We start from the raw sequence: 72089 nt of genomic DNA on the forward strand, positions 1-72089 counted from the left end.
TATCATGCATTAATTACTGTGTTAAGATGTTGAAACACACTGATTGCTGAAAAGTCATGATTGCTCGTGTGTCATAAAAAATTCCTACAGTGCATTCATTTTATGACATCGTTATCGTACCACTGTACTATTGGCAAACTGTAAATAAAGTACTCAATGATGGGAAAAAAAATGCCTTTTCTTTTGCTGACATGAAATGGGATATTTTGATACCAATACGTTTGTACATTTACAGTTACTCAAGTATAGGCCTGTCTGCATTTTTAATTCAGGCTGCTCTGTTTCATTGGTTTTCAATTAAATTCAAAGGAGCTTTATTGGCATGATACCAAAGTGTCACAAAACTGCTGAAAATGGGGAACATATTAGCGTTGTGGGTTTTCAGTGCCCTCTAGTGGCCAAACATAGCAATGGTCATTATCATTTTGTCTAAGCGGCTGGCCGAGCAGGCAGGCAGGCGGGCGGGGGCGGGGGCGGGGGGGGAGGGCGGGGGGGGAGGGGGGGGGCGGGGTCAAAAACGAGCACCCATTTGAATATTGAAACGTCACCGCCCCTGATGTCAGTGAAGGTGTCAGTGACACTAATGGTTATGGTTAACTACAGAGTAGACATCAAGGGACATTAATCTTATACTTTAATCAGTGGTTCTCAACCTGTGGGTCAGTAACCCCTGGGGGGTCCCCAGATGATTATCTTATTGTGCAACATTGTTTTCTCACTCAACAGTAAAACCAACACAGTGTAGGTGTATACATGGCATCTGCACATTTAATAACAATTTAATTACTTTTTAATCTCTAAAATGACAAATTAAACCTTGGCCAAATTGTCAAATATTAGAGACAGAGCGTTGCGAGGCGTTGTGAGCATGTAGATCGGCTATTTCCACAATAGAACCATATTATACAAAATGTAATGCCTCAACTCTTGTCAGGGAGGGGGGTCCCCAGTTAAAGTGATTATTTTGGAGGTCGTGGCCTGAAAAGGTTGAGAACCACTGCTTTAGTGTAATCTTTATGTATGCCTGTATATTCCCTGTGGGGTTGGAAATGAATACATTTCACTTATTATTTGGTTTTCATATTCTTGGTTTTCATCAAGGTGATTCTGCAGTCAGACAGTTTGAAGGAAGCCTTCTCTGAGCTGGACATGACCAGCGAAGTGCTCCAGATCCTCATGTCTCCAGAAGCGCCATACTTCAGGCGAGTACTGACTAAAAGCATTACTTTGTGAGTTGCTTTTCAACTGAAAAATGCAGCAGAACTGATCTTGAAAGGCTTGTTACAAACATTTTTATATACAGAATTAACTAAACATTGTTTTACTACAGCATTCTCTTCACAAATACTGTATGGTAAGCATTTTCTTCTGTTCTTCTTCAGGCTATCAACATTTGGGAATGCTGGAAACACCCATTATGATTACCCCAAGGACTCTGGCATGATGGAGCTATTTCAATGCACCAAAACACAATCCAACAGGTTAGGAAAAGTAACTCCTTTTAATGCATTGTCAAGTGTCAAAGAACTGCCTGGTGTGTCAGGTGTCTTCAATGGTCAATTTAGAAGATCATTAGATGTTTGCTGATCAATAAGCAGAATCCCATTGTTTCTAAAAGTGGGGACGGCGTGAAATCTATCTGACACACTTCCCACTTTGTTCTGTGTTGGGAGCCCTGGAACATCTCTCTGCCTACGTTCATAATATGATGCACAGATGCAGTTCAACGTGTATTAGATTTTAGGTTAGAGATTGGTAAAGTTGCCCTATGCAGACTGAATGCTGTCCTTTTTCATTGTTTACGTATTAGAGCAGAAAGACCCAGACACTATCTGATTATTCCTTGTATTTCCATATTTCAACACAGACAGAAGTGGTGAAAAGAACAGATCTACAAGCTCAGATCTAAAAGAGCTGTTAGCTTGTAGATCCGCTATTCTCACTATCTTTGAAAACCTGTGGCTAAGTCTTTCTGGGTTTTATCAATTTGGGAACCCATCAAAAAAGGGAAACGGCACCCTCTGCTGTTGCGCAGCTCAGATTGTGTTTCATAAATATTGGACCAATGAAAAGTATTAAGAACTGTGAATAAATAACTACATTGGATCCATTATTATACAGGTTCTTTTTACCATTTTCTGAAAAGTAACTGTTTAGGACATACAAGGTTTCTACCTAACCCTATGACACATTGCTTGACATTTACTGTGCTCTCCTGTTGGTCTGGACAGATACAAGATGTCGCTGCTGAAGCAGTCTACCAAAGCACTGGCGCTGTCCTCCAAAGCCTCTGTGAGGACAGACAACAGGGGCTTCCTCTCGCTGCAGTACCTGGTCAGAAACGACGACGGTCAGATCTGCTTTGTGGAGTACTACTGCTGTCCCGATGAGGAGGCCGACGTCCCAGAAAGCCTTTTAACCACTTGGACCCCAACATCCCTATTCTGGGCCATCCTTCTGTTTCATAGCCCACCTGACAAATTGGGTGTTTTCTCTGGACAGGCAGAAGGCCTCCTGTCCTTGCCAACATCCCTTTTCAAAGTATCGTCTCGGGGAGATGGCCCAAATCCACCATCAGCAGATCGATCCTGAAGTCTACAAACTCCTCATGCATTCGGTCCTGAACTAAAATCTGTAAGCCGTATAATTGGGGAAGTCAACCTTTACAACAGCCACTGTTTTTGGCAAAGAGTAATACAGGATTGCATCAAGTCAAGAGCCAACTCAAGGTTTTAAGGGTCCAAGTGGTTAACTGACCATCCAGTTCTGCTGTTCAGAAATATGTCTCTTAGATTTGGTCCTGTTTTTAGGGCTCTGTATGTTTATTGTTCTATATAGCGCTGTGTGGAAAGCATATTTTTGTTTAAACTTTTTTTTAATAAATAATTAACCATTTATCCGATTTTGTAAGGTTGACATTTTATTTCTGGAGAATGTTTTGGCTTCCTGAGAACACTGTTAAAGGACCTACACCATGAATTTTCACTTTTTCTATTTTAAAACCTTTTTTTGGGGTCCCACTGGCACCTTCTATCCTCACAAAGTCCTATTTCTGACCGTTGTGTCTTTCTCTGGTTTTGGGCAGACAGAGATGAAAAGCTTTCCACGGGTTCTCAGAACAGTGCTGTTCTGAGAGTTGACGAGAGTGACGTCACTCTCGGATTCCCGTTTTTTTTTTCAGAGTCAAAAAAAAAATTTTTTCAAAAAGAATTTTTTTTTCAAAACTTTTTTTTTTTTCAAAAAAATGCAATGCAGAGTCCAAAATTTTTCAATTTTTTTTTTTTCAAAACTTAAAAAAAATTTTTTTTCCAATTTTTTTTTTTCAAAAACTTTTTTTTTTCAAAAAACTTAAACTTTTCTTTTTCAAAAAACTTTTTTTTTCAAAAACTTTTTTTTTTTCAAAAAACTTTTTCTTTTTCAAAAAACTTCTTTTTTTTCTGGAAAAACCCCACTAGATGCGCCCCTGAGCAAACAGAGGCCGTTTTGGTATTGCAGCTGGAGAGCCTCATTATAGAAGAGCTAGAACAAACAAAAAGAATGGTCAGAGTGTTTTTTGAGGGTTAAAACCTGTCTAAGACTCAATTTTGAGCATATATTTATACAAAAAATATAGTTTTAAAAGCATGGTGTAGGCCCTTTAAGACATCAGTATGCTTATACAATTTTCAATCAAAAGCAACTGATGGCAGTAAAGAAGCAAGACTTTAGAAAAGTGAGATACAATATCGACACTACCACTGATTGAGTTGAAATGGCTTCTAGCCTACCAATCAGCTAGACATAATTGTATTCACAGAATGGCAAAATGAACAGAAAATTAACCTTTATTCTTTTACTTGGGGTTTTATAAAATTAATTCTAATGTTGAAAAAAAAAAACTAAAATTTGCCTAAGATGTATAGTGTTTTCTCAACACCTATGCATTGCATTATGTGAGTTCAGCATTTTTCAAATGTTCAGATCTCTCTGGGAGGACACTGGTTTTATATCAGGGGTTCTCTTTAACATTAATCTAGTTTATATATAAACTAAACTTTTGCCTGGCTCCAGCCTTTAGACCCGCCCACTCTGAGTTGACAGTTTAGCAAGAGTCTGAATCAGACTAGACGTCCTGGTATGGCCAGGTTTGGCTCTTTTGAATAGAGATGTTTTGAGATCATACGTCATTCCACTGGCCGAGTCTTTTTGAGCCATGCCTCCATATTCTCCTCCTTCGTCCAGCTCCAAAGAAGTGGTAGAGGTACAGCCCCCGTTGGATGCTGAGATTAACCTGAAGATGAGAAACATCCTCATGTTGCTGAACAAGTGTTGCAACCACCCTTACCTGCTGGAGTACCCACTGGACCCCGTCACGCAGGAGTCTCCATCACTCCATGGCATGAGTAATCAATAGAAAAAAGGTCATTTTGGGGGTGAACTACTCCTTTAAGCTCTCGCTTTGGGGGATTTTTCATTTTGCCTAGAAACCTAGCCCGCTCTATAAGCTCATGTCTTCCCTTTTATACCTGAAGCGTGCTCTTATTTTCCTTTTATTTATATATATATATATATATATATATATATATTATATATATATATTGTAGGCACTGCTACAATGTGTCTTTGTTTGCATCTTGCAGATTGATGAAGAGCTGGTGAAGAGTTCAGGGAAGTTTCTTATCCTGGACAGACTGCTGCCTGCTCTGAAGAAAAAAGGACACAAGGTCAAACGGATAAGTCATCATTCAACTGATTTGAGCTTTAAAGGCATTTATGACACATGTTTATGTGACCATTTTAATGCATGGTAATTGTACTATAGTTATCTATTGACTAATTCTCAATTATGTTGATGATTGATTTGCATCGCAATGTGTGCATTTTATCTTGACCAAACTACTTTTCATACCTGGCCAGTAATATGTACCAGTAAGACTCCCTAATAAGGAGATAAGCGACCGTCAGGTCGCATACACAAACTTTAGAAGGCAATCGTAGCCAATCAGGAGGGAATGTGGGAAATGGGACAGATCCATGTTGATGACAGGACTTAAGAGATACTGTGTACCACCTTCGCGTGATTTTAGGGCAAAATCTGTAGGAGCAGTGTAAAAAAATTTGTGTTGCAAGGTGTGTAATAATAATAATAATAATAATATATATCTGTATATCTATATATATGAAATTATACAGAAGGAAACCTTTAAATCCTATAGTATTTACTGATGTTTGTGATTTTATTTTTGTGTGTGGGTAGGTGCTGGTCTTCAGTCAGATGACATCGATCTTGGACCTCCATGTTCCATGTAGATGAGAAACAAACCAACGTGAGTGAGTGGTGTTTGATTCTCTGAATTACTGTTACTAAAGGCTCACTACTGTCCTAAACCACCACTACAGAGACTGGAGTTGGTGACCTGCAGTGCGCTCCATGGAACACAGCATAGTGGTTATCCCTACGCCAGCGACTCCTGCCATTTGTCTGCAGTGTTGATCGTCGACTAAAACAGTGGTTCTCAACCTGTGGGTCGGGACCCCCTCAATTAGTTTGTGGGGTCCCCAGATGATGTGCAACATTGTTTTCTCACTCAACAGTAAACAAACCAACATAAAGTTTAAGTGTATAGAAGGTATCTGCACATTTCTAAATTGACATTTTAATACCTCTAAAATGAAAAATTAAACATTGGACAAATTGTCAAATATTAGAGGCAGACATTGTGAAAATAGCTGATCTACATACTCACAACGCCTCACATTGCGAGGCGTTGTGAGCATGTAGATCTGCTATTTTCACAACAGAACCATGTTATACAATATGTAATGCCTCAACTCTTAGTGCTCGCCAGTTAAAATATGATTATTTTGGGGGATTTTTTTTCACTTACAAGAACTAAATAAGAACAACTAGACTAAAATCTTAAGGAGGGACTAGTGCAGAAGAGATCTGGTAGAACTCAAAGAAAAGTCATTTTTGTTTTGGTTGCGCTCGGGTGTTGTGCTTACTATATGAGTTTGTTTCTCTCCCCCAGATGACCAAGTTTGCCACAGACCCAGACGTGTTCTTGTTCCTTCTGAGTACCAGGGCAGGAGGCCTGGGCATCAATCTGACCTCTGCTGACTCCGTCATCATCTTTGACGGTGACTGGGTGGGTTCAGGGTCATAATACTTGCCTTTAGGGTATTTCTGCTTTATTTACTGGAGGGTACAGTGGAAAATGAAGGCTGGGGGGACAAAAACGTTGTCTGATTTAACCCCTTTAGACCGGAACCCCTTTACATAACTAGCCGTTGCTATGTACAGTATATAGCAAGCCCATACATTTTTCTGTAATCTTTTAATAAATATTTGAACGTTTTCAGAAAACTTTTTTTTTTGGCCTCCGGTCTAAATGGACAAAGGAACGTTTCAGTTCCATGATGTGTTTAATCACGAATATAAGATTGTTCAGAATGAATGCAAAGTTTTGCAATGTTTTCTAAAGCAGAGGTTCTCAACCTGTGGGTCAGGACCCCCAGGGGGGCCCCCAAATTATTTTTGGGGGGTCCCCAGATGATTAACTTAATGTGCAACATCGTTTTCTCACTCAACAGTAAACAAGACAACATAAAGATTAAGTGCATAGAGCAGGGTTGGGCAACCTTTATGATAGAGGGGGCCACTGTATTTCCACACTCACTCCAGGGGGCCACATTGCATATTGTTGCTGTCGACAGAGACCTCTTATCTCCATATTTGAACTTAACTTATTTCGTAAATTGATGTCCCATGCCATCATTCTACTGTCACGAATAAGTAGCTAAAAATAGCCAGTCTACAAGTGCTAAACATGTCGCAATGCGGCGTGTTCTTTATTTAGTTATAGGCCTACTTACAATATGTAAACTTTATGAACTTTATAACAAATAAGTTCGACATAAAAAGTACAATTTTAATACTAGCCATCAAAAACTTCTAATATGGATCGAAGTAATTAAAGGAGGTCCTGTTTTGCATGTTTGGAATTAATATAATAGGTATTCTGATATTAACCTGTGGGCCGCATTAAGAGAAGGTGGGGGCCGCATGTGGCCCCCGGGCCGCCAGTTGCACATGTATGGCATAGAGCAGACCTGGGCATTGTGCAGCCCTTTGGTTCACTCTGACCGGACCGTGTAGGGTTAATGGCAAATTACAAAATGAACACATTTTCTAATTTAACACATGCATGGACTAAAGCTCCATTACTTATATTTTTACGTTTTTTATTCACGTGCATATGGACGCAATGCGTACATCAGCACGTGTGTGCAGTGATCATTGGATCGTTGTCTCAGTAACAAGCAGGAGGTCAGACTGGTCACACGTAAAGATGACCTGCCTTACCTTACCCTTCAAAAGTGGCTGAAAAAAGAAAAGTCGATGCCGAATGCCGGGTTTTCAACAAGATTTGGACTGCTAAGTATTTATTTACTGAAGTCGGAGGTACAGCCGTGTGTTTAGTTTGATGGGAGCACTGCCTTTACAATAGCACGGCCCTCCACAATATTTTCTGTTGTTCATGTGGCCCCATGGAAATAATAATTGCCCTGGCATAGAGGGTATCTGCACTATCTGTCCAAAGTGACAATTTAAGGACTTTTTAATACCCTTAAAATGTCAAATTAAACATTGGCCAATGGCCATATTGTCAAATATTAGAGGCCGACATTGTGAAAATAGACGATCTACATGCACATGTAGATCTGCTATTTTCACAGTAGAACTGCCTTATACAAAATGTATAAAACATGATTATTTTGCGGGTCCCGGCCTGAAAAGGTTGAGAACCACTGTTCTAAAGTATAAAGATGGCTTGAAAGTTGTGTCTGTGTTCTGTCTGAGGTAAATAATGCAAAGTGTCATTATGATTCCCCTCACCAGAACCCCCAAGCAGACCTCCAGACCGTATCGGCCAGACCAAGCCGGTGGTGGTGTACCGCCTGGTGACGGCCAACACCATCGACTAGTCCATCCTGGAGCGCGCTTCAGCCAAGAGGAAGCTGGAAAAGATGATCATCCACAAGAGTGTGTGTCTTTGGAAAAAAAGGACCCTGAATGCTGTTTGATGTTTTGGTGATGTCCTTATCACCCATATGGTACTTACAACATCATTCCGTAGTAGAGGTGGGACGTTCGCGAACGAATCGAGTCCTTTGAACGGCTCTTTGAAATGAACGATGGGATCCGGTTCGCAGTATATTTGTTGTTCCTGAACAACAAAGCACTCAAATTATTTTACTTAAGTAATATTTAACCCATTTCACAGGTTTTCTAGTGAATTAAATGTAGGTAAATCATTTGAAAATAGCAGATCTACAAGCTCACAATGCGTCGCAACGCATGGAAGTATCTTCCTTATGGAGCTGTGTATACACAGAAAGCGGTGGATATTATGTCCTCTACTCCAGTGGTTCTCAGCGTTTTCAGGCTGCGACCCCCAAAATAATCATATCTTAACCCCACCCTGATGAGCACTAAGAGTTGAGGCATTAGATTTTGTATAACACGGTTCTGTTGTGAAAATAGCAGATCTACATGCTCACAACGCCTTGAGTTGCGAGGCGCTGTAGTGAGCATGTAGATCGTCTATTTTCACAATGTCTGCCTCTAATATTTGACAATTTGGCCATGTTTAATTTGCCATTTTAGAGGCATTAAAAAGTCCTTAAATTGTCACTTTTAGAAATGTGCAGATACCCTCTATACACTATAAATATATGTTGGTTTGTTTACTGTTGAGTGAGAAAACAATTTTTCACATTAAGCTAATCATCTGGGGACCCCCCCAAATAATTTGGGGACACCCCTGGGGGTCCCGACCCACAGGTTGAGAACCACTGCTCTACTCAATGGCGTCGGTCGGCTCTACTCATTTTGGCATCCACTCTGGCGTTGAAATGTAATGTACGTTTGTCTGTTTTCTGTCATATACTCACTCCTCTCTTTTATTCCTCAGACAAGTTCTAAGGAGCACGGACAGAGCTGAACCAAACAGCCAAAGAGCCTCATTGATCTGGATGAACTGGTGGAAATGTTAAAGAACAGAAACACTGCCAAGTAAGGAACCATGACTGGATATCGAGTTCTCTTTTCATTTAGACCACATGAATACTACTGTCCCTATTTTGGGGGTGAACTTTTGACAAAGGTAGCTCTATAGATGGATCTACTTGCTCACAACTTGTCACATTATGACTCATTGTGAGCTTGTAGCTCTGCTATTTTCGGAAATGTTTGGGGTACGGTGGGGGGGAATGGTTCAACATGAAATTCTTTTCTTGAAGTAAAATGTTACATTGTAATTCATGCTTTTGTGACCTTGTTTAATTTTTAGGGGGATGAGAAGTATCAAGGGGAAGGTAATAGGAGATGAGGACCTAGACAATCTGCTGGATCGAAGTGACTTGATGGGTGAATAAACTACTTGATCATCGTTACAATATTGAACACAGACGGGCGTTAGTGAGCCTGACGAACGATGGTTAAGTCTGCCATGCTATTTAGCTTGAAACCTGCCCAAAACTGCTAAATTAATTCGATCAAATATGGAATTGAGACCGAAGGTCACAGTTTATGTAAAACGTGTACGTTTTTTTAAGGCCTATGGGTTTGCCGCTCTGACTGATGTTAGGGGTACCACACTAACAGAATCCCTTTTCTGCCCATATGGAGATCCCTGATATCATCATTATTAAGCCCATATAACAGGACTTCACATGGGAATGCCCATACTGTATATGGAGGCCACATACCACACTAACAGAATCCATATATGGCCAAGACAGCCCATATCTGTGTGGCTGGTTCTTGGAAGAACCTCTCTCCAAACGAGAAGAACAAGGCTCGAGGCCCGAGCCTCTCTACTCCGCCTAAGTTGCACTAAAACTTCAGAAGGTGAGGTTATGCGTAGAACAGAAATGAGTATGAATGTGCCAGTAAAATCAATACTAAAAACAGGAGACTTCTATTTAAAATAATAGCAGTTAACTTTATTATATCAATACCGTTTGCACAAATGGGCTATTCTAAGTTCTAAGCAAGATCTGTGTCCAAGACAAAAGAGAAAAATAGATCTAAGTACCGGTACCAAGAGGTTCGTTCAGTAAAGTACACAACAGCAAGCTGTAGTGTTCTCGTAGAGACGGACGCAAAATGAAAGTAACAAGAGTCTTTATAGTATTTCGCAGGTCTTCAGCAGGGGAGGTGAGACTTTCTGATTGGTTCGTGGGAGGAGTCCCGGGCTGGACTCTATTGGCTGTTTCTTCAGCTGAGCAGGCATGATTGGGCCACACACTCAGAGGGGCAAGGCTGTCTGCCTCCGCCCCATCACCACGTGATCTTCACTCCTCCTTCCCCCGCCCCTGGGCTGTGCCAGGAATCGTTAGGTTTCTCTTTACAGATAACAGAGAAATGTAGCTTTTCCAAGGCGGCTGAGACCCCGCAAGTGCGTGGGTGCGAGTATCTGCACGTACAGGCTGACTTGTACAAAACAGGTGCAAAACATCATTCACAGAAGATAACAGAGAAATGTAGCTTTTTCAAGGCGGCTGAGGAGTATCGGTGCGCACAAGCTAACTCATGCAAAACAACATTCACAGAGCATGCACTACTATATCATTGGTGACATGAGGTGAGCATGAGCTGACCATGCTCTAGGTGCATGCTGGCGTGCGTGTGAGACAGGTCTGTGCGTGAGTGGATGAACTTTAAAATGAACTCTAGTAACCTGACTGTGGGACAATACTGTAAAACATTGGCTTTTGGTACTTAGATATAATATAAAAATATAGATTTACTTAAATCAGCTTAGATCAGATATTTAGCAAACGTTTTGGCACAAAAAGCATTTACAATGTCATCACATCATATCATCAAACAATGTCATCACATCATATCATCAAATCCCCCTTTGATCTGCCTCCAGGGCAGATCACTAACTAGTGATGTGATACTTGGCACATTTTCAGAAAAGTTTAAACTCCCCCTTTGGACTTCTTTTAAGAAGTCCACCTAAACTGGGTAACGTTTCTGAAAAATATGGTGAGCGGGGGTCAACAGAATCAACACTTGTTTTTAATAACTTAGAAACAATAAATGGCACCCCCTTTGGGATGCAACTAACACATAAACAATGGCACAGGATTCTATGTTTCTGATGACATCTATTTCATACTTGTCCGTTTCTATCTTTTGACCATAAGGTCAACTTGGTCCCTGAATCCAGAGTTTTCACTTGGTTGGACAGACCACAGTTTTTAGCCACTGACTTGTCAGTCTATAGTGGGGTATTGTTGATCAGATTCCCTAACTTTTTCTGTTACAATTGTGATCAACGTACCCCTGTCATTCCTGTGTGACTGTCCAACTTCACTTTTTTGGTTGTAAGACAACATCCATAAGATGACATCAGAAAACATGAATTGATATGAGACCCCCTTCGGGGTAAAACCGAAATCAGTGCAGAAAATACCTAAAACTATATCACCTAGTCCTTTGGGGATGCTAGGGATTCACACAAGCAGGGAAAAACAATTTCTTATAGAAAACAACGGGTTCAATGTGTAAGTAGACTGGAGGCTGGTCTATGCGTGGGTGGATTAAACCATCAGTATGTATAAAAACAAAAGCTCACTCAAATGCCTCCTCGTAAACAGGAGGTGGACGGACCTGGTCCGTAACAAGATCCAGGAGAGGTTGGTGGACCTCTCCTTCGGTCAGTTGGGCTAGTTGGAAGTCAGTAGAAGGGTAAACAGTGCGGACAGCTTTGTTAATCATGCATTTCAACATTGGTATGGCTACGAAAATGATGAGCCCTACGATCAACAGGACTGGGAGAATGGTGGTGACAAACCAGTTGCTAAAGCCCCCTAGTAAGCTAAAGTCAAACCAAGTGTTTGGAATCTGGGGCTGTGGGATGGTAGCTATGGCATCACGAGAATGGGAGATGAGGGAAGAAATGTTAGCATGATTATTAGGGATTAAGAAACAACATTTTCCACCTAGCATTTTGCACACACCACCTTCCTTAGCCGTCATCCAGTCCAGGGCAGCACGATTTCTGAGGACTACTGTCCTGATTTGGGACTGTTCGTTGGTTAGGAGCTGACCTGCCAGCTGGAGGTCAGAGAGGGAGTCATGTAACATTAGCAGCTCGGCAGCTAGAGTGTTAATTTTTTTCAGGGTGAACTCTTCAGTCACACCAGAGGTGATAAAGGTGGTGGCACCTAGGCCATAGGCCATTTGGGAGTCTGAGTCAGTCCATGGGTCCTTGAATGTGTAACCTGGGTACTTGGCCCTAATGTATTCTAAGTTAGTCTGAGTCTGGTCTGGAGTGGCCCAGGCAGTGGTGGGTGTTAGGCTCCTCTTAACTCTATTGTGGGCATTGTCATCTTCTGGGGGAACAACAGGGTAAATTATAACACTGGTAAAAATATAACCCGGGTGGCAGCAGCCGTTCCATTTGGGTGGGAGAAAATGTCTTGCGGCTCTGCCGCAAGTCCACACAGCAGCATAGCTGAGGTGAGAAACGGATACATTAAACCATGGGCATGAGACATTTAGCAGGGTGCCATCTAGAGCCACAGAGGTGCAATAACCGTCATTAAGATGGATATTGCGTTCGCACAGAGATATACCTAACGCTACAGTGCCTGGGGAGGTGTCGTGGGAACACAAACATACGGGGGCCTTGATGGGTTTGACAGGTAGAACGTGAGTACGTTGGGTCATTGATTGGGCTGGTTCAATACACTTCAGGGTACCATCTAGGGAGGAGTTGGTAATGGTTATGTTCCTGTCTATTAAATGGGACATTGCTAGTAGCTGGAGCATGTCACGGGGAGAGGTGCAGTTTTCAGTGGAGCTATCATGGTCAGTGAGAGAAATGGGGGTTACCCTAAGATCAGGACGGTGATGGACACAGACCCAACAGTCAGCGTCCTGCATTGCATGGTGGGCGGCAATCGCTGCCTTAACACATGCAGTATTACCTTCGCACCTCTCCAGGTATCCGTGGACACGATGTTTGGTGATGTCTGGCAGTTCAGAGTTGAGGTCTCTAGTAAGCCATTCATCGAGCTCCTCCTCATCATTGATTTCTTCTTCATAAATGATGCGTTCAGGAAGTTTAGCTGTGGCGTTAGGTTTGGGAGAAACGTCAATAAATAGTTTGGCATAAGAGTCTCGTCCTGACAGAGACACACTTAACCATATTTGACCTGTGTCGCTGAGTTGCGGGTTTCTTATTTTTACGATCACGTAAGGACCAGCTGTGGCCAGAGTTAACCTTCCGTTAGCTCTCCCAGTTGAGTCACCTTCAAAGGATCCCCATTGTTCCCTTTGGGCTCTGCAGTCTCCGTCATGGCGAATTGGGAGTCTGCCGGCTGAGTTTGCAATAATCTGGCAATTTCTCTGACAGTTCCCTATGCATGCGTCTACATGGTAACCAGCGCCGTAGTAAGTATACCAATCCCCTCTCACGTGGGTGAAACAATCCACCCCTTCAGTACAGAACATGTGATGATGATAATAATCTGATGCTTGATAACCTCCGGATATGCGGTTTGCACTTTGGACAGGAGTTAGCAAGTGTACAAACACCCATATTTTAAGGAGTGTAAGTACAGTCAAGAGCATGGCATACTTCCTACGGCTGGGCATAGTGTTCCTATATATCCTAATATCACTCTCTGACTTACTATATGTTTTCAGATCTTTCTTTTAAATCTGGGCGTAGTCAATTTCTAAATTATGTGTAAGTGTAGATACTTATCTAAACGCCCAGATCTTTCAGTTATCCTTTCTGGTGTCAGAGGTGGTGTTCATGTAGTTATCAATAGATGATTTCTGTGGAGACATAGAACAACAGACATCAGTACATGACATTACAACAATTAACGGACTTACTATCATTCGAGAGCTACATAGAGCAATATGGTACTCTAGAGAAGGACAAGGAACGCTAAGTCTAACGTTTGTCCTCAACAACCTTGGTCTTGCTCCCATTCCATATCTACTGGTAAGGGGCACTGCTTATTTCTTTTTGCTGCCTGTTCCTCTTCTTGGTTAAGCTGAGTTAGATCTTCCTGAATCTGATCTACACTCCTAGTGCTATCTCCTTCTGGCATTACCTTAACGTGCACTTTGTGGTACCAAACATGTTGACCTTCAACCTTGACTGCAAATTCTGTTGCGTCTGTTACCTTGAATGGACCTGACCATCTTACCATGTTCCACTTTCTCTTGAACCTTTTGACATAGACCATCTGGCCTATGGGGATGTACTTGGGCTTGAAAGTTTTAGGATCTCCTGATTTGTCCTGACTCAACCTATGGGCATGCATTTCACTTATTAGAGAGGTTAGCTCTCGGTGCCAGGTGGCTCTCTGCCTGTCTGTGTAGGCAGGTGGAGTGGAAGAATGGTTCAGGTTAAGACTAGCTGGGCCCTGCATCTCATACCCATGTACCATACGGTATGGGGAGATTGTTAGAGTGCTGTTGGTATTACACCTAAGGGCATAAAGGGCGATTGGTAATGCCTGGATCCAGTTTAGCTTTTTCTTGGGATCTGAGTCTTCCATAATTTTGCTTATTTTAGCCTTAATCTGCTTGTTGGCATTTTCACAAGAACCTTGACTTTCTGGCCTATAGACGCTTCCAAACTTATGTTGTAGTCCCATAGCAGACTCTACCTCAGCTAGGTGTTTGTTGCTGAAATGGCTGCCGTTGTCACTACGGATAAAACGTGGTGGACCATGAAGTGGGAGGTGATGGTTGATTAGCCATTTGACCACTGACTTCGCATCTTCTTTCTTACAGGGAATGGCATCTATCCATTTGGAGAATTCACAGACTGCAACTAAAAGGTACCTAAAACCATTTACTTGATCTATCATGTCTGTGAAATCTATGGTTATGGTTTCAAACGGAGCTGAAGGCAGGGGACGAGCCCCTGTGGGCATTCTGAGTCCCCCTTGGCTATTCATTTTAAGACAGGTTGGACAAGCTTTACAGTAGAGATTTACCAAGGCATTAAGTTCAGGATGGTACCAATTGATTTTGATACGTTCTAAGACTGCTCTGGCATGGAGATGAGAAGGACCATGAGTTTCTATGATTAGGAGTTGCATGAGATTCTGAGAGCAGCATATGCCTTCTTCTTTTGAACGCCACACGCCTGTGTCGTCCTTTTTGCAGCCCTTCGCTAACCATTGAGTTTTTTCTTCTGGGCTACATTGCTCCTGGTCCTTTTTAAGCCATGCTAGGTTGTACTCTGGTTTGTACGTGGGTGGGTCAGGTGGGACTAGAGAGACAGATACTTGTCTGGTTACCATTTCAAGAGTGGGTTCTACATAGCCACAGGCCTTTTTAGCTGCTTGATCAGCTTGAGCGTTGCCTCTTGCAGTGAAGGTTTTAGCTAGACTATGGCCTTGAACTTTTAGTACAGCTATTCTTTTTGGTTCCATAAGGGCTAAGGCTAACCTTTCCATTAGGGCCTTGTGTAGCACATATTTGCCTGTGGAGTTTATCCATTGGTTTCTAATCCAGCTGGCTAGGTTATAGTGGACAGCCTGGTGTGCATAGGCCGAGTCAGTATAGATGTTAACTGATTGATCCTTAGCTAGTTCACATGCTCTTATTAGGGCCATAATTTCTGCCTTCTGAGCTGATCGCGTACCTGTGGCTAATTCTTCTGCCTCTTTTAGTTCCCACATCTCTAATGGCACCCCCTTTACTCTGCCCTCTACCACTGAGTAACCTGCTCTGATCCCCTTAGTGGGATCTCTCCACGAGGAGCCGTCTACAAAGAAGTGTTTTACTAGTGGCTCATCGAACTCGTCTTCAATCTCCATGGTGGATAGATCCTGTCTAACTTTGGCATCTTGTGCTGCTCTTTCTTCACATATGTGTACCTCTTCTGGGGTGGTTGGAAGTGCGTGCAGTTTGTGGGCAATATTTGGAGTCTCGCTGATGTACGAGATGTGTGGTGCAGTCAGGCATTCAGTAACTTTATCTCTTCGATCTAGGGTGACTGCAAAAGTTTGGCTCCTAAGGAAGGCTCTGATGCTATGGTTGGTGTTGACAACAAGTGGATGGAACATAATGATGTGTGACAGACTCTCCACCGCTAGTTTTAAGCCTAAAACATAACGGGCACATGGGAGTTGGGCTTTCTCATAAGGTGGCAAAGTTTTCGAGTAGTATGCTATGACACTACGTTCCCCTCCATCCCCCTTATGTTTCTGATATAGGACTGCATTAAAAATGCCGTCTTTCTCAGAAACATCTAAGATAAAAGGTTTGTTGGCCTCTTGGGTGTAGTCCGGTACAGCCCTGGTGGTTGCCTGCCTACAGAACACTTTCATCTGGTGAAATTGGGCTCTAGCCTCTCGGGTCCAGTCAAATTTAAGGTGACCGTTTAAGGAGCCATATTGCTTGACAATTGCTCTCAGCGCAGAGATGTTAGTCTCATAGTTGGGGATAAAGGACCTGCTATAACTGGTCAGACCAATGAAAGACATGAGGTCTGCTATGGTCATGGGCAGCCTGTGCTCTAGAATGGAAGACTGGTGGGAGTGGCTGATGTTGAGGGAGCCTTCTTTAAGGATCCTACCTAGGAAGTTAACCTGAGCCCTTGCTATCTGGAGCTTTTTCCTGGACACTTTGTATCCTTCCTCTGCAAGCAGGAGGAGGAGGTCCTTAGTGGCCTGGAGACAGTCCTGGGCGTTCTCTGACGCCACCAGGATGTCGTCTACGTACTGGAGGATGACAGTACCCTTGGGAGGAATGAGACGGTTGAGCTGACTTTTCAGTGCTTTGTTAAACAACCCTGGACTAAGTTTCATCCCTTGGGGCAAAACTGTGTACTGCCATTTCTGATCACTTCCTGGTGGAAAAGTGAACGCAAAGTATTCCCTAGATGCCTCAGCTAAAGCTATGCTAAAGAAAGCGTTTTTCAAGTCCACGCAGCTGAAATAGCAGTGTGCTGGTGTAAGGCAGTTGAGCAAGACAGATGGGTCTGGGACTGTTATGTCTGCTGTGGACAAGTGATTATTAACTTCCCTAAAGTCTTGAACCATACGATAGTTCGAGGAACCTGGTTTCCTGACAGCCATAATGGCTGTGTTCCAAGGTGAGGTGGAGGGCTCTATGACACCTTTAGACTGGTGGCTCCTAATGGTGGCATCTATATCTGGATAAGCTTCTGTTTTAATAGGGTACTGCCTTTTATTCACGACTGGTGCATCTTTAGTGAAGGAGACAGTCTGGGGTGGGATGTTATGGCAATGGCCCACATCCTGGTCGTCGTCAGGCCACAGGGTGGGTGGCAAAGAGTCCAGCAACTGAGGTGCTGCTTCATGGTCAGTTTGTTCCCGACCGTGGAACCTAGTCATAACAGTATGTTCCCATCTCACTGTTTCTGAAGTGTTAATTGGGCCTATCCTCACAGCACTAGATTGAGGATGCACAACATATTGGGAATGCTCGGTCCTTTCCCATTCATTTTCAGGCAGTGCTGCCAACCTTTTACACATGGGCCCGAGAGCTCTTGCTTCTTGTCCTGCGGTCAGAAATAATGAGATGTGAGGCACAGCTGTTCTCCCTAGCATATACAGGTTGGAGGTGTCATCTGAGAGCTGGACAGAAACTGCCACTCCCTCTTCCCCTGCATATACATAAAGGGCCTGAATGGTCGTAGTCTTATCTTCAGTGTGCTCTGACCATGCTTCCTGATAAGCAGTGTCAGTTTCAGTCTGGGTCCTGGTATAATTTAAAGTGACATGAGGTGGGTCTTTCAAGTCATGATAAGGTCTGAGGTCAAGGATAGTGGTCTTCCATTCACTGAGAAACTGCATGAGTGAGTTGAGTGGGTGAAGGTTGGGCTGAAGCAGGCCCCAAAAGATGTCAGCTTGCCCCTTAATGGGTTCTAGATGGTGAAACAGAGTGGGTACTTGTCCTATTTGAGCCATTACTCTAGTGATTTCTTTGTCATCAAAACCTGACATATTGTACATCAGACCTGAGCCTGGTAGGGTCATTAACATGCCTGACTGCGTGCAGTGTATGGTAGGATTTATTTTGATGAGAATGTCTCTTCCTAACAGATTGACTGGACATTTTGGAGCGAACAGGAATTTGTGGTTAAACACTTGTCTACCCATTTCAGTGCGTAGTGGCTGAGTAAATGGTTGGCTTTCTAATTTCCCAGAGAATCCTATTACACTAATTCTGCTGCTTGAGAGGAGAGGTTTGCCTTCGTTAAGTGTAGAATAACGTGCTCCCGTGTCACACATGAACATGTATGTTTTGTCATTGATTATGAGTGGGATCATTGGTTCCTCTGCTGCAGCTAAGGTTTCTCTTGGGCAGCCCTAGTAGCCTTCCTGGTTGTAGTCCTGATTTTGGGTGTGATAATCTGATATCACAGCTTGAACTGCTGGATGATCTTGTGGGGCTGTGTTGGGGACTGGATATGGGTACTGGGATGGGGCACGGTCGTGGTTGCCGTTAGGGGGTGGGTGGAACTGCTGCTGGGCCTGTCCCCTTGGTGCAAAGTTACCTCTTCCCCCTCTGTATCCCCCTCCCCTGTTACCCCTGTATCCTCCCCCTTGGTTCTGCCCATATCCCTGTTGCTGCTGCTGTTGGTTTTGTGGGTGTGGACAATCTCTGGCCCAGTGATCAGGTGCCCCACAGTTGAAGCACTGGAACCCATTAACTCCTGGCCCATATCCTGTTCCTCCTCCCCTGTTATATCCTCCCCCTCTATTGTACCCTCCCCTGTTACCCCTATACCCTCCCCATTGTTGCTGTCCTCTGTATGGGGTGTTAGGGTAGGAAGCGGCTGGGGTGTACATGCCATTGATTGGGACTGGTGCGTATGTCAGGACATTTGGATTGGGACTGTCTACATCTGGGAGGCAGGACATTTGATACTGCATGAGGGGCAGTATGGGAGTGGGAGTGACTGATTTAGCCTCGGTCTGAGTCATGTTTTTGGCTGCAGTAGCCTTGTCTTTTGTTGCTTTAGTTAGCTCTTTGAGGTTGGCTTCAGCTATTTTAAGCTGTGTTTTGAGCAGGTCATTGGTCATTTGCTGTTGTTGTTGTTTGGAAACATCAGTGGTGCTTTTGTGTGCATTTATGTAATGTGCTATGGTGTCGGACCAAGCATCGAATGGCATGTTCATGGGGTTGACAACCATTTTGAGTGACTCTTTTACCGGGGCTGGTAGTGCTTCGACTACTTGTCCCCTGAACAGAACCTGTAAGGCTGCATCTCGGCTGGGATGGGTGGCTGTGATGTCAGTCCATGCTTTGCATGCCTGTGTGAGAAACTGGACACCTGTTTGGTCTGGGGAGTAGGAGATGAGTTTACCTTCTGGGATTTTTAGGGGCCATTTGCGTGCAGCCTCAGTATTAAAAGCACGGGAGATTAAACGCCATTCCTCGTTGTGAGGTTGGCCGACTGAGTTAATGGCTGTTTCTATTTGGTTGAGCTCGTACTCTGAGGTGGCCATAGCTACTAGAGCTCTGATGTCACCAATGGCTATGGTGCGTCCTGAAAAGTGGGGTCTGAGTTCGTCATAGAACTTTCTCCAGCCAACATCAGATGGCTTTGGGAGCTTGGCAAGAACGCCCTCCATCTCTCCTGTTGAGAGTGGGTTGTACATGGGCAGGGGTGCACCGCCATTAGGCTGAGGTTTGTACAGAAGTGGGGCCTGGAAAACAGGGGCTTGAGTAAAGGTTTTCTCTTTACATTCAGCCGTGTGGCGCCTATCTGGTTCTGGTATGCCACAGTGGGGACAGTAATTAAGGATGTTAGCTGCAGACACACCAGCTCCCCATGGAGCGGTGGCGGGATTTGTTCTCGGCGGGAAGGTGGATGTATACCCTGTGCCTAGTGGGGAGGTGGGCGTATATCCCGTGGCTTCAGCTTGCTGCTGGCCTAGTGGGGCGGACATAGAGGTGGAGATTGTGAAGGTCTGTATGCCCTGTGAAAGACCTTCTATTCCTGGGGAAGGGTGACCCGGATAGGGTGGTGGGCCATTTGGACCGGTCGGAGGTGGCCCCTGTTCATTTGGCTGAGATGGAGGAAAACCATAACCTTCTCTTCTCCTTTTCTCAGCCCTCTCTGCTTGCTCCCGCCATTCTGACAACTTTTCCCTTTCCAACTCTAACTTCCTCATCTCTTCCTGTATCTCACTGTTTGTCATGAGTGTACTGTCCCCTGCTGGGTACCTGTCTCTGGCCCTTGCTCTAGCCTCATCTATCCGATCCCGCTCTGAGCCCTCAGATGAGTGAGCATTTTCACTCATCCTTGGCCTCGTCTCGAAGCTTCTCTTTTGCTTACTTCTCCTGTCTCTGCTCTCATCCTCACTGGAGGATGTACTACTATCCATACTTACAGTTCTCCTTCTTCTCGCATGCTTTTCCCTTTTCTTACTTCTACCTTGTCTCCTATACTCTCCAGTCTCAGTATTATGAGCAGGGGATCCCCCAGCAAGTGGGGTGGAATGGGATGGGTCGCCTGGGAGTGCACGTTGGAGTTGTTCTATTTTTTCCATTTCTCTTTCTATCTCATCCTTAGCAATGAGATCGGCTACCATGATTTCAGTGGAGTTAGTGCAGGGCTGCAATTGGAGGAAGCCAGTGACTTTGAGGACTTCTCCTTCATCCCCACTGCCTCCTACTAGTGGCATTTGCATGGGTGGTCTTTCTTTGGGTTTTGTGGACGGGGCTGTGGACGAGCCTCCAGTGGCAGGTGTGTATGGTGGAGGCTGTGTTTGTGTTTGTTGTGCTGGAGGGGCACTAGCTAGGGCCCTGGGTGGTTCTAAAGTGGACTCATACTCGCCAGGGTCTGGATACAAGTCAGAGTCAGGTTGTGGTGAAATCACCATTTGTTTTGCGTCAGAATATCTGCTTTTGAAATGAGCCCTACCAGACGTGTCCAGTTGGAGGTGCCTGGATCGGACTCTGATGATTTCTTTGAGAATCTCTAGCCTACTTTGATAACCAGCTATTTTTCTGGCTTTTGCATCTGCCCCCCATAGGGTGGTAGATTTTTGAGTGGCTTCTTCGAACTTCTTTTCCAGCTTGTGGATTAATGCATGGATTCTGGTGACATATTCTGGCTGGAGAATGCCTTTGGGGTCTACTACTATTGGCTCATTATTTTGTGGGAGTGATTTGTCCTTTTGCCACTCTACTAAGTAGCGTGCGGCGTCCGCTGACAAGGACTGCCTAGAGAAGGCATTCTGGGGAAAGAGGCGGGATGCTGTCTTCTCCACCAAGAAGGCCCAAGCGGCCTCGAACTTCTGGGGTGGTTCTGTGCTCATATCTGACTCTAAAGGATCTCTATATATCAGTGGTGTGTGTTTGTGTCACTTACCTTGACTTAAACTAAATACACAGAGAGTGTACCAAAATGACAGCAATACTCCAAAATGCAATGAATATCACAATAATATGTTCAACTTTTATTTGAGTAATGCTATTTGATCTGCACGGATTTCTCCGTTGTTTTACTTCTAGGGTTTAGTCCTGGTGCTACCTTTTTTATAGTTTTAATACATCTCATCCAGTTATTTATTCACTTAAAAATTGTTCTATTTGCTTTAAAAGGTGTTTAGCCTAGTTATTTTATCTCAAGATGTATTTTATTTACTTTTATTAGGTTTATTCTAATGATTTAAACCTATTTTAGGATTTTCATCTAACCCGTCTAATGCTCAGGAGCTCCTTGAGTCTTTCTAATTTTTGTACTCTTCGAGTCCGTCAAAATTGGTTTTTATTCTAAAATGTGTAAAAATGATTTTAATTCAAAAATGTTATGCTCAGAAGGAACGCTGGGATGTATTCTATCTACTAAAATTATTTAGAGAGCTTACAAAATTGTTTAACTATTTTTAAAACAGTCCGTTATACATTGAGTTCATTCAAATCATCAATCATTCACTTTATTCCATTCGCTCTCACAATTTCTCACAGTCCCTCTTGTCCTCCAGAGACACTGTTTAAACATTCACAACACGGCGGAGACACCGTAACAGCCCCCCTTGTACTCCAGAGACACTGTTATTATTTACAATACGGCGGATACACCGTTGTGTTATTGGGAAATGCACTCCCCTCACACTTTTACACATAGGCAACTTCTTTATACTGCGCTCCTTACAGTAGGCAACTTCTTTATACTGCGCTCCTTACAGTAGGCAACTTCTTTATACTGCGCTCCTTACAGTAGGCAACTACTTTATACTGCGTTCCTTACAGTAGGCAACTACTTTATACTGCGTTCCTTACAGTAGGCAACTACTTTATACTGCGCTCCTTACAGTGTTTGTCCCACAGATTTTACTGTAATATTCCTATCGAACTAGAATGTTTGACAGTTCATACAACAGCACAACTAAATTTAGAACCTATGCCAATGTGCACAATTTCAGTGTAAGAGGTTTGTGCTTACCTTGTTAGATGTTGTAGGTGGCCACCTGTTGTACTGGTTGGAACTGGAACACTCAGGGAAAGCAACAACGTGTTTTTTCCGAAAATGTTGAATCTCGAAAATTGTTAAAAAGGCACAAAACTCATCACGTCGGGGTCACCAGGATTTTGGAAGAACCTCTCTCCAAACGAGAAGAACAAGGCTCGAGGCCCGAGCCTCTCTACTCCGCCTAAGTTGCACTAAAACTTCAGAAGGTGAGGTTATGCGTAGAACAGAAATGAGTATGAATGTGCCAGTAAAATCAATACTAAAAACAGGAGACTTCTATTTAAAATAATAGCAGTTAACTTTATTATATCAATACCGTTTGCACAAATGGGCTATTCTAAGTTCTAAGCAAGATCTGTGTCCAAGACAAAAGAGAAAAATAGATCTAAGTACCGGTACCAAGAGGTTCGTTCAGTAAAGTACACAACAGCAAGCTGTAGTGTTCTCGTAGAGACGGACGCAAAATGAAAGTAACAAGAGTCTTTATAGTATTTCGCAGGTCTTCAGCAGGGGAGGTGAGACTTTCTGATTGGTTCGTGGGAGGAGTCCCGGGCTGGACTCTATTGGCTGTTTCTTCAGCTGAGCAGGCATGATTGGGCCACACACTCAGAGGGGCAAGGCTGTCTGCCTCCGCCCCATCACCACGTGATCTTCACTCCTCCTTCCCCCGCCCCTGGGCTGTGCCAGGAATCGTTAGGTTTCTCTTTACAGATAACAGAGAAATGTAGCTTTTCCAAGGCGGCTGAGACCCCGCAAGTGCGTGGGTGCGAGTATCTGCACGTACAGGCTGACTTGTACAAAACAGGTGCAAAACATCATTCACAGAAGATAACAGAGAAATGTAGCTTTTTCAAGGCGGCTGAGGAGTATCGGTGCGCACAAGCTAACTCATGCAAAACAACATTCACAGAGCATGCACTACTATATCATTGGTGACATGAGGTGAGCATGAGCTGACCATGCTCTAGGTGCATGCTGGCGTGCGTGTGAGACAGGTCTGTGCGTGAGTGGATGAACTTTAAAATGAACTCTAGTAACCTGACTGTGGGACAATACTGTAAAACATTGGCTTTTGGTACTTAGATATAATATAAAAATATAGATTTACTTAAATCAGCTTAGATCAGATATTTAGCAAACGTTTTGGCACAAAAAGCATTTACAATGTCATCACATCATATCATCAAACAATGTCATCACATCATATCATCATTCTACAGACAGGGATCTCCATGTATGGACATAAACAGGATTGTATGTATGATGTCAGATGTCATAGACGTCATAGGACTTTGACATAACGAATAACTGAGTACCGGTAATCATGTTTGGGCTCTCACAGCATATCTCCATATACAGTACATAGATCTCCATACAGTATATGGGTACCAGGGGTCTCCATATATGGGTAACTGGTCCGATATACTAGCCTCGTACCCGCCCTCTTCCGGAAACCATTTAATTTGGATAACGGAAGTTGGTCGTTTACCAGGCTACCGATATACATCACTGGCCAGATGGCCAAGACATGGTGCGAGGTCGCTTGTTGTCCTGAGGCGTCTTACCAGTTTAATTTGTACATGAACTAAATAAAAAAACATAATAAACAGTATAGAGACGTATATACAGACAAAGTTTTTGTATTAATTACAGAAGTTACATTGAAATACACTGAGATAGATTTTTTTCCATAGATTCTTTGGTAAATGTAAACAACAGGCTTGTCGTGTACTACCCTGATGCATTTCAGAATTTAACAACTATATGTACACGCATGCACTGCAGGCATACTGTACACAAATGAAATACAAAAAAGTTGTTTGTGAAAATGGGATTATAGTTGGTCATTACAGTTGGTGCAAATCAAAGTAACGCCATTTCTTTCTTTTTTTTCAGACAAGGAGAAGAGGAACTCAAAGCTGGAAAAGGAGGGCGTCTACAAAGTGATGGAGTCCAGTGAGTCATCAGACATCACTTTGACCTGAGCAGACTGTGGAGCAAGCCAGAGTTGTGCTTAAATGTGCGTGGGTGTCGCACACCGAAACTAGCCGATCTACAAGCTCATCACAACTGTTTTTGGTGGGCAACATCGGCGTGCAACCAAGTATAAATCAGGCTTTATACATTCCCACATTGCTTCACATAACAAAGGAAGTTGAAACCTAGGACTGGATTCACTGACTGGGATCGGTATGATGCTGTCACTGGTATTGAAGACTGTAACTACTAGAAATGGGAGCTGCCTCCGATGTCACCTGAATCCACATGTGACGTCACGTGGATTCAGGTGAGGTCTGATCCGTACATCTCTATGCTTTGAGGTAAAAGCATTGTTTCTCAACGTCTGGTCCGGAGCCCACCAGGGGTCCAAATGGAACCTTGTAACTGAGAGGGTACAAATGGAACCATTGTTTCATCTTTGTAAACCACAATCTACACTCTACTTGGTGTTCATTTAACTCAAAGATACAGTACCATAAACGCCTGGTGGTCCCCAGACGCGACAATGAGAAGCGGTGATGTAAATACTTTGTTGAAGAACAGGCTTACCTAAAACTTGATCGTATTAAAAGAAATGTGCATCTTTTATTTTTAAAACTTATTTTACAGTATACTAGTAGATGTTTGGGAGCTGAACCATTGAACTTGTTATTTTGATGAAGGGGTAATTGTCGAAGGACAGAAACAAACCTTGTCATCATCTTTTCGGAATACTCGAACAATGTGGTGGCACGTTTCTGCGTGTGCCCAAGTCTTTCAAGTGTTCCACAAAGAGCATCTTCTCCTTATGCACCGTTTGTCAGCCTTCTGATTGGTCCCTGAGACTCCCTGACTGGCCAACCAGAAAAATACATTCACTTTTTGCAAGCGGGGGTGGAGTTCTGCAGTCGGAGAAAGTGGGAGCCGTCTTTCACCGGCTGTCCGCACTGCGGAGCACGGCCAGGATGCTCGCGACCATAGCGTTTGCGATCATTGTAATGAATAAGCTTCAACAGACTAGTTCACATGGACCTTATCAATGGTCTAACTTGTTACGTTTGGGTACCGTATTTTCCGGACTATAAGGCGCACTTAAAAGCCTTTAATTTTCTCAAAAAACTACAGTGCGCCTTATAGTCCAGTGCGCCTTATATATGGATCATTCATTGACATTCCCTTTAGCACAGCTCCATCTGTTTGATGCATAACGCAACGGTAGTGTCTATTATGTGCGCCTTATAGTCAGGTGTGCCTTATATATGAAAACAGTTTGAAAATAGACCATTCATTGACAGTGCGCCTTATAGTCAGGTGCGCCTTATAGTCCAGAAAATACTGTACATATATTTTAAATGGGCAGAATTACGAAAAGCCAGCCTATTATGTGAGGAGAACAGATTTATAGTTCTCCTCTTCCTACCCAAGATGCAATGCGCGATTTCTATTCTCTCTCTGATCCAGAGGATTAAACTAATTAAAACATATATTTTCGGGGGAAAATTACTGTTTTGCTATGTAATTACTGTACCTTTTTCTTCCCTTTTTATTAATATCACGTAGATGTGTTTTTTTTGGTACTTTATATAGCTGTAATGAGGCTATGAAGGGAAAAAAAATCCCATCCACTTCCACTATAAAAGAATCTGCAATAGTGATTCTGTCCCACTGGGATTAAACAAATTAAAACATATATTTTAGGGGAAACCCCCTGTTTTGCAATGTAACTACTGTACCTTTGTCTTCCCTTTTTATTAATATCACCTAGATGTTTTTCCTTTGGTACTTTAAATTGCAATAATGAGGCTATGAAAGAAAATAAAATCCCATTCACTGCCACTATAAAAACAATCTGCCCAGGGTTAATGTGCCATCATAGTAACAGGGCAGAATGGGGCGGGATTTGCAAAAGCCTGAATTGTCACTTGGATAGCTCTGTTTGTTGGTGACATTAACAGTAGTGTCTAACCCTGGTACTACAGTCATTCTATCTTGGCGTATGTTAATTGTGTTCACCACCTGATTGTCCAATCTAGCTGTCTGATCAGGGACTATTCAACCTGAGACACTCACACAAGAATATACCTTTTTCCAGAGCGCTGCCATGTAGCTGTGCGAAGCGGTGCCGCTTGACACCGCAGCTATGAATGCCACTCTGAGAAATCAGTCAGAAGTAGGCTACCAGGTGTCTGAGTAGTACCAGGGTTGGGAACTGGTTGCCCATTAAAGACTAATGTATGTTTAAAGCACTTTCTTTCAGGGTTTAAAAAAAAGTTTGATCCTTTTCTACCCATGTATGTACCCTTTCTTAAGTTTGCGTATAAATAAACAATGTAGCCTTACAATCGGTTGTGGTTTTGTTGGTTGAAATAAATTAAATGTAAGAAAAAGATCACACCAGTGTGAACTGAGCGATGGAGACTGGCTGCGCAACAGCACTAAATATATATATCACACCATTACTCAATTGATGGTCAAATATAAATTCAGTACCTGAGACAAAACAGTAAAATTTAGGATATAGATGTATTTTTTAATTTACCAGACTGTAAACCACAAACTAGAAGTTTTTTATCTGTTAAATTCTTAATGTACTCCCCCCTCATTTTGTTGAATTCGATTTTGTATTCAGTTGGGATTCCCTATAAGGTTCAGAACATATTTTCCACTTGCACACAATCTCAAAAATATCCAAAGGATTGACATGAAACCTGCTGAGAGCATACATGCCTTGGAACCTATACCGACTCTGGTGATCCAATAACCATTCCAGGTTTTCTCCTTTTAATTTCAGGCAGTATGCCTGTTCAACATAAAATAGCTTTTCACTGCCCGGTCAGCTACATGCTCAATATTTGATATTTTACATCTACAGTAGCCTATTGTAATACCTTAGCAACTCTTGAACTAATGCATACAAGTCTAGAAAGGTCAGTCAGTCTATATTGGTGCTATACCTGGTAATGTGTTGTAAAGGTTATACTGCCATCTAGTGATGAATTAATTCAGGACATCATTAGACCAAATTGTGTGAATCCAGTCACTCGTCTTCAGGTTTTTGCTCATCATTTTTGGTTTGAAAAACAGTTTGAGACTAGGAAGGAAAGATTATGAAGGTACCATTCTGCTCATTAGGCTTTGACCATGAGACATAATGTAGGTATAGGAGACTATTTGAATGAAACAAATACAGATCTTACCTTATCAAATTCATACAGGGATGATATTAACCCTTTACTGTTTAACAGTTGATTAGTAAATCTGAAATGTGATAATCTAGTTTATTTTCATCATGTTGCTGGTAAACCTCCTGCATTGTGTGGATGCAGTAAAGTCTGTTAAGATTAGACTACACAGTAAAATGTTGATAAGATGTGAGTATAACACATCTTTCAATGTTATATGAGATACTCAAAGTGTGGTTCCTGTGGAAATAAGCCTCGGCTTTCTAAGATCTCCTTTTAGTTGACCGTGTACCAGTGATTTGTACTGTCATGAAACTGTACTTTTTTCTATTGCAAACTTCTAATAAATTATTCAATCAATCAAAACCCAAAAGGATAAAATCATACACTTTAGGCCAAGATTGGGGCCAATGGTCAAATGTAGTTGTAAAGTTTCCCTATCCAACTGACTCCTAATACACAAGGCATTTTAATATAATTATGAACACTAGCTACCATTAAAATATGTTTACTGAGATGGATAAAGATTCAGAATCAGGTCCTTATTGTTGAGTTTAGCTCTGCAGCGATCTGCATGCATGTGTAGGCCTACCAGAAAATAAATACTGAAGTGAAGAATATCAAAATGAACAAATAGACAGAGGCATCAGTGTTTAGCTCGAACTCAACTCACACAGAACTGATCATATTTATTTACAACAGTTAATCACACAATAAGAGTTAATAATGCACAAGAGTAAATAATAGGTAATAATACAATAATAAATACAACACACAATTGAGATCAAACATGTCAACAGAACACAAATCACATAAATCACAACTATATACACAATACAACCCAAAACCAATATGTACACCACAACACCAAAAAAACACTTTCACCTCTCCTCCATTACCTCCATTACCAGTGTTCTGGGTCCAGTCAGTATTAGCCGCCGGATGGCGGTGTAGTCCAGGTGCAGAACGTCGACGCGGTTCACCGACGCCACCAACTGACGGGGCTTCACCCTTGCCGCAGCCGCGGGCCCGTCGGGCTCCACGGCCTGGATGTGGCAAGGTGCGTGCCCCCTTACCACAAACCCCCAGTCCATTCCGTCGCCCACAACCATTAACCTCCTCCTGGTGTACGCCCCTGGTCGTTGAAGGTCTTCTAACGTCACAGTTCTCCTTAGAATTGACCTGGGTTGGTTGGGGAGCTGCTGTGGTGCAGCATCCAGAGCTGGAGGTGATGGAGGTGGTCGTGGGATGTTCTGAATCGCCGAGTCCTCTGCTGCCGCTGCCGGTGTTACCGGTTGAGGTGCGTTTCCCTGGAAATACCGCAAAAACTCCTTCAGGAAACCCATGGTTGTGCTGCAGTAGTACTCCATCGTGAATTAAGTTGTTGTTGTTGTAGTAGTAGTAGTAGAAGTAGTAGTAGTAGAAGAAGTAGTAGAAGTAGTAGTGAAGTAGAAGACTCTTAACTGTTACTCAGTGAGGAAATATCAGAAGAGTGAAGCTCCGACGGCCGTCGCCCGGTTTTATTTCAAACGCACACGTGACGTCACATGCGCTAGGCCAATCCGCGGAGACCTGACGTGTGTTGGGCCAATCAACATCGGCATGCCCGAGCGTGCGATTATCAACAAACCTTATTTTTTCTTCGGGAAGGCGGAGCACATGTGACGTCACAAGCGTGTTGGGCCAATCAAATTACCTGGTAACCTTGTTAGCGACTTTTAAAAAAGTCTCGTCAAGGTAACCGCCGGTAATCAACCACGACGCAACTTTTTTTTTAAATCGCGTGCGGTAACTAACCTAACCATGGTAATCAACAAACCACCTGGACCTGGAAGCAACTGACATCAGTTTTTAACTAGAGTATTTCACATTCACATTTCACATGAAACAACAACCTACCTAATAATCATAATTATGTCACAATATGACCAGTCTTTGCATCGGCTGGCTGTTGTACACTGGTAATACAACCATATTTTCGTATATTAGTGGACTGTGGACGTTCAGTTGAAATGGATGCATTCGCATCACATGGCCATTCAAATGACCGCGGGTCGCAGTGACTGTGCTTCCGCTTTAAATTTGACGTAGGTCCGGTTGTGCTGTGCAACTCCCCTGAGAAGCGGGGGGGTCCGCGGACCCCTCACCGCCCGGCCAGGGCCGGTGGACCGCAGCGGGGATCCGCGAGAGGCGCTGCGGGGCCCCAGTGGTGGGTCGGCGGCGAGGGACCCCCGGGGACCCCCCTGAGAAGCGGGGGTCCGCGGACAACTCCCCGGCCGAGCCACGGCCCGTGGACCAGAGCTCCATTTAACCTTTTTATTTAAATAAAGGGTGCATAGTAGAGAAGGTAAATAGAGTGGGTATCACATAATCTCCCCAACTCTAGGTTGTAGGTCTATAACCCAGGGCCTGATCAGTGATCACTCTTTATCATGAAAACGTTTTGTTTTGCCAAAATGTGGTTCTGCCAAACAGTGCCCAAGAGTACAACTACATGACTCTCATGTCCTCTTGAATCAGTGGACAGGATTCTACAAAATGCTGGAACGGTCCAGCATTTTGTACTATTATCAATAAAATAATAATAATTTAGGGTGTGTGTGTGTGTGTGTACTGTTAGGAGCTAATATTGCAAACCAGCACCAGACTTTGTATGCACGCTGCCTGACGTGCCTGTAAGCCATAAAAGTAGGCCTACCTCCACTAATTTGCTTTAACATGTTTTATACATTTGAAATATTAATGTAAGCCATGGGGACTCTGATCAGACTGAAACCTTGCCTAAATTTGGAGTCATACATGTCACACGTTTGACCAAGTTGTTTGCATTTTGTCTTAACTAATCTTTGGCTTTGTAATAGATGTGAAACAATTACAGGTAATTGGTTAATCAATGAACAGGAACATAATAAAATGAATTCTCGGTCATGTAAATGTTACACCGAAATGTGAAAGCTTGTCTTAAAACTTGGGATCTGAAAATGCTCTCTGCAGCCCTCTGGTGGTGTTAAAGAATAGATCCTCTGGCTACAAATTAAGTATTTTAGCCTATGTCACAAGCCATTTACGTAAATAACTAAGCAGTAAGCATTACACCAAGGTTAAACCCCAAGAATGAAATTTATTTTCAGTCCCAAAGTGTTAACATGGGTGGATAGTTTAGCTGTGCTAGGCTACACCTCCCGCTTCTTTTGCTGATCTGAACTGATCTCAGAAATAGCCCCCATGGAATCCTCAAGACTGAAATCAGTCCCCAGGACTGAGAACTTTAACCCCAGATTACAATGTCCGACCATATGACACAGTTGACTTCCATAACGAAAAAAATGGGAATACATAAGTTACATACTTTCTCACAGCTGGAAAACGTTTATCAAATAGCATTGTGTACTGAAGTATATTACGATATGTATTCTGAAGCAGTCTGTGGCTGGTGAAATACATAATCACTGTCAGGTAGAAACCTTGTATCCATATTTCAACTTTGTTCTTTGTAAATGAATGCCCTACTTAATTCTTTGGGTGTTAAAGTAGTTGTCTGTTGTGTTTTATAAATATTGAACCAATAAATAAACAGTATCAACAAGAGCTTGTGACTGAATGACTAGATTGGATCCATCGGAACAGGTTCTTTTATTCCATTTTCTGAAAAGTAATCATTTGGACGTAAAAAGGTTTCCATCCAATAGCAACGATATGCACACAAAGGCAAAAATATGCAGAACACACAATGTACATGGATTAATTTCTCTCATAACCAACAGAGGAATGACTATCCTGACATTCTCCTCAGAAGCGTGTCTGAGCTCATCAGTTCACTTGGGACAGACTTAAACTTGGCTGTGCGACAAAGTATAAGTCTGGCTTTCATCTCTAGCTAGCGTCCCATATGCATTCTCTGTCGCTTGAAGACTTTCTGTTTCCTCTTCTTCAGGGTGCTGGGCTCGGGTGGTTCTGTCTCTATGTGGACGGGCTTCTCCTCGCCGGGTATCAGGAAGACGTCAGCGGTGACGTCTTGGTTCAGGTCCTCCTTCGCTTCGGTCTTCTTGACCTTCTGGAGCTCCTTGACCATCTGCTTCTCGCGCAAGCGAGCTGCCGTAGCCAAGCGGATCTGACGACGGTGCTGTGGGGACATGCAGGGTTAAGTTAGAGCCTGATGGATGTGGGATTTCTGGGGCTGATAATGATATTAGCCAGCGAGTACAAATCCCAATATCTATTATACTTTTCTCCCCGAAATGAACCCTCAGATGTAGTCATCAAAGACTAGTGACACAGATGTGTGATGGGAGGCAGGATATTTACAGTTTAACAATAAACTATATGTCCAAGATGACTGAAACTATATTTCACAGTAGTGGAGCGGCGTAGCTCTTGAAACATGACAAATCGTTCAATTTCCTATCACTAAAACTGTCGCTCCTAGAGGGTGATTTAGGAAGGTTTAACAAACCGCTAGTGGCCATTTTGAAAAATCAAAATTGTTGATGGCCCGATATCCAGATTTGTTTCTAATATATCAATCAACATATCTACCAAGTTTGGCGCTTTTATCGCAAAATTGAACGATTTTATAGCCACGCCGCCCTACTACAGGGAACATAACTATACCTCAAACATCCTTCACTTCGGCACATATTAGACAACAAACATCAATGCCAATATATCTGAGCTCAATGAAATGTAGTGTCACCTCGAGTCAAGCAAGGTATTAATGCTTTTATCACTGTGATTATCTACACAATTAACTAGAGGAGTACTACTCATATGTATTACATCAAACTCCTGATAATAAACAGATAATCATAACTACTTTAATGAAAGTTGTTTGCCATATGATTGGAGTGTACCATGTTGGGAGTCTGGAAGTGTGGGTTTTCGTAGAGTGTGGGGCCTCCAAAACTCCCCTGAAAGATCTTGATTGGATTCAGAACAAAGCGAGGTCCGATCTCCACTAGAGCAGCATCCTCTTCAATAATCTGGAGGTGACACAGAGAAAAAGAAATGCCAGAGAAAACAAATATAAGGTATGTTTGACCAATCACCCAGTGAAAGAAAAATCAGACCATCACAAAATGGGCCGATAATAAAAGATAATCATATAATATGTCTAGTTCATACATGGGCAACTGGCGGCCCGGGGGCCACATGCGGCCCCCACCTTCACTTAATGAGGCCCACAGGTTAATATCGGAATACGAATATACTGATATATTATATTAATTCCAAACATGCAAAACAGGACCTCCTTTAATTACTTCAGTCCATATTAGTAGTTTTTGATGGCTAGCATTAAAATTGTAGGCTACTCTTTTTATGTCCAACATATTTGCAAAATAAAGTTCATAAAGTTTACATATTGTAAGTACATTATAATTAAATAAAGAATACGCCGCATTGCGACACGTTTAGCACTTGTAGACTGGCTATTTTTAGCTACTTATTCGTGACAGTAGAATGAAGGAGTGGGAGATCATTTACGAAATAAGTTACGTTCAAATATGGAGATAAGAGGTTTCTGTCGACAGCAACAATATGCAATGTGGCCGCCTGGAGTGAGTGTGGAAATACAGTGGCCCCCTCTATCATCACAGTTGCCCAACCCTGGTCTAGTTCATGAACTGATCTTCAAAATGTATGCCAATAAAAAGTAAGTAAAAGTACAATGAGCTCACCTGGTAGTTTCTAAACCAAATCCTGTTGTCCGCTATGCTGAATGTGTAGACATGATCGACAAACGGCTGGCTCTTGGGGTGGTAGTGTGGAGTTGAAAATGTCTATAGACAAGAATACAAAATGATTGAATATTAACGCCCTACTTGATCACACTACAGTGTCACACAAAATTATCAAAAGTAGGAGATCTGCAAACTGGAAACGCAGCGCAAAGCGACACGCTTTGAGCTTGTCGATCTGTTACTTTTGCTATTTTTGAATTTGAATCCTGAAAAGTAAAAGTTTGACATGTGCATTACCAAAGAAAAAGTACAAAGCGACGGTGTATATTTTTCATGCATCTCACACAGTGAAAACTAACCTGGGTGAAGAGCTCCTTCAGTAAAGCATAGTGTGGTTCCTTGTCAAATTTCTATTATAAAGGAAAAAGCAAAACAAAAATGTTACATTGAATGATGACGTGTCTATTCCAAAGATAACATGCAGTTGATAATTAGTAAATCTATCCATGATCAATGTATCAGTTTTCAAACAGTATATTCTAAATAAAAGACTTACTATACAACATCAATATAGACACACGCACACACAAAAAAAACACAATTTTCTAGCATTGCTTTTGAATATCATTTTTTACAGAGGCGTTTGTCCCAGATCACTCACAGGATCGAAGGAGAGCAGTGGCCTGGATCCTTTAAGGCAGTTCCCCGTCATTTTAAGTTCAGCCATCGTGTGGACTGTGAAATAAAGGAACAAAACCATCGTGCTTTAAAAATAAAATCCTTTCACTCTACAGAAGTTCAGACAGAACTGCTTTTCATGTTTCAATCATTTTAAGGAAATATTTGCTCACTGTTCTGAACGAGAAACTTTGCTGAAGGTCCATGAGGGGTGTTTGCAATCCTGTAAGAAATTAAAATACAAGTTATTTGTTTTCTTGATCAAAGATATAAACAGCATTTTGGATCAAAACGATCACAAACTCACCACATGTAGAGATCCATCTTTTTCTTTGCTTCAAAGAACAGGCATTTGTTGCAGTTCTTGATTTCACAAACCTGTGAAGACATCATGCACAATTATTATTAATACAGAGTATTTCAGGCATGCCAAATGACAGCTGGGCCTAAGTAAGTAAACCCACCTCATTCACGACGAATAGTTTGTCCTTCCTGTCCATTTTTGTATCTGTTAAAAGAAAGATATTTACATCATCACTGATGGAATAAGTATTGAAGAATTTTAAGTGCTGTAATTAAAAGTACCAATAGAAACAATCTGTCATAAGTTTGCATTCAAACCTTTAGTTGAATAAAAGTACAAACGTATTGGCATAAAAATTCACATGCAGAATGAACCATTTGATAATAATATTATTGGACATTAGTAAATGCATGCATGCATCTGTGTTCATAATGTTGCAGATGGGAAAGGTGGTGCTGAATCTGCTGATTTTATCACTGACTTTGGCTCTGTTGGTGTTTACACAATGATGTACCCTCTCCAACTGTATATACTTTAGCCAGTCTATGCCATTCCGATAACACGTATCGCAAGATATTTCATTTACACTTTTACAGTAATATTTTGAAAGCTTCCGTTATGTTGCACTACTGTTTTACACTCTTACTGTACTATTTACATTATTATTTTACTAACTTGTCACTGCACTTTAACAAATATTAATCTTAATAGAATGTTTGATCTGTTCCTAGATCTGCGGTTCTAAAAACGTTTTAATTCCAAGGACCTCCATAACTCTGAGTGTACAAATGTACAAGAGTTACAAATGTACATTTATACACTCTCAGAGTTACAGACCTGTGAGGGTCCATTTAGAACCCACTCCCAGTGTCCATGGAGCCCAGTTTGAGAACCACTGTCCTAGTCCTGGGATCAGATCAGTACTCAGTCTGCATCGACAAATACACACGTTGAGGGCATCAGAATCGGTATCATCAGGACTAGTATCGGTACAACTCTAATATTTAGTGAGTGTCACAGTATGGCGACAAAGCCAGTACATGTTTGTTGTATCGTTCATGACAACACTTGCCTGCTTTGGAGTGAGGCATCATGGTCTTCAAGTCCTGCATCAAGTGTCTGGTCCTGAAGTTGATGCCTCTGGAGGAGAAAATGAGAACCCTTTCCTTGTTTGTCCATTTGCCCTGTTGGAAGATATGATCATTTAATGGTCAAGATTCTTTAAGACACGCATACAAGACATTTCCTCAACATTGTAGCCCTGGAAGCAACAAATAATTAAGAACAACAAGTTAGCAAGGTAAAGTAATAGCTAAGTATGTATATACATTCGTTGTCAACACATTGTTGACAAGTAGTAGAATTCTGTAGGAAGGCAACAAGCCTTTTACTAGTCAATATTTCATAAACCTTTTTTTTTCGGACAATCTAACAATTACATAGAAGGGACAGCTATGGTAGTGTGGTCTTCGTTATGGTGTTTCGTTGTCCGAACTTGCCCATATTATTCCATTACATCAGGGGTGCCCAAAAGGTAGATCGGGTGTGCAGGTAGACCACATGACATGCCTCTAAAAATGTATAATTAAAATATAAAAAGAATATGTCAATATGACATCAAGAAGGGCCTGTCAGCTCCCTTCATGGCTTCTAAAGTAGGCAAACCTCCAATGCAATACTTTGTTCAAGAGTCAGTAAAGAACCCCAAAACCTACCACTTCCATACAGAAAGGGATGAAGACATTTCCCCCAGTATTTCACATTTATTTCCCCCTTACAGTAAGTGTGTTTATCTAAAATGTAACGCCAGTGCTGCTATTCCAAAGCTCCCCTCAGGCCCTCAGCTAAAAGTAGATGTCACGTCCTGGGCCACAGGGTAGTGGTCCAGGCACCTAGGCTGGTGATCCAGACCAGCCTTGCAGCGTCACAGGTTCGAGTCCCGAGCCTGACGACCTTTGCTGCGTGTCACCCCTCCATCTCTCTCCCCGTTTCCTGTCAGCCTACTATATATCTATCATTACAAGGCAATAAAAAGCCCCAAAAAGTAGATGTCACGTCAAAAAAGTGTGGGCACCCCTGCATGCATTACATCAACAGTGTTGCTAACAGCAGTTGCAGCGTTCCAAGTTGTCTAGTAACTGTTTAAAACAGGAGCTATATCTCTGTCAATCACTCACCCTTGACACTGGCGCCGGGACGATGATGTCTTTATTCTGTGCCTGTTGTGTTTCACTCGGTTGTTTGTTTCCATTCTGTGATAATTTAACTTTCTTTGCATCTTTATCCTGAGCTCCTTTAGCTCCACGTTTTCTCTTCATGGCCGCCATGCTGCTTGTTCTTGTTGGGCCGGAAGTTTGTGTCGCACACACACAACAAATCCAACAGAACAGAGGTAGAGACGTGTTTACAGCGCCCCCTTGTGTGGCGGGGTTGTAATATATGTTGCCATGTCCGTTTATTGTAAGCGACTTTGAGCTTGCTTTTCTGAACAGTTGCTTGTAAATAATTACATGGTATTTGTGGTGGTGGTGGTGGTGGTGGTGGGGGGGGGGGGGGGGGGGGTTCTAAGGTATAGTTGCTAATAGTAGTTAGTAGTTGCCGACCCCAAATTATATTAATTTGAGTTTTAGCCTCCTTTGGCCTTGTTTTACACAGAGCTGGTTGCTTATTTTTCCGTCACACTCTGGCAACACTAGGATGCACTAGGATACCCTTTTATCTATAGAGAGTTGTTAGACAGAGCTGAAGGTTCCTTTACAAAAAAAGGGGGAAAAAGCATATTGTCTTGCTGGGTGAAAGATATTGATAATATGCTACGATATAACACATTTGGGTAGTCACATTATAACAATACAAAAGAAAAAACTTTGTCAACGTCAAGAGGAGCTGTCTTACGCAAAATATAGGGCAAAAAGTACCCTGTGTACCTAACCTCGCGTTGCCAGTCTTCTCGCGAGACTGGCACACACGTTGTTTCACCGCAACAAACCGCAAGTAGAAGTTGCTCCTTTTGGAAATAATGTTAATATATTTTATACATGCGTAATAACAGTGCTAACATTGTTAATACGATGATAGACCCTGACGTTACAATAGCGTGCGTGTTATTATAGCTAGATGAGTTGTGGTAATAATAATATAGTAATAATAATCCAACTTGAACACTGGAAATAATCATTTCATACAACACCGGCTGGCTGGCTAGCTAGCTACATGCTAAGGTGTAGCTGTCATTACAGTGGTGGACATCATTTGACATCATGAAGTGTCACTATGAGGTCCTGGGTGTCAAACGGGACGCAGGAGATGACGAGCTCAAGAAGGTTTATAGGAAACTGGCCCTCAGATGGCATCCAGGTATGTTAAAGCCTAATAATAATAGCTCACCCCATGTGAGCTTGTAGATCAGCTTTTATTTTTTATTTTATTTTTTGCATCCAGTTAAAGGCAAGCATCCTTTTTCTGGCCATGGACCCCCTTTGCTGAGAGAGAGAGATGAAGCAGGTGGCCCCCCATCCCCCTACATATTGTATAACAGTATCTTGCAGATCAGTGTTGGATTCATGTTGATGTTTTCAGACAGTTAACCACTTAAACCCTCAATACTCAATGCTCTTCTCTCCCCTACACAAAACCTCATTGCCGGAACATCCAATCTACAAGCTCACAATGTCCCTCAGAAAAGGAATTCTAGGGTTCAAGTGTGAAAACAAAGTTCCTATCACGCAAACATTTGGTGGACCCCCTGTAGTAACTCTGAGGACCCCCTTAAGCCTCGATCAGAGTCTGCGGTGAAGAGCTATCCACCGCAAATTTGAGGTGGAAAGCTTTCCACCTCAAGTCAGAAAATAAGTGAAGGCCATCATAGTCCGTCACGGTGGAGTCCTATTCACCGTGACTGACTGGTCTAGATCGACCAATCAGTGAACAGGGTGAAGAGCCGATCTGTCTGATAGTAAAAACACAGAGATGTGTCGGGACTCGCGGTGGAAAGCTCTTCACCGCGAGGAATGACGTAACGTTGTAGTTTCATGACTCAAAAAGACTACACACACCGCAGTGGAAGGCTATCCACCGCAGAGCCGACTCTGATCGAGGCTTTAGGCAGGCATTGACACTAAGGCTTGCCCACCTGCCCCCGGCAGGTAAATAAAACGTCAGGGCAGGTGAAGTTTGCTCTCAGGTTGCCCGACCGGGCAAGTGCTTGTTTGAGAGGGGACACAAATGTCTATAAACACAACACCAGATATCTGTCTAAACACCTGAACGTGGCCAGAGCGCTCTGTCTTCTGGTCTGTGGAATGTAAAATTAGAGCACTAATTACCTATAATGAGCTGTTTTTACTGTGGCTACTGTGTGAAACCATAGACATATTCAATCATAGCTACAGTATGTAAGTATTTGGATTTGGAGGTATTGAGGTGTGACATTTTTTATCGCACAGGCCCAGAAAGTAAATAAATAATTGTTAAATTGAGCGGTAATTAAAATCTTTACCTATCATTTTATAATGGACGATTTACTTTTCTGGCAAGTGGGCATGACCTCTGGGCAAGTAGAACATGACCTGTACTTGCCCGATGGGCAAGTGCCTCTGAGACCTTAGTGTCAACCCCTGCTTTAGGGGTCCCCTGTTGAAGACCCATGAGTTACAGTGTGAATCAAATAAATGCCAGCCATGTGTCATTAAATAACTAGCAGGTTGTCAAAGACACACATTATCATAATACAGTGTTAATAGTCATTCTATGACTCAATAGGGGAAATGCCTGGGAGTTTCCGGTGGCGCTGAACAAGATGGCAGCTTAGTAACAGAGCTCCTGCACCAGCCTATAATTTCCCCTAATTCAGTGAGTTTAATACATCTAAAGTGATACAAACAAAGGAATATGAGTGGGGGAAAGACGCAAGGAGAGAAAAAAGGAGGATACGAGCTAAGAAAAACCACCGTTGGGTCGATGATCGGGGGCGACGCAAACGCCGAGAAAACAACAACACAAAATGGAGACCGCGGGGGTGGAAGCGACGGCGGCGGCGACGACAGAGGCGGCGGTAGCCGCGGAGATGACGGCCAGGGCGGCGTGAACCACGGGAGCGGCGACCGAGACTGCGGGAACCGGGGAGACGGCGACAACAGCGGCGGGAGTCGCGGAGGCGGCGACCGCGGCGATGCGAGCCGTGGAGACGGCAACCGCGGTGGAGGAAACCGTGACGGCGGTGATCGACACCCTGTGATGGCACCGAAGCCACTACTGATGGATATGGCTTCTCTTAAAACTGTGGTGAGCGAGGCTATGGCGGCGGGGTTGGCCACAATCCAATCAGAACTTAAAAAAGACCTTTCTGAATTCCGAAAATGCCTTGGAGAAGATATTAAAAAACAAATGGAGGAATTTAGAACGGAAATAAACAGAAAGGTACAAGATTCTACAGACAAGCTGGATGGAGCAGTGAAAAGAATGGGGGAAATGGAGGAAAGCTTTGCCACCATGGAAGAATGGGACATTGGAGTTAAAGACACCCTCATTCAGATGCTCTCTAACCAGCAAGAATTGGAGGACAAACTGACTGCAATGGAAGGATATTCACGTAGAAATAACATAAGAATTTATTCAATTCCAGAGGGCGCAGAAGCGAATTCCACAGTCACATTCATAGAAAATCTGATAAAGACTGAACTGGGGGATATAAACCTGGTACAGGACCAGAACTTTGGAATAGAACGGGCTCATAGAGTTGGGCCAAAGCCGCCTGCGACCGCTCCACCGCGCTCCATATTGGTCAAGTTCCTTCAGTTTCCAGTGAAAGAGGAAATACTTATTACAGCCTGGAAGAAGAAACCCTGTGTTCAAGGTAAACGGGTCTATTTCGATAACGACTACCCGGAAGCTGTACAAAAAAAGAGAATGGAATATGCTCCAGTCAAAAAAGCTCTCCTGAATAAGAAAATACGCTTCAGAACCCCGATGACTAAAATACGAGTTGAATTGGAGAAGGGCGTGTACACAACATACGACAGTGCAGCACAAGCAACTGAAGACCTCAGAAGCAAGGGATTCACCGTGGAGAACTTCACCCCAAGGAACAAGAAGAAGAAGAAGGGTATGACAGCGGAAAAGCTTGCTGAGCTTCTGCCATGGAAAATGGTGAGGGCCCAGCACACTGGAGCCAAGGATCTGTTCCAGCAGCAGATTCGGGAGAGGCTGAGTGAATATCGCAGGAAGGAGCCTGGAGAAGAGGGAGCAACGCAAGACTAAGAGGAGGGGTGAGCGCCTTAACCCCCGGTCAAATGGAACTCGAGGTGTGTTATAGATAACTATGCAAATAACAGTATCCTTTAAATACGTTTAAAAGTTTTAGATAATGGCTGGTGCTTTGGTAATGTTTGAGCCACACATCTGTTTTTGTTTCTTTCTGCTTACGAGGGGCCCCATTTAGTGGCTAGCACCCCTCATTACGGAAGGCCTTCTTTGATGCCTTCACCTGTATTAGGAACTTTTGTGTTATTGTTGTTTTTTATTGTCTTATTTTCTTTTTCTTACTACTTGTTGAGGTCTGGGATGTTGCGGGTACAGTGTCAACCTTTTGTTATGTGGGATGTTGTCATGGTCTGGAATGATACAGGTCTGGGATTTACACTATCTGCTCACTGGTGGGTGCTGAATTATGGCATACAGGGCTTAAAAAAGAAAGAAAAACATGCAATACCAACACTATAATTTATTATCCCTAAATGTAAATGGGTTAAATAGCCCAATCAAGAGGAGTAAAATGATTGCAAAAATAAAAAAGGAGAAGATTAATATTGCATTCTGGCAGGAAACCCACCTGTCCGATATAGAGCACGAAAAGCTTAAAAAAATGGGCTTTAAAAATACCTTCTTCTCCTCATATAAAAATGGTAAAAAGAGAGGTGTTGCCATTTTGATTTCTAACGCAATTCGATTTGAATTCATATCCAAAATAATTGATAAGGAGGGTAGATATGTCTTATTAAAGGGGAAAATTGATCATAAAGAGGTGACACTATTTAATGTCTATGCCCCACCAGGGAGTGATATGTCTTTCTTTAGGAAAATATTTAATTTGGTTGCTTCAGAGACATATGGTACCTTGATTTTGGCAGGGGATTTAAATATCTTACGTCATTCTCAGGACTCCAGTAACAAGCAGAGACGTAGAACTCCTATAGAGAAACGTATTAATAAATCTTTAATGGACCTGGGACTGATGGATGTGTGGCGCGCTATGCATGGATCGGCCCCAGGATACACTTTCTTTAGCGCAAGACATTCAGTACATTCAAGGTTAGATTATATCTTTACATATAGTGGGGATCTACACAGATTGAAGGAATGTAAAGTGGGTCAAAGAGATCTATCTGATCATTCGGGGGTCTACCTGACCTTTCATTTAGATAGTAGAATAAGGAAAACATTATGGAGAATGAATACTAGCCTTTTGAATAGCACTGCTTTTAAGGAAGAAATGGAATCGGAGTTGACCGCCTATATACAAGTTAATGATAATGGAGATGTCAACCCTGGTATATTATGGGATGCGGCCAAAGCAGTTATCAGAGGAAAGATTATAGCCCGAACAGCCATGATAAAAAAGATTAAAGCACAACAACTATTAAAACTACAAGAACAGCTAAGGGAATTGGAACAAACACACATAAAAAACAAAGAACCTGCTATAATACAGCAAATCAGAAATACTAAACAAGAAATTGATAAAATAATGAGCGAAGAAGTGGAGAAAAACCTAAGATTTATGAAACAAAAATATTATGAAGCTGGACCCAAAGCAGCAAGGTTATTAGCCTGGAGGCTCAGAAAACAACAGGCCGAAAACACTATATATAAAATCAGGGATCCAACCACGAAAGAGATTGTTAGTAATATGGATGCCATACAGAAGGCATTTGAAACACATTTTAAATCACTGTACTCCCAACCTGATCTAGCAGACAAGCAAACAATTGTAACATTTCTGGAATCATTAGATCTCCCCTCGATTGGCACAATAATGAACAAAAAACTAATTGCCCCAATAACACAAGAGGAAATAGATGAAGCCATCTCTAGTTTGAATTCTAATAAGTCTCCAGGGACCGATGGCTTCGGCAGCGAATGGTACAAAGCTATGAGAGAGCAACTACTCCCCCTGTTGGGGAAATGCTTCAACTACGTATTGAAAAATGATTTCATTCCTCCTTCATGGAATGAGGCCTTTATATCTGTTATTCATAAAGAGGGAAGAGATAGGATGGAGTGTGGGAATTATAGGCCCATAAGTGTTCTAAACACAGACTATAAGCTATATACATCCATCTTAACAAAAAGGTTGGGAGAGACAATGGATTTTCTCATAGACGAGGACCAGAGTGGATTTTTGAAAAATCGTCAGACTCAAGATAATATAAGGAGGACCTTGCACGTCATAGAGCAGATTAATAAGGACAAGACTAGTGCTATTGCCATCAGCCTGGACGCCCGTTGTGCCTTTGATTGTCTATCTTGGGAATTTCTATATTTAGTGATGCATAGATTTGGTTTCTGTGAGAGTTTTATAAAACGTATCCAATCAATCTACTCTGCTCCCACGGCAAGAATTAAGATAAACGGTAGTCTTTCGGACGCTATAGCGCTTGAACGTGGGTCCAGACAGGGCTGCCCAGCTTCACCCTATCTCTTCAATTTATTCATCGAACCTTTGGCCCAAGCAATTAGACAGGAGACACAATTAAAGGGGATACATATAGGAGGAGAGGAGTATAAGGTCGGCATGTTTGCGGACGATGTGATTGTCACAATTATGGACCCAGGATCAGGACTACCCATATTGATGGAAATGTTGGAAACATATGGGTCCTACTCTGGATATGTTCTCAATGTAAACAAAACTCAGGTCTTGACATTCAACTACAACCCTACACAAGAATTCATTACAAAATATAAATTTAATTGGTATTTACCCCATATTAAATACCTAGGTGTTAACCTACCCAAAGATCTATCTCAACTGTATGATGTTAACTACAAGGGTGCAACTAGAAAAATGTATGATGACTTAGACAGATGGAGCATGCTTCCTCTGGATTTAGGGGATAGAATAAGATCAGTTAAAATGGTAATCCTACCCAGACTGTTATACCTCTTTTTGTCATTACCAGTAGAAATACCCATGAAACAATTCAGAGAATGGAACAAACACATTTCGCGTTTTATTTGGGACAAAAAAAGACCTCGGGTTAGATTTTCTACCTTACAACTGCCCCGGGAGAAGGGGGGCATGTCTCTTCCATCTTTAAGGGACTATTATTTATCAGCACAGTTGAGACCCCTTGTATACTGGTGTAACCCATCATATGTTGCCAAATGGAAACGTATAGAACTATCTTTAATGGATAAGCCAATACAGTCATTATTGGGTTGCATTGACGGAGGGAAGGGAATGCCTTTAACATCAAGTCAATGGGTAAATCTATCACTTAAAATTTGGTTTGAGGTGATAAGATGTTTCCAACTTCAGAGGGAAGCTAAGCTTCTAAGCTGGCCGGCATATGATCCTGACTATATGCCATCACTGCTAGACAGTAGATATAGACAATGGGTCCGCCTTGGTATCACTTCCATATGCACAATAATGAAAAAAGGGGATATTGACAGCTTTGAAAAACTAAGTCAGAAATATGGACTGGTCAAACAAGATTTTTATAGATACTTGCAGTTGAGGGATTTTTTCGGCAAAGAAATAAAAAGGTCTAAAGAAGAGATTACACCAACTATAATTAAGGTATTCATTGAAGCCTATGACTCAAAGAGTATGAGGGGTCTTGTAAGCAAATTGTATAATGGTATAATGTCATTGAAAAAAGATTCTACAATGTATATAAAACAACGATGGGAAAAAGAAATGGACATTGTGATAAGTGATGATGTATGGTTGGAAACATGGACAATACAATCAACAACAACCAACTCTTTATCTTGGAGAGACTTCAGTTGGAAAAATCAAATCCGCTTCTTTATAACGCCTAAGCAGAAGTCCAAGCAAACAGGCAACCAATTGGACTGCTGGAGGGACTGTGGAGAAACAGCTGTAGATCATGCGCACATCTTTTGGTCTTGCCCTGTGATACAACCCTTCTGGACAGAAATAACAACATTGGTTTCGAAAATAATGGGCTTCAATATCAGCGATACATTTGAGTTCTTGTATCTTGGACAATTTCCAGATGAACTGAGTCAGGACGATTCATACTTACTCAAGATACTACTTGTGGCAAGTAAAAAAGCCATAACTAAGAATTGGTTACAGAAAAAATGCCCTACTATAGACCTATATGTTAACATTGTGAAACAATTGCATCTTATGGAACAAATGACCTACTCTCTGAGACTCCAAAAGGAGGCAGGAGAAAGGAAATGGGAGAAATGGTTAAGACATTTGGGTGAAGCAACTGATTCTTTATGAAGGTTGATGATATCCTACATGTTACTAATCCTATAAATATAACTACATGACAACTGTGCCGGGCGTCCCATGACCTCTTATATTTTATTATTGTTTTCTTTTATTGTATTTTATTGTATTTTTATTTATGTATCTTATTTTTGATCTACTTTTATATCTGTCTTGCTTATTGTCTTATTGTTTATATTGTTGAAAAATGTAAAATTATTGAGAAATAAAGAGTTTAATAAAAAAAAAAATAGTCATTCTATGATCTAACTGTTTACAGATAAGAATCTGGACAACGCTGATGAGGCAGCGGAGCAGTTCAAGCTGATCCAGGCAGCCTATGAAGTGCTGAGTGACCCCCAGGAAAGAGCCTGGTGAGTGGGGAGAGCATCCACTGCTGTGCTGCTGATGCATAACTATGTCCATCTTTACTTTTAAGAGCTGTCCACGCAATGAATGAGAACAGTTAGCCATGGATCAAGACTACCATAGATGTATTTTATCGAGTCTTGACTTTTGCTGATGGATCAAGACTACCATAGATGTATTTTATCGAGTCTTGACTTTTGCTGTCGTGTCTATGATACAAAAGCAAAAGTCAGACCCAATATCTGTGATAGTCTTGATCCGAGACTAGATAACAATGATGAACGATAACGTTGAACTTGAGACGTTTTGTTGGAACATGACATCCTGTGTGGATGGATTTTGACTGATTCATCAAATTGCCCTGAAAGTCATCCCAACGATAACTGTTACAGTTGTTGAGCGCCGATATGTTCTCGGTGCGGACCAAAATCTGATCTGAATCCAGGATGTAATTTTGATATGTAGAATCTTCATGACTGTTATGTACGTTGTACATCTATTCTATGGCTATAATGTGTAATGTGTTTAATTTCCGTGAATACCTCTTGAACGGGATCTGCCTGCCCACAGTTTAAAAATGAATGCCATTGTAGACTGACAAAGTTGTATCGCATCTCGAAGAAGAGGTAGGCTACGTAATGCAATGTGTCTGTATTACACAGACTGGTACGCACTATATGCAGATCTTTCTCCATGGTATGGCAGGTATGACAACCACAGAGAGGCGCTGCTGAAAGGAGGAGTGAGTGGAGATTATGAAGACGACAGCGTCGACCTGGTCCAGTTCTTCACCGTAACCTGTTACTCTGGCTTTGGAGATGACGAGAAGGTCAGCCGTTGTATTCACGTTCTGAAATGATTTGCATCATGGTTGGTTCATGGATGCTTCTTTAAAGATATTTACACAGCTGTTTTGTCTTGAAAGAGAGCATCTGTTTTAGAGCCATTATTTGACCTTTTTTATGATATTGGCAATTATGCAGCCAATGTTTTTTGTTTTGTTTTTTGTACTACTTTCAACCTAGTTTTGGTTCATTCAAACCAAAGAACAAGAACTCCCCAAAGAAATGTATGTGCGAATTACAGTATATAGACAATTCCAGGAATTACATTTGATATGTCTTCAGAATAAATTAACATTCAGTTACTTGGACAAAAGAAAAGAAAAATAAGACCAAAGACATATTAATGGTAAATATGACGTCTCCAACTTGAATTATAAATAGTCGTGACACCCTTGACATAATGTTTGTTTTTCCTCTTGTGTTTTATCCTTGCCGTCCTCCTCAGGGCTTCTACATGGTCTACAGAAGCCTGTTTGAGTCCATTGTGAAGGAGGAGATGGAACACAGCAAGGCAGACGAAGAGGAGGATGAGGAGTTTCCCTCCTTCGGGGATTCTCAGAGTGACTATGATACGGTATGCAGCCAGTGAAGTAAACATGTTTTTTTGGCTAAAGTTGTCAGTTGTTTTAACTTTTCTCTGTACAGCAAGTTGCTATACAAATACATTCATTATCATGTACAACAGCATACATTGTATACTGTTCCCAACTAGCTGACACCATGGCGACATCTAATCTTCCTGGGGTCTATATAGAACATACCACTACATACAGTAAAACTTGATAAAATACATATATATGACATTATACAAAATAAATACAACGTTAACTAACAGACGTGCAAAACAAGAGTGTTCCATGATTTGAGCCAGGGATTTCCCTACTCTATTAAGTGCAAAAACAGTACCTGCATAATCTTAAACACCTCTAGACCCGTGTCAAACTATACGTGTTGTCAGACACACTAGCAAGATGTTCCAGGCTGAAACAGAGATGTCCTGGTTCTTAAATGGTGCAAGACTCAATCCTGATAGCAATGTCAAAAGGTTATGTTGATTTAGGTTTCCCAGTTGACCAGTGCATACTGTATTTCCCATTTGACCAGTGCATACTGTATTTCCCATTTGACCAGTGCATACTATATTTCCCATTTGACCAGTGCATACTGTATTTCCCATTTGACCAGTGCATACTGTATTTCCCATTTGACCAGTGCATACTGTATTTCCCATTTGACCAGTGCATACTGTATTTCCCATTTGACCAGTGCATACTGTATTTCCCAGTTGACCAGTGCATACTGTATTTCCCATTTGACCAGTGCATACTGTATTTCCCAGTTGACCAGTGCATACTGTATTTCCCAGTTGACCAGTGCATACTATATTTCCCAGTTGACCAGTGCATACTGTATTTCCCAGTTGACCAGTGCATACTGTATTTCCCAGTTGACCAGTGCATACTATATTTCCCATTTGACCAGTGCATACTGTATTTCCCAGTTGACCAGTGCATACTGTATTTCCCAGTTGACCAGTGCATACTGTATTTCCGCTCCTCAGGTGGTGCATCTGTTCTACGGCTACTGGCAAAGCTTCTGCACTCGTAAGAACTTTGCGTGGAAGGAGGAGTACGACAGCCGCCAGGGCTCCAACCGCTGGGAGAAGAGGGCCATGGAGAAGGAGAACAAGAAGACGCGGGACAAGGCCCGCAAGGAGCGCAACGAGCTGGTGCGCTCCCTGGTGGCCTTTGTGCGCAAGCGGGACCGCAGGGTGCAGGCCCACAAGCTGCTGGTGGAGGAGCAGAACGCAGAGAAGCACAAGAAGACGGAGGAGCTGAGACGCAAGCAGAAACTCAGCCAGGCCAAGTGAGCGGTAGATTTGTTGAACACCGAGCAGCATCCATGTTCTGGGGGGAACGTTAGCCCTAAATAGCAGATCTACTAGCTTATAAAACAGATATGTAGATGGTGTAGAGATGGGGGGGGGGGGGGGGGGATACACAGCCAACTCAGGTCAAGTTTGCTTAGTCTTCTAGAGCAGGGGTCTTCAACGTTTTCAGGCCAGGACCCCTTAGTTGAGAGAAAGATGAAGCAGGGACCCTAAACAAAAGCTCTTTGCCGAAAATAGCCGATCTACAAGCTCACAACGTTGTGAGCTTGTAGATCGGCTATTTTTGTAGATATTTTTGGCTATAGTTCTCAGAATATGGAAACTAGGGTTCAAGTGGTTAATATAAAAATGGAGAAAAAAAGTTTCTTATCACACAAAGATTTGGAGGCCCTCATGTAGTAACTCTGAGGACCCCCTAGGGGTCCCAGACTCCCTGTTGAAGACCCCTGTTCTAGAGGGCTGAAATGGCTAAATCGCAGCAGACACAATTATGTCAAAGCATGTCTGAGGTCGATGTAAAACAACAGTTGAGATCCAGTGTCAAAATTTCCATTACAGCACTGTGTAGTGTAGAAGGGGTCTAACGTTCAGCAGAACTGCATCGAGTATAAAACAATTTAGTCCTCAGAGCCTGCTTATGAGTACTGGGAGGAGATTGATGGAGATCTTTTAACACTCAATTCCCCGTTTAAAGCTCATTCTCCTTCATGTGTGTGTCAGGCTGGCAGAGGAGTACAAGGAGCAGAGCTGGGCAGCCATGTCTGAGCTGGAGAAAGAGCTTCAGCAGATCGAGGCCCAGTACGGAGAGGAGTTTGGAGACGCAACGGAGAGCGAAGAAGAAGACCAGTGTGTGGATGCAGTGGACAGCGCCCAACCAGAGGAAGGAGGTGTGTGTGTGTTTAAAAAAGCAGACCAACTGGACAGATTTAGCGAGTCTATTAACTGTACAACCCACTGTACAGACTCATGTGCAGTAATTTATGCTCTGAAATTCAACACTATGAGCCCGATTCACCTTTCGTGGCACTATGGTGTCTCATGCAGAAAATACAAAGCGTGACTGCGAATCACCACGCGTCACATCTGCGCCAAAATTTGTCAGTCTACAAGCTCACAACTCATAACAGGGCAACGTGTTGTGAGAAGATTTCCGTACTCATGCAAGTGGAGTAACGTATGTATGTGTTTGTTTGTGTTCTCTGGGGCTTCCACAGATGCAGTGCAGTCGAATGGAAACGATGAACTTATGACTGACTGTTATGATGACCTGTACTGTCCAGCATGTGACAAAATCTTCAAATCAGATAAAGCGTGAGTGGCCAGCTCTTTGTTTACCGGGCAATTAGTTAAAAATGGAATTAAGCAACTGAAATGTGAATTCAAGGATGATATTTAAACATTGTGAAAACTGAGACAGAAATTCCAGTGCCATCCACAGGAGGGCAGCAGAGTAGTTTGAGAGGGGCACAGGTCACATTTCTTTTCATTGATTGATTGATTGAAGAATTTATTAGAAGTTTGCAATAGAGAAAAGTACAGTTTCATGACAGTACAAATCACTGGTAAGGTCAACTAAAAGGAGATCCTAGAAAGCCAAGGCTTATTTCCACAGGGACCACACTTTAAGTATCTCATATAAATGGTATCACTGATGTTGGATTAGCACTAATAATGAATTAATATTTCAGTGTTTCAATCTCTGTTGTTGCCAGTGGTGCTTTGGGATTTTATTTTCAGGGCGGATGGTGCTTTATTGACATCACGTGCATGCGCGACTGCGCGTGCACGCGGGAAAACAATCGTTTTCTAGTCTTAATTACATTTGCATTGTTACTTAAGATTTTATTTTCTACTTTCTTTTAATTCATTTAGAAAATACAGCGCTGCAGTAGGCTAGAGAAACAACATTTGCCTTGAACGAATCTCAAACACTAAATAGGCTACCACAGTAATGGAGCCATGTATGATTGAGGACACACACACATCGACACATGCACATGCAGTCACAGCTGGAAACCTAGGTGTTAAAGGCTATATCCATATGAATAGAGCCACTGGTTAAAGTATAGCTTGTAGTTATCGCGGATTCGCGGGGTGGGGGGTTGTCGCGGCTCTCGCGGGGGGGTATGCACGCGTTTACACGTTCGGTGCCGTCCATGCGTCCGTTCATGTGGGAATATATTACTGACCACACGGCGTCCGGTCGCGTCCGGCCTCCAAAGCGCTACTGGTTGTTGCCACCAATTAGGTTAGAGAAAAATACAGTTAAAACTTTTTCCATGATTGGTTATTTTCACTGTTCGATACGTGGTGAAATATACATTATGGAGCTGGTCAAGTCAGACTCCATGCATGCATGCATGTTCCAGTCATATATATATGACTGGAACATGCATGCATGCATGTTCCAGTCATATATATATGCAAACATTACAGGGTCATGCAGGGTACATATTCACCTACTATCCAGCCACACCATCACTAATTTAAATTAGAATGATCATTTTTTACCTTCCGTCTTGTAACTGTGATTCATTTCACAGTTACAAGAACCATGAGAAGTCTAAAAAGCACCGGGAGATGGTGGCGTTGCTGCGACAACAGCTGGAGGAGGAGGAGGAGTCACTGGGGTTGAACCCCGAGGAGAAACCACCAAGAGAGGAGGAAGAGGAGGACGACGAGGAAGACAAACCCAGACAGAAGTATGTACTGTAGCTCATATACAACTCTAACCCAGACAGAAGTACGTACTGTAGCTCATATTCAACTCACCCTCTTCATCCAGGGCTACTCACCAACTGATGGATCAGAGAAAGCTGCCTGAACTCTAGTCACTCAAGAACTAACCTAAATAACATACTTGCTATGAATATGACAGATAGTTACCAAGTTTATAAATCTATAATGATTGTAAACATGACCGCATGTCTTCGGTGTCCCCAGGCTCTCCAAAAAGCAGAAGAAGAAAAAGCGACAGCAGAAAGCAGCATATGTGAGTATTGTTCGTTTCCACTGCTTGGTATGAAAACTATAGACGGTACAATCTGTGTTATAGATCAGCTCTTTTTGACCTATTGATATGTTGCTACTTGACTTTCTTGTGGAATCTGATGTAACTTATTATGGGGAAGGTTTGGATAAATACCTTTCTCCAGTGAAATATCTCTTCTTTTTTTCCCCCCCAAACAGTTTTAACAGCCAGTATAATAGCTTAGTTTGCAATTATATACGATAGGTGGTATGTATTAAGTGTGGGAGTTCCAATTGGCACTGGGTGAAAAATGGGCTGCAAAATCGTGGGATAAAAATTTAGAAAGAAGTGTAGGATTTCCCATTTAATGTACAGTTGTTAAACGGTTTCTGTTATTTCTGTCATATTTATCAAACGCCCTCAAAGACACCGGAGGAAGCAGAGAACGATGCGAAGCCAGAGCTTCATGATGACTCAGAGAAACGTCCAGACAGCCCCGCTCCACAGACAGACAGCACCCCTCCAGCGCAGACAGACAGCCCCTCCCCGGGGCAGACAGACAGTCCCGCCCCACAGACAGACAGCCCTCCTCCAGCGCAGACAGACGGCCCTCCTCCAGCGCAGACAGACAGCATCCCTCCAACACAGACAGGCAGCAGTGAAGATGTCTCTGAGAGGCTTGAGGAGCAGGGAGACGACAGCCCACCACTAGAAGCAAAGAGGTGGGTCTGGTTTCTCCTGTTCCTAAACTACATTTAGAGACACTTTCAACAAAATGATTAGCTAGGTCAGGGGTCTTCAACGTTTTCAGGCCAAGGACCCCTTAGCTGAGAGAGAGATGAAGCAGGGACCCCCTCTACATATTGTATAAAATTGTGTTGCAGATTAAAAATGTTCATAGATTTCTTAGACAGCTTAGACTTGTTTGACAGCACTGTCATCATGTTGGAGTAATGTGTATTTTCAGACATTGAACCGTGAAATACTTTAGTCTGCTCTTCTTATCCCTCTACAAACCTCTTTGCCAAAAATAGCCGATCTACAAGCCTACAACGCCTTGCGCTGTAGGCTTGTAGATCTGCTATTTTTGGTTAATGTTCCACTCAGAATAGGGATGCTAGGGTACAAGTGGTTAATGTAAAAAACATGATTCTATCACACAAAGATTTGGTGGGCCCCTGTAGTAACTCTGAGGATCCCCTAGGGGTCCCGGACCCCCTGTTGAAGACCCCTGAGCTAGGTTAAAGGGTGGATCGAACATGAAAGCTGCCCTTTTCTGCTTTTGTATTTTCAGAATATATTTGTTTACTGTGTGTTCTTCTGTTTTTACAAACTTGTTTGTTTCGTTCTTAATGAGAGACATTTATTGAAGTTGTTTGATTGTACTACTTTACTTTATTATTGTGCAAATCAGCTAAACCTTGTGTGTTGCATCAGTTCAGGGAAGACGAAGGGAAAGAAGGGAGGAGGAAAAGACACCAAGAAGAACGTGAAGCCTCAAGCAGGAGGAGAGGTGACATCTGAGGTAACCAGACGGCAGACACAACAACTCTTTTCACATTTTCATAACATTAATAATAGAAATATAATAGCATATCATGCTACCTCTGCCTTTGGCTTACTTTATACTTGTTGTCACATGACGACCCTTTTGACGACTGCTTCTGGACAACTGCAAAAAATGTTGACATTACAGTAGTGATGAGATGTATTGCTTCCTGCAGCTCTCCTTTGCCCCCCGTCATAACTGTGCTGAAGTTTGATGTGTTCCATATAAAATGAGCAATATGCAAGCTCCTTTCCCTCCTCTCCTTTGCCGAGGGAGCGCTGGTCTGATGTCACAGGACAAAAGAAACCAAAACGATATAGAACCATATAGAATCAAGATATGCGTCACGGAACGGAAACAAACACAGCCAAACAAACAACTGTTTTATCCCAAAACTAAAAAAGATATCCTGTTGCTATACATAAATGATGTTGCTATATCTATATATAGCAAATACTAATGAGACACAGAGGTGGCACCCGGTTTGAAAGGTATAACAACGTATAGGTGGCAAGGTATAAACAACGTATAGGCTTTCCTGGACTTACTGGGCTCCATTAAGTAGCTCTATTTTGGAAAGTCCACCTTCCATCATATATATATATATATATATTTATTTTAATCTCTATTATGTCACTAGGTGTATATTAACAAATCATTTCCTGTTCCAGAGGGTAGGCAGTCTGCTCTGTGAGACGTGTAACAACGAGTTTCCCACGAGGAACAAGCTGTTTGACCACCTGAAGACCAGCGGTCACGCCACGCTCCTCTCCGCTAGCGCTGCTTCCAGGAGCAAGAAAGACAAGAAGAAGAACAGATAGCTCTTCCCCTAACGCTTGGTCGAGGAAGCAGCTGCACGGCGACCAGTGGGACACTGAGGCAGGAAACGACGGATAAGTCTTCTTTACCTGAGGAGGAGGACAACGCCTAATTCAGCGGTTCTCTGACTTTTTTAAATTTCATCGACCTCCGTAGCTCTTGAGGGCATGCAAATGGAACCAAATGGACCCGCACAGGTCCATTTGGTTCCATTTGCACGCCCTTCGGAGTCACAGACCTGTAAAGGTCCATTTGGAACCCCTGCAATGAGCCCTAAGGTTCCCTGGACCCCATTTTGAGGACCTCTGGCCTAATTATTGAGGCTCTGAAAAATCAATCCACAAACTCACAGCACGCAGAGGTTGCGCAATGACACTCTTATGACGAAGTATGAATCATGCCTGAGAAAGGGGCTTTGAGGACGTTTTCAATTGTGTCATATTTTCACAAACTGTCTTAAAATACATTCTGAGACTAGTATGTTATGCTACAAAACATTCAACATGTCCAGTATTTCGGCAATGGACTTGAGTGGGAAGAGAGTATGAGACATTGTCATCCTTCTAGACTCACACTTTTGTTCAGCTCTTTTGTGAAGGTCCAGGTGCTCACCACTGTACACACAATCATTTCGTCTTGTTCATAAGTAACACTAGTTTTAAATAAACAATACAGGAACTGTCTTTACAATAAAATCATGACTGCGGTCTTCCATTGCTGTTCGATCAGAGGATCAATATTGAAGCCATTCTGGTCGTAGGAAAGACTTGACGTGTTCCCTTACTGCATACTGTGTATGGAATCATGTTGTTTTGAGCGGTGCTAACCGCTCCAATATCTGGCTTTGTGTTTTTCACCATGTTTTTTTCCAAAGGGTTATCCCATTGGATGATGTAAATTTGACATAAGCTTTCCAAGGGTGAATATATAGGAAATATATGCCATATGCATGCATAAAGTGAATGGCAAGTCGAGTGGCAAAGTGAGTTTAATGTCGTTTAATGCAATCAGATAGGACTTTTCTTTTCGGATGTAGGGACTGTCAAGGCCAGAAGGTAGTTCTTTTGCCACTCAGCAGGCGTTCCCGGGTATGATGATAATGTCAAGCTTGACCAATCCTCAAATCCGTTATATTGTCCAATCAGAAAAGGGACAATTGCAGACCTCTCCATTCTGTAATTTTCTCCATTCTATGTAATGGAGAAATCAAATTCTTATTTTCCCCACATGGACATGCACACAAAGTCACATATTGGAGCGGTTAGCACTGCTCAAATATATATGTTTTGTGTGGGGGTGTGTCAGCTAGGTCGGGAGGTAACGGGTGCTCGTCCAAAAAAGGTTTGGGAACCGCAGCAGTAAAATAACTACAGTTGTAATGTAAACCATTTGCCTGTCCTAACAGGGGCAACCACACAATAAAAACAATGCATCATCTCAACAGTTGACTTCAGACAACCTTTGCAGTCTCTTACAGTGAATTTGGGCTGAATAATAAATGTAAATATATATATATATATATATATTTTTTTATTATGCACTGTATATCAATGAGACTGAACTAGGATTCTGAATATTGTGATATGGCATAAGTGTTGTCTTCTTGGTTTTACATGATTATTATGTATTTATCCCCATTACATCGGTTGGCACGTAGGGCAACAACAAAGTGTTCTCTATCGTCCTGACTTAGGCCTCCCTTTCTATCTTCTGCCTTCAGGGGTCACAGACAGTGTAATGCGACTCTTGGGATTGCGTTTAAGTAAAGATGAAGTTTATCTAAAGCTGTCATGCCGTTCACTGCACTGCTCAATGATGTTCCTGAGAGTGAAGATCCCTTTCCTTTCATAAATAGAATAGAGTACAGAAACAGAATTGGCTGTAATGGCAAGGTTGTATTATAAGTATTAATATTATTTAATCAAGAACAAGTTATACAACACAATGTTCCTGACTTTGACCACCTACAGTAATTGAACCATGTGTCAGATATTGAGCTGGAGATGGAATAAAGTGTCACGTCCTGGTGTGGTTTTACAGAGTATTGAGTCACTGCAGACAGTAAACATGCATAAAGACTAGTAAAGACTTCATTCTGAATTCTGGTCACCTAATTTACTGCAGATTAGAATGATTAACTGTACATCACTGACTCAACCTTTTTCATTTCAAAGACCCCCTGTTTGATATGCATATTAGGCCACGGACCCACTTTACTTATCTATACGAATTCCGTGCCGCCAGGCGTCTTTGTTTTGCACTTTCTGCGAATCCTATTATTTTTATAGCAGTGGTTCTCAAATTAGGTAGGGAATTTTGATCCATAAATTAATATAGCATTTTAGAGGGTCCATTTGGTTCCATTTCTCGGAGTCACAGGGTCCCTGAAATTAACTTCACTAATTAGAATAGAGCCTTAATTGGTTTTGGTATATAAACCTGTGAAGGAGAGTCCCTTTGTCTTTCCAATATTGCTGCTGAGCATAGATGGAGTATATTCCTGAATGCCTGGATTAGATCAGATGAAGTACACTTTAACAGCCAGTAGAGGGAAACCACACACTTCTAAATGCTAATAGTACTAATTTGAGCACATGATCACACCCATCCTCCTCTCTCTGCACTGGCTCCCCATCTCCTCCCAGACACAGAATACAAAAGCTCTTTATAAAGCCTGAAGGAGTTGAGACATTACTGTCTTTGACTCCACCGATACATATTGTGAAAATAGCAGATCTACAAGCTAAAAGCTTGAAGATCTGTTATTTTCGCAATGTTTTCCCCTTTCTTATATTATCTTTGTAGGTATAAAGTCCTTAACCACAGGTTTAGAACCACAAACCACTGCATTATTATAAAAATAATTCATTATTACTAATAATGCTTATGTGTTGCTCAACAGACAAATGACAAAGAATATATTAAAGGTTTTCTTTGCAAAAGCAAAATCTCATAACAAATCTCATGTACAGCCTTAAGTCAAATATTTTAAGTAAAATATCTGCAATGAATTTAAAAACAGGATGAAAATGTATTATACCAATATGTTTATGCCAATATCACCTCCTCATACATTTTTTAAAACAGCACTATGTGTATTTGTAAATATGTATTTATGAATAAAATTTTGTCCAATCTATATGGTAGATAATGTTAATGGAATTTATACAAATGGGGTGGTTGTATTTTGTCTCCCTGCTCTTCTATTGAGACATTTAGATTGTGTCAAAGGTCATCTCACAGCAGGCTTTATTAGCTCAATGGTAAATATTTCAGCGCTTATTCAGGAAACCGGGTTCAAATCCGTGGTAGAGCTAGGAAAGTTACATAGTGCAGCTTTAATGTTTTTAAATTCATTTTTAGCTTTGTCATACTTTATACAAATGTGACCCTGATCGTAGCACTTTGAGGTTTGTTTCAAATGTAAAGTTCATTATAAATACAATTCATTATTACTATTTCAAACAAATGCTCAACCGATTAATGATGAAAAATATATTAAAGTTGTCATTGCAAGAGCAAAATCTGACAGTCTTCATTGGCAAAGTAAAATAATATTTAAGCAATATATCTGCAAATCTAAGAAAACTATCTTTATTTAAAAACAGGATGAAAATGAATGAATAATGCACTAATTATGCCAATATCGTCTCAACTTTCAGCCACACATTTTAAACCGGCAAAGAATTCTGCTGATATCTGGGTATTAAACCTCAAGCTCGTTTCTATGTCAGCATCTGTGTCATCAACCATAAACCACACCATCTTAACTTCTCCTTTGAGTACTGAGACATCAACCATTCTGTAAACCACAGCATCTTGACTTCTCTTTCTTTTTTCCCCCTTTAACATTTAGGATAGACAATTATTTTTACTGCCCTTTTCTCCCCAAAATGCAAAATAATTCCTCCCCACACACATTTCTGTGTGTTGTCACTGCTATTGTATCCTACTGGCCCGCCTGCCAGGTGAGGAGCCCCCACCGGGAGGACTTGGAGCCTTCGTCCTACTCCTCCCGCCCAACACTCCCTGCTGACAGGATATGCACCCCAGTCCCCAGCACATGCAATGACCATTATCACCCTCCCTCCCTGCCATGATTCCCTCCCCCAGATCACGGAAACCAATTGGGTTTGCATAGGTCTACGCCCGACAATTCCAGTTGCACCACGGTGGCTTTGAACCCACAACCTCTGTGGTGGTGGTGGGCAGGGACTTTAACACTGCGCCACCCGAGTGCAACGTCTGCAACTTCTCCTTTCTAAGAATTCTCTATCTTATCATCATGATTATTATTCTGCTCTGTCCATTCAGGTCTTTACTGACATAGAAATCATACTTAATTTATGGACTTCATGACTAAAGCCCAGCGGAATCGAAGTCTCTCAAAAGATCAGTTCACATTTAATCGCCAACCTAAAACAGTGAAGTGAATTACCAACCGCAAAACAACAATATAGCATGAGTACAAAATTATGTGAATTAGTAGGCACAAGCAAATACTACATCAACATTAAACTTAAATTAGTAAGAATAACATACATGATGGAAATGTAACTTAGCAAGACAGGGGTCCATAATTCTTTAGAATCATGACATTGCGTACATGAGTAAATAATACAACAAAAAGCAACAGGGGCTGTGGGGAAAAAGTGGTTAATAATGAGACATTCCCTCAAACCATCAAACACATCCCACCCTCCCAGGTTTAAGATGCACCATCATATAGAGGAAATGATTTATATAAGCAAACAGGCTGTTTTTGTGGTGTGAAAGCACACCTATCTGAGAGGAGCTAGCAGTCATAAAGTAAGATCTAAGAATAAGAAAAAATAAATACCCTATCTAAGCGCCTGCACTTTTACTGAGTGCAGCAGACACAGAAAACATCCTAATCTATGGCCTAATTTAAGGTTGGGCAAAATGAGGCATCTCTGCAAAATCATTAGGAGGTGGCAAACTGGCAAAGTCGAACATTACTCTATCCTGGGCGGGACCACGGTCAGACAGTGCATACTCAGCTGTGTGGGGATCATAGCATGAATCAGCTAATTTCTGTAACAGCTTTTAGTTTTAACTACATCTGATCTTACTGTGCCTTTTTCTTATGTTGTGTGCACAGGTGTACGTGTATGATTATTGTTTAATTCTCTGAACAAACACTCTAGCAATAAACTACCACAAAATATAGTGCTTTAAAGAAGTAGTACATTTTCGGAGTCCCCATAGAACCAAACCCCTTGTGTCTTATACTTGGTCTCCCAGATGGTCATATTGTCAATGCCAATCATAAGAGGCTGTTCAATGTGTTAACGTTTGCTGCCAGGAAGAATATTCTCCTGTTTTGGATCAAGGATGTTGCTCCTTCCAAAAAATCATGGCACAATATTGTAATGGATTGTATTCCTTGTGAATACATCACATGTATGTTACACTTCAAGATAGACGCCTATTTATAAAATCTGGGACCCTTACTTTAGATTCATTGGGCCAGCATTGTCTGCCGCTGTGCTTAAAGGTTTCCCCTGTCGGCCCTGACCTCTATCTGTCACTGTTTTATTTGTCTTGCGGTTTCTGGACTGATGCTGAACTGTGCTCAGTGAATTTGGTTCCGATCTGGGTTGGGTACCTGCCCTCTCCATGCTGAGTTTGTCATCTTATTTTTTGTACAGTGTTTTTGTTGTTTATATATTGTATGTTTGAACATTTAATAAACATATTCTTCAAAAAAAAAAGAAGAAAAAAAAAAAAAAGGAGTAGTAGGCAACAGATTATTATAATTGTTTTGTCTCATTCCTGAGCCATTAATTTGATGACTGAGTGCTCAGTAGACTCTTTGAGTGGACATCTCCATGAATTCAAGGCGTAATTGATAGAAAAGATGACATTCTTTTGGGTGAACTACTCCTTTAAACCTTTCAACAAAAACATGACCAAAGAATATCACTTTTCTACCTTTAAAAGAAAAGAGTTTACTGAGTTTCCATGACAACCATGTTGCAGTAAAGAGGGTCTTGTTTTGGAGGAGGGCGGGTCTTCATCTTGTAGTAAATGTAGAATCCAACACACACCACCAGCAGGACGCACACCTCAGCCACATGGAAGTAGACATACAGCTTAGGAGGAGACACTGGAGCTGGAGGACACACGGTTAAAACACGGTGAAAGACAAGACATTAGATTGAATATAGACGTGACGTTATGAAACGTACAATTTACTATTTACAGTTTTTGACATGTTAGTGCTGCATTGATGCATTTTATTCACAGTTCTTGTCTACTTTTACGGGTAAAATATCTGCATGTAATTAAGAAACAGCTTACAGTATATTATGCTCTATTCATTTAGTCTTTATAATTTACATCCATAGCAAATCAATGCCTAATAAAACTAACATATGATATGAAAGTGCAGATGTTCCAGATGTTTTCTCAGAGATGAACATAATCAGCTGTGTAATCAATAAAGATTTATAACAATGTTGTATTAAACTTCACTAAACTACTGTAAACTGAACTTAACAACAATAGAAAAGTGATGTTCTCTTTAAGAGATACTGGAATATGTTGTTGTCAGTGATTATTGATTATTATTTATGGTTATTAGAAGTAACACTTTACCTTGAACAGACAGATGGAGATGCTTAGTTTCAATGCTCTCTCCTGTTGATGAGTCAATGATTCTAAGGACATAATGAGCTTCATCACTCCTTGTGACATCACTCATCTTAAATGTCCCACTACTGACATCAAAGGATGATCTGTGACTGTGTGTGTATGACAAAATAGAGGGTCTATTTTTTTAATCTTGAATATTGTTAATCTGTTGATTTGTGTCCATATGTATTCAAGTTCTGTCTCAGTCTTCTCCACCAGTCGTAAGCCAACGGTTCCTCCCAGAACTCCATAGCATTGAGTTCCATTCTGTCTGGCATCACAGTGGGTCTCTATAGCTGAATAATAAGATAAATACATAAACATCACAGTGAGTCTCTATAGCTGAATAATAACTATTAGTTTAATGTATACCCCAGTGAATATGAATAAATGTATGAATTCATGTATATTATGGTGAATATGAATAAATGTAATAAAGCAGTTTCTCACCATGAGACAGTCCAACTGTCATCATCAGAAGAACAAACACAGTCTCCATGTGGTCTGCAGGAGAGGAGAGGAGAGGAGAGGAGAGGAGAGGAGAGGAGAGGAGAGGAGAGGAGAGGAGAGGAGAGGAGAGGAGATTGTAGGTCAGAGCCGAGGTCAGATGGGGAGGCAGGTGGAGTTCAGAGGTGGTAGGTGGATGTCGTAGGTGGATGTAGAGAGATGTGCGTCTGTTGACTCTGAGAAACCTCTATCAACTGATAGATGCATCATGGAGCCAAACGCTCCGTAAGACACACTATCAACCAATCATTACGTCGTACACCGGATTCTGACCAATGATAAACATGTGGTGTTTGTTGGTCTGTTTAGAGGAAAAGAGGAAGTGAAGAGAAGAAAAATAAATGTTTTTTCTTTTCTTTTTTTTATGAAAAAGAAGAAGAAGAGCTGGCAGAGGGTGGTCACGTGGACTGACTGACATGACAGACCACTTGGCCTTTGATGTTGTCAGATGTCAGGAATGCAAGGCCTAGTATTTTGAATGTGAACATTCGTTTTTGGGTTTTTATGCCTTTATTGATAGGACAGTAGACTGACAGGAAATGGGGAGGGGGATGGGGAGTGAGTGACACGCAGCAAGGGTCGTCGGGATCAGGACTCGAACCTGCGACACGCTGTCAGGCATCAGAGCCTATGTGGTATGCGCCTGGAACAGTAGGCCAGCAGGTGCCCCCTGTAATACACAGGTATCTCTGTTGTTGGGCAGAAACCAACTATGTCATATTAACTTAACAGGAAATGGGGGAGACCAAAATGTATCATTTCCATGGGGCCATGGACTCCTGGAGGATCCGGTCTTGGGTAAGCAACCTGGCTGGGTTTTTTAGTTGAGCATGAATCACGTTTTGAGTCAACAGTTTCTACAATTATTGATCATTTGCAAATACCAATAAAGTAGGCTACTTTATTGTGAAATAAACTGCTTATTTATTCATGTATTTCAATATTTTTATTGACAGTACTCAACACCACATTCACATTGAAGTTCATATATGTTCTGTCTTTCATTATGTCCTGTATGAACTTCATATAATATAATATATTATGTCCTGTATGAACTTCCAGACATGAAACAGTTAACAGTGAGTTCTGCTTTCTTTTTTCACACATTAAACCCACATCATCTTTGTACAAAGCAACTCCTTCCCACAATGCAACGCTACTGTATGTAGAGAGCAATCAACTTACTGGCAGTAAAGCCCTTTGCACACAGGCGCGTTTATCTGCACGGATAAAACGGACAATTTCATTTTTTAAAAAGAAAACAATGATTCTCTACGACCTCATGCACACCGGATCCGAATTAGCCGTGCGTCGAGTGGCTGCGGCCGTGCGTTTTTTTCTCGATCTAAAAGCCCTTTGCACACAGGACAGTTGCTTTTTTTTTCGTTTGCGGGTGTGCAAGGCTGTGCGGAATCGGCGCTGCGGATCCAAAAAGGAGTCATAAAAGGAGTGATGAGTTTTTTACCGCATGCGACAAGACGCACAAATCGAACTGGGTTCGATTGAGGAAAAAACGCACGGCGGCAGCCACTCGTCGCACAGCTAATTCGGAGCCGGTGTGCATGAGGTCATAGAGAATCATTGTTTTCTTTTCAAAAAATTATATTGTCCGTTTTATCCGCGCGGTTAAACGCGCCTGTGTGCAAAGGGCTTAAGCTGGTTGCACACTGCTGCGTTTTTCGTTGCGAAATGCGTTTTTCAGGGCATGGAGAGAGAGAGAGATAGAGAGAGCAAGGGACCGAGTGGTGCGCGAAACGGGCGGCAGTGTGCAAACGTGACTGACATAACGTGAGGTTGATTTTTTTATTTGCGTGCTCCGAAATTCACTCCGATATTTCGGCCCGAAAAACGCAGCAGTGTGCAACCACCTTTAACCCAGTTCGGTTCATGCGTCTTGTCGCATGCGGTAAAAAACTCCTTTTATGACTCCTTTTGGGATCCGCAGCGCCGATTCCGCACATCATTGCACACCAAATCCAATGCGTTTTATTCATACCAGCAAACGGAAGAAACGCAACTGTGCAAAGGGCTGTAAGCCCTTTGCACACAGCCACAGGACAGTGATTACTCTTGCTATCTGTCCCTGATTCCTGCTCCCACCTTCCTTTCACCTGCTATACCTTCCTGTCCTGGCATTTGGCCAGTGAGCTCTCAATAAATACCAAAGGTCAAATATCCTTGACCCTTCAACGATGAAATACCAGGCCTTCACTGCCCTTGAGCAAGACACTGATGAGCTGGTTAGTGGCTCAAATTTCTACCTTCACTGGCTGTCAGTCAAACACAGAATCAACTTTAAAAACTGCTCACCTCCCAAGACCCTCGACAACCTCGGGGGAAAGAAAGTTGTTGCACCATATGTACAGTATGTACGATAGGCGGAGGATCTGTTGCATATATGAGAAATGAGAAATAGCATTACACATTCCTCACACCACAATCCCTACAATGCATGAATACAAATAAGAATAACAGAACTTGATGTGCCGCAGGGCATTCTGGGTAATCACCTCTACCGAATATTAGCCCAGTCAGTAGGCCTACAATGATAGACAGAGAAGTGTGAGAAATAATAATAACAACAACAACAACAACAACAATCCAGGCTGTTACAGTATAGGATGATAAGACAGAGAACAGTGAGAAAGCAGAAGTTCTATAGATGATGGATGATAACTCTGATGTTGACATTATGCTGTTTCATGCTGTGGGTTTTCTTCAAGTGTGAGATTATTAGAGGTGTGATGGTGTGAAACACTAGCAGAATTATCTGCTGACATAAAATGTGTAGCTAAAAGAAGAAGTATATTTTTCATGTCTGTTTACCATTTTGTGGTTTGTAGGCATACATGCACGCATCCATTTATCAAATTCTTCAAAATATTTTCTTTTTTTAACACTTAAAATATTCCCCAATAGCTCCCAAGCTGTCATGATGAGGTTGTGCAGCCTATATATTCTCGTTAGGGTTAAGCTATTTGATATATAACGAAGTACTAGTCCTGCACCTGGGGGTGTGCGATGAGGGATTGAATGTAGGAGTCTCAGAAGTAATGTTGGAGAACCCAGCCTGTTAGGCAGAATAGTCATCATCGATGTCCAGTTGTGCAATACCCGTTGTATCCGTCTGTCTGGCTGCCACTCTTTTAGGCCCATATATGGTGTTCCGTGTCCAGGCCAGTCTGTGATGTCATCTCCAAATATGGGTACTGTAGTGATGTCAGTTAGTGATGTCAGTCAGTGATGTCAGTTGGGCTTTGTTGATGTTAGTTGGGCATTGTTACCATGGTGGGTGACACTGTTTAGTATCAGTATTTAGTATCACTCCCTGTCGCACATAGAACTACAGACTCACTCCCTAGCTTCTGCCGTGGACTGAAGACTCACCTCTTCAGACTACACCTAAACCCATAGCACTACTGTAACACTCCCCTTCCCTCAATGACCATCAATGACCATACTGTACATGAAGCTAGATACTGTAGCATTTTTCAAGTTTTAGTCGTTTTTTACTGATTAGGTGTGTGGTCTACCTATGTTATTGTTTTTTCTAGATTGATATTCCTATGCATTTGTTATATTGTTATATTGTTGTTAATGTACTGACATATTATCTTGCTTATTATAGTGATGTGTATTACCTGCTTATTGTAAATCGCTTTGGATTAAAACCGTCTGCTAAATGCCTAAACTGTAAAATGTAATCAGTGATGTCAGCATGAAGACAGACATTCTGTAAATTAATAGTTAGATATACGTAGGGCTCAAGTAGTCCTCTAAGGCTGTAATGGCAATGTTTTAATGCAGGCTAATAAAAATAAGGAAACATAAACACTGAATTGAGTATGTGTGGAAAACCTCACTGGTTTGTGATCAGATTGACCTGGCTGTTAGCCTGATCCAGAGCAGGCTAACCTCACAGATACTAACATTTCCATGGTAATTAATGTGGAATTGCTAACCCAGCTTTCATGAAACAGATACATGGCCGGCTTAATCCCCAATCTAGGTTTTGTGAAAAACAATGCATACTGTAGCAGTGAAGGTCTGTGGACAGCAGATAGACATGGTTCTGTTTATATTAGATACATATACAAGAACAACACAGGCTGCACTCAATGCAATCATACAATAATGCAGTGGTTCTCAACCTGTGGGCCCAGGGGGGTCCCCAAATTATTTTGGGGTGTCACCAGATGATTAGCTTAATGTGAAACAGTAAACACAATAACATAAAGTTTAAGTGTATAGAGGGTATATGCACATTTCTAAAGTGACAAATTAAACATTGGCCAAATATTAGATGCAGAAATTGTGAAACTAGCAGATCTACATGCTCACAACGAACATGTTATACAAAATGTAATGCCTCAACTCTTAGTGCTCGTCAGGGTGGGGGGTCCCCAGTTCAAATATGATTATTTTGGGGGTCGTGGCCTGAAAAGGTTGCGGACCACTGCAATAATGTACTGATCTTCTTCCACACAACTGAAGGACTTCATGACAAGAGAAGATTTACTGTTCTACTACTGAACTCCCATTTTTTTCACCTGGTGCCAATTGTCTAATGTACAGTAATCCTGGGTGTTACACTCCCTCTGCCAACCTGGGGAGAGATAGCAACAGACTGACCTAATACTTCCTTCCATGCATAAGGAGTCCAAACCGCTGCTTTTCACCTGACAGGGGGGAGTTTCCCGGGCTCGACGTAGCACGTGGAAGTAACACGTTATTCCAACCAGTTCCTTTCCTCTCCATCAGGCTCCCCGGCTGGCCAGGCAGTATAGAGACCAGGATTACTGCATTTTTTCGTGAGGGTATCTACCCTCGGGGACACAGGGAGAACATGCAAACTCCACACAGAAAAGCCCTTTCGCCAACCCCACCTAGGGTATGGGCACTGATGACACAGAGGAGAGAACATACTCCCAGCATCCACCGTGGGTATCGAACCCAGGACCTTCTAGCTATGAGGTGACAGCTCTACCAACTGCACCACCGTGCCCCTTACTAAGTCTTTCTGGCTTCAATGATCTCTGTACATTCCTTATATTCTCTGAAGACCTCACATTCTGAGAGATGCTTTTAAATCAGGTTATTATTGTTATTTTACCTGCCAATGAACATCACTTTTTAAGACAGATATGACAGCTCTATTTTACTGTATATTCAGTTAGTGTAATTGACATCCATCCAGAAACATAGTGACAGCTCTATTTTACTGTACAGTCAGTCAGTGTACTTATCATCCATACAGAATGTCCAGGATATACAGTACATGAGCTTTACACATTAAAATACAGTATATTAGCAGAACATTGTTAAAAAACCTACACATTTGTCGCTACATAAAAAGTTCAATCTCATGTCTTCTGATAGATCATCTAGAAATGGAATCGTCCTATAACTCCTGAAATACAGAAAAAGTAATTATCTAAATAGAGCAACAAGCTTAAAACGACATGTTGTAAAGTATAAGGGTTTAAAGGGGATGATACCCTAGGCTGGTTCATAGTTTGCTTCCTTTTTAGGTTAAAAAGAAATAACAGCAGATTAAAAAACATGCCAGGCTGCATAAAACTGACCTCATGATGTAAGCTGCGTGTCAAGTGTGTTTAAGTGGTCAATGGCAAAATTCCTTATTATCATGGCCAAGACTGTCCAAGACTGCAGCTAAGCCAGAAATATGAATATAATTGTTAATTAGTTTCATTTTGGGGAGAAAACCAAGGACCTGACCCAGTGGATACCGTTAGCTTTCCAGGGAATAGAGTCATTATCGCAGAATTAGTCCTTATCCTTTTCATAGCACCTATGACGATGCTTTCATCTTCTGTCCATGTAGTTCTGAATGGACTTGTCAAAAACTGCTAAGAAGAACTCTGCATCATCCATGGTGATGCACATGGGCGGCTTGATGCGGAATGTCTGAAATGGCAAGAGAACATTGACAAAACATGACATTATTAATGTATTATATGAGCAACTATGTGTTAAAGGGGGTTTAAGAGAGCTTGTATTACATTCGGTACTACTATTTTTGAAAAAGTGAGTGAAAAGTGTTGAATAGTTTAGAATTGTTTAGGGTCCCTGGCACAACACATTTTCAGGTGCTTGGAGGACGTCTCCCTACTCTTCTTTTATCACGTTTTGTGGTCAAGTAGGACACCTAATGGTTGACAATATGTATTCATGAATGTCAAAGCACAATTAATTTTTTATTCTGGGATTTCCTGTATAATAGCTCAACAGACAAAGTTACTGCACTCGCACAGGGGGACCCGGGACCGGGTTCAAGACCGTCTGAAAGCCATGTACAGTAGGATAAGAAAATTCCATATTAAAGGATTGCAACTTTTTGTTTTCTTTTGTTAAAAAGTGAAAGCTCTGTATTCGATAAATAAATCATGGATACACAGTTTACTGGTACTTTAGGCCTATAGCTCTATATTCTGATAGTAATCATTGCTAGAGTGTTTAGTAACAGGGGTCTCTCCATCTCTCCTGCTTTTTTGTAAGCAGAAAATACAATTTCAGGTCAGGACTCATACAGGATACCAAGAGAATCAAGTTAAATTGGAAGTGATGAAAAAAAGAAATGCAACACTAAGCTGATAACTGATCTTTGTGGCCTTTCTCCGGATTGGATAACATTGGTATCCTGACCTGAAAAGGATGAATTCTCACCAATGACAGATAACGTACCTGTCCATATACTCCTCCTTTCCCTATGAGAACTCCCATGTCTTTGGTATCCTCCAGGATCTCTGCCATATCCGCAGGAGGCAAGGGGTCTCGACTAGCCTGGAGATCGAGAGAAATAGTGATTTTAACCACATTAACCCTGGTGTCCCTAGTGTGAGCCTATCGTTATATATTTTCAAAAATAGGAGATCTACAAGCTCAAAACGCGTCCCATCGCCATGTGCTGTGAGCTTGTAGATCTGGTATTTTAGCTATTCGTCATGAAACCAATATACAGGTCGGGCATATTGGTTAAGCACCGAAATTCCCCAATGTGAGGTGCGGGGACAAAATTATTATATAATTATTTGCCAAGTTAAATTTATCAAACGTAACACTGTAGTTTACAAGACCAACAGTGACATGCATGTATGTCACAGGCAAAACATGCAGTTCACTTCAGTGCAGCAGTAAAGTTATTGTGTCTGCGTCCGGTCTGTAGTCACAGATGAACGGTAACTCATGGTTAATGGTTAAATCGGACTATCTGGACCCATGAACCATGTCCTCCGGTGAGAAAGACACACACACACACACACACACACACACACACACACACACACACACACACACACGTCACACGCACACGCACACGCACACGCACACACACACACACACACACACACACACACAGCACATACCTACACATTATACCAACATGTGAGCAAAGAGACCTAAACACATCATAGCTACATGTGAGGAGAGTGGTCAAACCCCCGCTAACCAGATCGCTCTCCCCAAAACATGCCCACTCTAAAAACAAAATCCCACCGACCTCGCGACGATCGCTCGGTGGGGAGGTTCTTGTATTCTTGTATTTTTTTTTACAGAGGATAAGGTTAGAAATAACTTTATGGTTAGGCATGCATAGTTTTACTGAGGTTAAAGCAGTAGTTCACCCCCGAAATGACATTTGTTCTATTGATTACTCCACAGTGACTTGAGTTCAATAATATTGTTTTGTATTTTTCGCATTCCTAAGACAAAATTTAGATTTGAGTACATTTACCCCCACTGATTCCGGATGGGGACCCAAATGCATTTGGATCCCCATTTGCATCCCCAATCAATGGAGGTAAATATATTGTGATGAAATGATTGCCTTAGGAACACGAATAAAACAAAACATATTATTGAACTCAATTCTCCATGGCATGAGTAGTAATGAATAGAAACTATTTCATTTTGGGGGTGTAGTACTCCTTTAAGATTAGGAATAGGGCTAGGTTTTGGCACCGTTTTACTGAGGTTAAGGTTAGGTTTAACCGTTTAGGCATAGTTTACCAAGGTTTAGGAATACCAGGCAGAGACCGTTCCGCCGGATAGACACCTGAGGCGACTGTTTTGGTGTCGAGCGTTGTGGTTTTCAAATACCCCTACCTTGTCTTTGACCATCTCCACACCAATCATTAAGCCTTTGCCACGGACATCACCGATGATCTCGTATTTGTCTCTTAGCTTGGCCAGTTCTGTCAACAGATACGTCCCCACGTCCTGACTGATCTGCTGGGTTCCGTCCTCTTTGATGGCCTGATGGGGGAGACAGAGAAACACTCATGACTCCTACCTACAGTAGCTGTTGAGAATCAATGGGCATGAGAGACAAAAATAAAATGTATTTTCAATCAAATCAACACAATAAAAACACAGTGTTCTACACTATGTCCAAACGCTCTCATACACTTACAACTGCAATAATGTTTAACCCATTTAGGCCTAGATTTATTGAATGCTTTAACCAGTGAAAAATAGCAGATATACAAGCTCACAGAGTGCCGTGCTGCGAGCTTGTAGATCTGCTATTTTTGAAAAAGTCGTGAAAATGTGTGCAAATCTTTGACAATATGTATTTTCAAAGCGAACGTTTCTAACTCAAATTTTGCTTCTGGGTGGTCCCTGGAACTAAATATTTTGAGATGCGGGTCCGTGGCCAAATGCATGTCATTTTGGGGGTCCTTCACATGAAAAGGTTTGAGAACCACTGACATAGTAGTCTCTCAAGAACAGACTAACTGTTAAGTTAAGTGAAAAGGACCTTTTCTTTGACAATGGCTAGCCAGATTGCTGACACAGAAACGGTTTTTCAAAAAATCTTAGAAGGATTCAAAAGACACTTATAGAATGGGGTCAAAATTCTAATTTTCACGATTCTTCAAAAATAGCAGATCTACAAGCTCACAGCGCGGCACTCGGTGCCGCGCTGTGAGCTTGTATATCTGCTATTTTTCAATAGTTAAAGCATAAAATAATGATACACAAAATGTGTACCCGCTCTAAATGGGTTAAAGGGATTACGCACCCCATGGAGACTTGAATTCATGGATATTCTTTTAGTTTTTGTCGCATTTCTAAGCCAATACTTTGATGATCAGCAGTGGTTCCCTATGGAGACATAAAGAGCCTCCTCAAATTATTGGCTTAGGAATGCGAAAGAAATAAAAAAAAGTCTAGAAAAAAGTCATTTTGGGGGTGAACAACTCCTTTAATTATACTGTATAATATTAAACATGATAAGAACTATTGTGTGCAAGTGGAATTCTGTTTCTAATGAACAGCGTTTAAGAAAAACTGCCTGAACACTTACATCCAAAATGGACGAGCCGATGGCACACGCCACAGGGTTGCCTCCGAAAGTGTTGAAATGAACTCCTTTGCCAAACGCTGCGGCAATTTCTGAAACAAACACAAAAAAGGCATTTTTACAGAAACTCAGTTATACCTCCGAAAAACCCACTCAAAACAATCTAGCATATGGAAATGTAACTTTTCATGACGTATTTGTTTCCATAACGTTTGACCACATTGATTATGAAACCCGATTTATACTTCATTAATCAGTGTATAAATTAAGTATTACTATAAGTTTGAAACATTTCTAGAACATCTAGAGTTCCAGCCGCTATGTGGCCGGCCCGGGGGCCTGTTTATTTGAGAGGAATTGCACAGAGAGAGAGTTTGTTTGAATGGCATGGAAAGCTGTTTATTTATGTATCTTTTTTAATTAATAATTTGAGAATTTGAGATCTCATGAGGCCCTCTGACTGTTTGAAGCTCCACGATTTTTTAAAGGCCTCGAAAGCTGGCCTCGAAAGCTGGTGGGGGCTCCTCACTGGCAGGTTAGCCATTAGGACAGGGTTCCCCAATTAGTTTTCCCCAAGGGCCGAATTATGTCTAGGGTACCAAGCCGAGGGCCACAAAATTGCAGGGGGCGACGGTGGCGTTCCCACTACCCCAGCGACAGTTTTTGTCGTTGTCGGGTGAAAATCTTGTATGTCCAAAACTGTTCATTTTGAATTTATCATTTAAAAAATGATTTAAACTAGTGAAAACAGCCGATCTACAAGCACACAACGCCTCGCGGTGCAAGGCATTGTGTGCTTGTAGATCTGCTGTTTTCACTACTTTTGTGCGACGGCCTTGTATGATTTGCTTGTATGATTTGCGAAAGAACGTACAAATTTGGAGATACGAGATTTCCACCCGACAACGACGATCTACGAGTGTTGTTGCTGCTCTTATACCACCATTATTACTGGGGTTGGTGTGGGCCAGACAGTAGCCCCATGCTGGCCGCAAATGGCCCGCGGGCCGCCTATTGCGGAACCCTGGTATAAAGACTACATTGTCGACATTTCTTTTTTGCTGTTGAACTTTCGTCATCTCACCTGGCGTAGTAACGACCGCTCCCATAGGGAATCCATTGCCAATGCCCTTTGCCATGGTAACCATGTCAGGAATGACATCATGACCTTGGAAACCCCAGTAGTGGCTTCCTGTTCTTCCAAACCCTGTCTGAACCTGTCAGACACAAACCACAAGGTTTTCACTGAATGCTCCAATCAGAATCACTTTGTTTTTATTTCATTACGTTTTAAGTGGCAGTGGACCTGAAGAGCTGAATGGAACGTTGAAAGAGAAAGTCCGTACAATTCAGCAGCACTGAATCAGCTTATTATATTGCTTACTCGATTAAAGTATAAACTGCCTTAGGATTTTTTGATTCTTGCATCATTGCAATATGCACGCCAGTTGCCCATGTATGCTGTACATCATCGTGTGCTGATTGATGAACAGTAAAAGTAGTAGATCTACAAGCTCATGACGTGTTGCACCATTGATACAAAGTGAGCTTGTTGATCTGTTATTTTCACAACTTTTAACATGGAGACGCCAGGTTGAAAGTAGTTAACCCATTTAGGCCTAGAATTATTGAATGCTTTAACCAGTGAAAAATAGCAGATATACAAGCTCACAGTGCGGCACCGAGTGCCGCGCTGCGAGCTTGTAGATCTGCTATTTTTGAAAAAGTCGTAAAAATGTGTGCAAATCTTTGAATATATGTATTTTCAAAGCGAACGTTTGTAACTCAAATTTTGCTTCTGGGTGGTCCCTGGAACTAGATATTTTGAGATGGGCGTCCGTGGCCAAATAAATATCATATTGGGGGTCCTTCACATGAAAAGGTTTGAGAACCACTGACATAGTAGTCTCTCAAGAACAGACTAACTGAGCTCCATTTAAGTGAAAAGGACCTTTTCTTTGACGATGGCTGGCCAGATTGCTGACATGAAACGTTTTTTCAAAAAATCTTAGAATGATTCAAAAGACACTTATAGAATGGGGTCAAAATTCTAATTTTCACGATTTTTCAAAAATAGCAGATCTACAAGCTCGCAGTGCGGCACTCGGTGCCGCGCTGTGAGCTTGTATATCTGCTATTTTTCAATAGTAAAGTAGTTTAGATACTAATTGTGTTTATGTTACCTCATCAGCTATGCAGACTCCACCCCGCTCCCTCACAAGTTTGTATGCCTCCTTTAGGTAGTTTTTGGGGTATTGGACAGCTCCTCCCACTCCCTGTACGGGGCATGAATATTTGTCATAATGATGCAATGTGTCACGGTAATCAGGTTGTAATAGAACATGAGTAAAATAAATATTAATTACATAAATC

The 72089-nt window shown here is 41.9% G+C and overlaps 3 protein-coding genes and 1 pseudogene across 4 annotated transcripts in view; 2 read left to right on the forward strand and 2 right to left on the reverse strand.

Moving 5' to 3' along the window:
* The window catches only part of LOC308299568 (cell cycle checkpoint protein RAD1-like), a 13674-nt pseudogene extending 5706 nt beyond the window's left edge, over positions 1-7968 (forward strand). The window contains exons 4-10 of the transcript in view: positions 1102-1202; positions 1383-1481; positions 2232-2459; positions 4222-4348; positions 4620-4703; positions 6012-6120; positions 7883-7968. The product of the transcript in view is annotated as a cell cycle checkpoint protein RAD1-like (transcript). The remainder of the gene's footprint in view (positions 1-1101; positions 1203-1382; positions 1482-2231; positions 2460-4221; positions 4349-4619; positions 4704-6011; positions 6121-7882) is intronic.
* Positions 7969-31295: 23327 nt separating this feature from the next.
* Positions 31296-36639, reverse strand: bxdc2 (brix domain containing 2; the record flags this gene model as incomplete). Its single annotated transcript, XM_080743021.1, has 10 exons — positions 31296-31775; positions 32503-32631; positions 33328-33429; positions 33690-33740; positions 33992-34065; positions 34182-34231; positions 34316-34386; positions 34473-34516; positions 35385-35496; positions 36490-36639. The coding sequence occupies 10 exons, from the start codon at positions 36637-36639 to the stop codon at positions 31530-31532; spliced, it is 1029 nt and encodes a 342-aa protein (XP_080599147.1). The 3' UTR covers positions 31296-31529.
* A 933-nt stretch (positions 36640-37572) lies between these two features.
* On the forward strand, positions 37573-53295 carry dnajc21 (DnaJ heat shock protein family (Hsp40) member C21; the record flags this gene model as incomplete). The annotated part of the gene is made up of 12 exons (XM_080743364.1): positions 37573-37669; positions 45064-45157; positions 45858-45981; positions 46443-46571; positions 47559-47863; positions 48609-48775; positions 49103-49199; positions 50432-50590; positions 50832-50907; positions 51286-51581; positions 52297-52384; positions 53080-53295. 12 exons carry the CDS (start codon positions 37573-37575, stop codon positions 53227-53229), a joined length of 1782 nt encoding a protein of 593 aa, XP_080599490.1. The 3' UTR covers positions 53230-53295.
* A 12296-nt stretch (positions 53296-65591) lies between these two features.
* The window catches only part of agxt2 (alanine--glyoxylate aminotransferase 2), a 20558-nt gene continuing 14060 nt past the window's right edge, over positions 65592-72089 (reverse strand). The window contains exons 9-14 of the mRNA XM_080743114.1: positions 71900-71992; positions 70801-70933; positions 69720-69808; positions 68516-68665; positions 67097-67195; positions 65592-66319 (exon numbers count right to left, since the gene is read on the reverse strand). Of these exons, the coding sequence (XP_080599240.1) occupies positions 66218-66319; positions 67097-67195; positions 68516-68665; positions 69720-69808; positions 70801-70933; positions 71900-71992 (666 nt within the window). The 3' untranslated portion in view covers positions 65592-66217. The remainder of the gene's footprint in view (positions 66320-67096; positions 67196-68515; positions 68666-69719; positions 69809-70800; positions 70934-71899; positions 71993-72089) is intronic.

The sequence above is a fragment of the Nannobrachium achirus genome (genome assembly GCF_963921795.1).
Source record: "Nannobrachium achirus genome assembly, chromosome: 15".
NCBI classification, from domain to species: domain Eukaryota; kingdom Metazoa; phylum Chordata; class Actinopteri; order Myctophiformes; family Myctophidae; genus Nannobrachium; species Nannobrachium achirus.